The sequence below is a fragment of the Hirundo rustica genome, chromosome 5 (assembly GCF_015227805.2).
Source record: "Hirundo rustica isolate bHirRus1 chromosome 5, bHirRus1.pri.v3, whole genome shotgun sequence".
NCBI classification, from domain to species: Eukaryota; Metazoa; Chordata; class Aves; order Passeriformes; family Hirundinidae; genus Hirundo; species Hirundo rustica.
Genome location: NC_053454.1, coordinates 31,156,953 through 31,229,041, shown reverse-complemented (window position 1 = coordinate 31,229,041; position 72,089 = coordinate 31,156,953). Strand labels below are relative to the sequence as shown.

General features: G+C 37.1%; 1 protein-coding gene across 1 annotated transcript; it reads right to left on the bottom strand.

Moving 5' to 3' along the window:
- Positions 1 to 14,345: 14,345 nt before the first annotated feature.
- On the bottom strand, positions 14,346 to 69,548 carry MTNR1A (melatonin receptor 1A). Its single transcript, XM_040064756.1, has 2 exons — positions 69,129 to 69,548; positions 14,346 to 15,222 (listed from the first exon to the last, which is right to left on the bottom strand). Exons 1-2 carry the CDS (start codon positions 69,319 to 69,321, stop codon positions 14,354 to 14,356), a joined length of 1,062 nt encoding a protein of 353 aa, XP_039920690.1. The 5' UTR covers positions 69,322 to 69,548; the 3' UTR covers positions 14,346 to 14,353.
- Positions 69,549 to 72,089: the final 2,541 nt, after the last annotated feature.

Genomic DNA, 72,089 nt, shown 5'->3' with positions numbered 1-72,089 from the left:
GCATTGCTTTGATATAAAACAAGGGATGTTTAAAGATAAAACAATTGCAGAACATTCCTTCCTATTGTGTTTTATTACAGTGCTTCCTGCAGTTTCTGTGCGTGTTTCACCTTATGACTGAAAGTACAGCTATAAATATGTTTCTGTGAGATCTTATCCAAGTTTAGTTCCTTGAGAGGGGCAAGATCATCAAACCTTGCTATTGTCATAAGTATCTCAAATCTGGAAGCAAGTATATGCAGTTACAGGCAGACTGATGCTGGCAACATTTTCTCTGGCCTCTGAAAAGAGCTCTAGCAATTTAGATAGCTGGGATCTTTCCAGTGCTCTTTTGAAGTTAGCTCCTGGAATTAAAACATATTATACAATATAATTGCTATCCATTAGATAAAAATGCTTTCTGAAATAAAAATCATTCATCCCCATACTGAAACAGAGAGAGTTTTATTATTAATTCTGAGGAACACATTTCATTTTTAAAGTACCTTGTAGAAAATACAAACTGAACTATTTAAACTTTTTAAAGGATTTTATTTTTGTTCAATAAATCTTTAAAAAAAAAAAAGGTAAGAAAGTTATGTGTTTAATATGTCAATTTAGTTCATTTTCTTGGGGAATTTAAGCCAGAAAATTTTGAAATCACAGTGGTATTCCAGTAAGCCAAAACTTTTTCACTACTCAAGCACTTGACAAACCTATACAGCTTTCACATAAACCAACTTAGAGTCCTAAATTGTCGCAGTGTCCTATGTGCGCTGACCAGCGCAGCCGCAGGCTAGCTCAGCGGGTTCCCACTGCGGCAACGTGGAATGGTCGGGGTGGCAGGCTGGGCAAGCCACCTCCTCCCAGTGGGGACTTGGATCCCCCACACCAGCAACAGGCACGATGATGGGAAAGCAACCACGGCAACCGAATAAAAGGCTGACTCCTCTGGACAGGGTACAACTCGGTTTTATGGAGGGGAGAGGGAGCACGGAGCTCAGCACTCTCTGTCCTGCTGCCCAGAAGAGCCCCGAGAGCTGGGGTGCAGCAACCTTTAAGGGGGGGTGGAAACAGGGCTGGCGACAACCGGTCAGCCAATTACAGAACTTGGGGGTGTAACCAGGGGTGTAAACCATAGAACAAGGGACCAACCACAAAACGCTGGGAGGGGATTTCCAGGGCCCCAGCCTATCACTCGACGCCCTCCCTGGAGCTTTCCAGAAGCCAGGGAAGGGTCCTAGAGTGATGGACAGGGCGCCCAAGGGGAGAGAGAGGGGATTGACAACCTGGGTATAGGGGGAAGGGATGATTGACAGAAAACGAACTGGGAGCACTTTGGAGTAAACAAGTCGAAACCATTAACGAAATAGGGGGGTACAAGGAACGAACCATTACATAAAACATGTATAAATCCACATAAAACAAATAAAACAAACTGCGCACCACCACACTAAATATTATTCTAAGGACTCAGAAAATAAATAAAAAATCATAGCTGATCTTGTGACCAAATCATAGCTGATCTTGTGACCCGTTACGGTATGACAGGAAGATAGATGGTTAATTATGTGCAAAATAAGTTTTCAAAAATTACAATTCTAGGCTAATAAATTTAAAGTTTTAATTTTTTGTTTATTTTTTAAAGTTTTGAGAGAATGTTGGATAGCTTATATGACATCTTTTATGACATACAAGCATATTTTGGATACTATCATGGGTTAGTACAGTTTAGTTTTTTAGCTATAGAAGAATGTAGAATAATTCTCCAGGTCAGGACCTGGGAATTGCTTTGGAAGAGACAGGGACCTATCAGAGACTTGGTGGAGAATATGGGCAATTAATAAAACTGCAAGATAAGATTGACTAGGAGAATCTAAAAGCAAAGCAAGTATTAGTTAAGTAGAATTATAGTAAAATGTCTAAGGGTAGAATAGTCTTATTGCTTTAAATAGATAAAGTTGTATATTGTATGTAACCTTAGTAATGGGGTTTATATTCCCAAAGTCAAGGGGTGGATTGTCATGGGTTAATACAGTTAGTGCAGCAAGAGAACTGTTCTAAGTTGTCAGTGGGATCCATGACTCTAAAAGATACTCTTCCCCTAATGAATTGATAAAAGACTATTGTCAGATAGTAAAACTGACTGAAAATTACAAGTTTTGTCCCTTTATGTTGTTTTGTAAGAAAGTGAGCAGTTTGTAAGGGGAGGGAAGAGTGTTTTTGAAGTTTCATTCTGTTTTAGGTTTTTTTTCCAACTTTCTTTTTTTTCTATTCTTTTAGTGTATGTTAATAAAACTATTTGTTAATTTTAAGGTTGAGCCTGCTTTGTTTTTCTCCTAGTCTCTCTCCCACAGAAAGAGTAAGTGCCAAAACCAAAATTTAGTGAACATGAAAACACTACATTAATTAGTGTTTCTGTCCAGTCCAAAATTAAAGCTATAACAGATACCTACAGTTGAATGGATATTTTCAGATTGGTGCTTTAGTTAAAAAAAAGTAGGAGAATGATATGTGCCTTTGTTTAAGTATGCTGCAGAATTCATTGGTATGTTAACAAAAAGAAAACACGAACTAAAAAAAGGTGTTAGTTTAATTCCAATAGGTGTAAGATCCATTATATTTGTGGGGTTGGCTTAGAAAAGTTTAAACTTTGAAATAGACAGCTGATTAGTTATTCCTTGAACCTTGGATGTCTCCAACCTTGATTAAGTTGATTTACAGTGCAAGAATCTGAGTTTAATGCTTACTGCATTATGTGAGTAGATATGCATTTGTCAGGTAAAAGAATGACTGCACATGAGTCACAAAATAACTTCCATACTGGAGAGGCTGCACTTGCAGGCCATATGCCAGACCAACTGACTCAGCACATGGCATACTCCCGTGTTATTTCTGGAAAGGTCCTATGCAAGAGCTGGAGGCTTCTCATCTGCAAGAGGCACAGGACACAATTATCCATGGGAATTTGAGTGGGTAAAAGTAGTGTGGAGTGCTTCCCATAAAGGAAAAAAAAAAGAGGACTAAGAAAGTTACCTGAGAGTTTGCTTAAGGCTAGGAAAAAAATTATGCTGCCTCATGAATACAGGTAGCTGCATCTAAGTTCTCAAGAATTAACCCCAAATTGTATATCTTAAGCAGGTTGCACTGCTCCCATAACAGAATTAAACTTTGTCAAAACCAGACTGAGCAAAATGATAATTTTTTATTCATGAATGCATCCTGACTTTGGTTTATTTTGAATTCTTTCTTCAGTTCCTCTATTTTTAAAGCTATTTCTTTTAAATGTGGGGGTTTAGGATTGGAAAAGTTTAGCCAATGATTTTTATGCATATTTGAAATGACTGTGCATGATTAGGTTAATTTGGTTTTAATTTTTGAAACAATATTTTGGAGACAAAGGCAATCAAAATCCTGAAACTTTTAGAAAGAATTCCTAATCCTGAAACAGTTATGTCAGTAAAGGCAGAATTTGTCAAGAGTTGTATGCTGCTGTAAACCCCTGAATGATGTTATTAAACCAAATCCACAAATTTTGCTTATTCTACTGGCATATACATCTCTGCTGGTTGCCACTAAGGATTCCTGCCCATGTGGAGTCCTGAAGTACCCTCATGCTTCTGCAGTCAGACCTCTGCGTCTGACTTGCAATAAATCCTTCCTAAAAGGGAATTTAGCCAGTTGTCCCTAGCTGCCACTCTACATTTGTACAAAAGGTTGTACAGATACGCACAAAAAGAGTGAATGTATTCATTAGTATTTGCTCAGCCAGATATGCACATATGCTGGAAGTGGTGTATCAATTAGCTGAACCGAAGCCTTTCCTCCAGTTCTTCCAGTAGGCACGCACTCATGACGCCTTGAAAACCTCATAGGATCTATAGGTCCAACGATCAAAATGAGTGAATTTTGTTGAACGACTGTCTTTATTTTAAGCATTAAAAACATTTAATGTGGGAAAAAATAGAATTAGAAAATTATCTAATGGGAAAAAAAGCCTGAATACTTGGAATAATTAGCTTCTGTCTTTATTTTTTATGAAAATATGTTTTTGGAATATGGGTAATGTACCTGATTCTTAGGTCACCATTTCAGTAGTAGTATTAATTTTATTTTTTTAGTGTATTTAAATATACAAATTTTCCTCTGTACTTAATAGCAATAAAAATCTCGTTAAAGATATACATGCAGTTCATTTACTGTGCTTTCTTCACACTACCTGATCCTACCTAGGATTATTTGCAAATAATAGAGGAAAAGACTGACAGAGTGGAGGTGTTAAATAATAATTGGGTGATTTATCCTCCCAATTATTCGCAAGCTATTTTTGCATTCAAGTGATAAAGGAATACCGAAGCTCATTGAAGCTTCTTGTGCTCTTGAGAATGGGAGAAGTACATGGAGACTGCTTTTTCTGTTTTTCAAATATGTATCTTACTATTCACCTTTTAATTTCCTCATGATTATGATATTTGGTGTTTTTCCTTTAGATCTACAGGAGAATATCTCATATGGAAAAGACTGTCTATTGAAGAAGGATCAAAAAATTAATATGGTTGCATTTTTAAGACATGAAAATGGAAGGCAAATTAAAGTACTTTATTATTACTATTATTTGAAATCACATTTTTGTTGAATGTCATTCTCAGGGTTTTGTGTGCTTGATTTATGGCTTCTGAAGGATTAAGACTGGCAATCCGAACTTTCAAAGTGATCCAGGGAAATAACTTCAGTCTATTTCTTTTAATTCTTAGTAAGTGACACTCTTATTCTAGAAAGAAAATCAAATTCATGGTGTGGACTCAAGTGGAGAGAATTTATCCAACATTATTTGCAAGTAAAGCATACATGTGTTTGATGGCTGGTTAAAGGAACGATTTGTGCTGCCTCTGTCATTTACTACAGAAGCATAGCCATGCTGGGAGTATAATTCCTGTTGCCATGGAGTAGCAATGCATATCAATGTTAGACAAATTTTAGGCTACTAAGCGAAAAATATACTGAGCTAGCTCTAGAAGAGAGAAGGGGTATTTAAGCAGAAAGAACATAATAACTCAGTCCTGAATTTGCACAAATCTTACCTTTCTTTCAGAGTGTGTCCTTTAAAAAAAGACAAATAGTGGTGTCTTGATGATACATTTCATCTAAATGAGATCACAGTGTCCTCCAATTTTCCACAATAAAATTGAACTAGTGTTGACTAACACAATTGTATAAAATCCACTGGTAACACTTGAAAAGTTCAGATGTCCTGTTCAAACACCAACTAAATCATGCTGTCTTTACCTGCGAGATACGCTGACATAAATGTGAGAGAAAAAATTTTAACAAAAGAAGTAGTGTTGTTTTAGTATAAACTATTTATATTCTAGTTTGATTTATCACCAGTTAAAATACTTGCTTTTTTAGAAAGAGCAAACTCAAAAAATTCTAGATTTCAATGCCTGAAATCTAAAAAACCCCAAAATTTAAAAAAAAAAAAAACCCAAAAAAAAACCAACTGCCAATTAGATTAACTTTCTGTTGCTGAAAGATTTGAAAATAAGAAAAACCTTCACAGAACCTACCGTCATGACTCAGTTGAAAACCATTAATACCTTGATCCCTGGTATTAGCAATTGTGCTTTCTGTTGCCTAGGGAGAAAAAATTAAGGACTAGTGGGCAGTAAAATGAAGCAGTAATGGCTTTTGCAACTGTGGTCCATGCTCCCCAGAGCTTCATAAACACCAGCAAAACCCTTCAGAGATGTTTCTCTCTTGCAGTACTTGTGTGTGGTGCTGCTGCCAGCACCAAGCCCATCACAGCAAAGCATCACATCGGGAGGTATACCCTGGTGTGGGAAGTTTGCTCTGCCTGCAGAGGAGCCACGGTGGCATCTCGTCTAGAGCTGGCAGAGACAAACATATAGAAAATCAGTCTAAGAGAGAAGGAAGACCCACTGCAGGGTGATTTAGAAGAGAGTAGCCATTCATTCACACAGAGACATGTGTAGAGTGAGCTCCAAAATTTTCTGTTGGCATCTCCGCCACTTAGAAAACACGATGGTTAAATAAAATTAAATGAAAAGCAGGACAACAAGCGAAATGCAAATCCAGTGGTTCAGTATAGCTCAGTTTGTTGACATTTGGTGTTGACAAAACAAATGCAATACATATGATTTTCAAAGGCTTTAGTTATTCCCTATGACTGTTACATTTCTTACTGAATGCAAACTTAATTTTCATAGCTGCCTACAATTATGTATGTGCAGCTGTATCCAAACATATTTTGAATGTATTATAAGGGTTCTACTTGAATGTTTTTATTTTTTCCAAAAAAGAAGGAAGAACTGAAACCAAGAATGTCATAGACAGATGATAAACAGGTTTTCTCAGTGTCATGGAACACTGCCCAAAAGCTGTGGTGCTGAAGAATGAAGCTAAAAAATGAAGTAACTGATGAGGCTGAAACTGAACCCCATTTTGAAGAATGCTTTCATGTGGCTAAAGACACAACTACTAATTTCCTTATTTGTGTATTTTTGTAACAAATGGAATGTTTTTCATTCCAGCTGCCCACACTGGCATCATCCTGCCCTTAATGATGATGAGATCGTGAGCTGGCACTACGTAATATTCATCTTTATATTGCAGTTATTTAGGAAAACATTCAACAGTCTCTTTGTTTGTCTTCCTGGATCGACATACTTATCTATGAAAAACAGTGAGGTTTTTTGTTTGTTTGTTTTTGTTTGTTTGTTTGCTTGTTGTTGGGTTGTTTTGTTTTGTTTGTTTTTATGTGCTTTTTAATGTAGGTTTTAAATATTTATTTATTTATTTATTTATTTATTTATTTATTTATTTATTTATTTTAATTAGGGTATTGTTTTTTACCTGCCAGCAATATCCTAAATAAAAAGAGTATGAAAAAAAATTTTTTGAAAGATACACTGGACATTTGATCATATTTTATTTCAAATTTCAATAGAAATGTTACATAAGATTAATTGTGTCTTTTGATTGCTGCTTTCCTGGACATCAGCATTCTAGGAGTATGTGAATGAAACACAAGTTCTGCCTAGGGGTGAACCAGAAACAATTTAAGAAAGAAGTAGGAGTGTACTGTTCAGGACGAGTCAGACCGCCTGGCCCAGCTAATAGCTGACATCTGTGTAATAGGCCTTTAAGTCTGTTTGGGATGACAAAACACCTATCCTCTGTGTCCATGTTTCATGGATCTTCCATGACAAAAAATAACCCAATGGACATAAGACTTTCCACTACGGGCTGCTGTGTTTCAGATGCTGTTTCCCATAGGATGAGGGAGTGACAGTTCCATTACTCCTGTCAGATATGCTTTTAAGAATGAAAAGAGAAGAATGTTGTAAACAAATTTACATGAACAGAAACATTATCCATGCTGGTTCTTTCCTTCAGGCTGGAGGTTTTGGTGGCTTTATAGCTTTACAGTTTCTTTATGGCTTTGTCATCTCAACAAACAGGAGCACAAGAATAATTCAGAAGTACTGAGAAAGGGGGAGTGTTAAAAGAGGAAGAAGGGCTAGATATTAGATTCTATGTATAAAACTATACTTCACATGTAGTCACATACATGACTTGAATCTTGTAATAAATAAATATTTTCTACAATATTTAAATAGTTTGTACTTCAAATGTTAATTTAATTGTAACTAAACTAGGAATAACCTGCCCTTTTTAAATAGACCAATAAAACTTTAGTTAGACTAGTAGTAAAACCTTGGTTCATTTATAAGGGCTTCCTTTTTCCCCTAACAGTCTTTTGATGGTAACATCAGGAGTAATTTCTTAGTAACTATTCCTCATTGCTGAGCTCCTCTTGAAACAAGGTCCATTTTCTTTCTTTAAAATCTTTGGGAACAGACAGTTATTGTCAAATCCTTCAATACTTAGTGTTGCCTATTCTGAATTTGATTTCCCTTCCTGACTCAGCCCATAGGACACTTCAAGTGCAACACTCATTCTAGCAGCTATTTAATTCCTCCCTCAGCACAGAAGCTGGGTTCTTGACATGTGCAGAAAAAGATAAGGGATAAATGGGATTAATGAGCACTTAAAAGAAAAACAATTACTATAAAGGTTATAAATCAAAGTTTGTATTTAAAGAATAGAACCCCTTGGGGTTATTCATGCTATAAATTTTTGTGCTTGTATTAAATCAAAGATTTTTCAGAGTGACTAGTACTGAAATTATTGTATTTAATTTGTCTGTAAACAGTATTTAATTGATATCAAACTACAGTTAAAAAACACAAGTGGTCATAAGAGATCACAATAGGACAGGACATTTCAGCATCAAGAGCACTATGTCAGATGTTCACTGGTGTGAACATGTGGAAAAAGGACAGCCAAGCTGATAATACAAGGAGCTGAGGAAAATCTGAGGAAGGAAAATCCCATGTTACCTGGGATTGAGATGCGAAGGGATTATTTTTGGAAGGAGATGTATTTCTATCAGCTGCTTTGAAAAAATTACATCAACATCAAAATTGGTTGTCAGACATGACTGGTAAGTACATAAATATTAATGAAACAGTTAACATTTCTGCTTTCAAGCTAGGTGAAGTTTATGGTAAGAGAGATATTGCATGTTAATAAAATATCAGGAAAGACTAGAACAGGGTGAGCAAATTATTGGCATATTAGCTATTCAGCCAGTCTGAAACAGAAGTTTGGGGATCTATAGCTGATTTTATGTTCCCATGGTAGCTGTGCTTCCTTATGCTGGATGTAAACATCTACTTGAATATAATATTTGGGGGACATGTATTTTTACATGACTTGAGGTTTGTAAAGTATGTATATATAGTTCATAGATCTACACAATATTTTTATATAACTTTAAAAACTATCACAAAGGCTTAATGACATTTTTCCATGTTAATTTTTAGCATCAAAAAGTAAAAAGAAAACATGGGAAAAGCTAAAAAGCAAACAGAATTTTCTTTCTGTGAATCAGTGCAATTGTTTCTTTGTACCTGTTTAGGGTTCTCATAGGCAGTGCTTTGTGGCAGAAAAATTCATAGCCTAAAATTGTGGAAAAATACTTTGGTCTGAGACTTACACCTGATAATATCATTGTGTTTCTCTGACTTTTATAAACTAGCTGAATATCTGTACATATTGAAGAAGATCATGTACTTAATTATAGAAACTCTTAGAATATGGAAACAAACATGAAAAGTAAAATTCTTAGTGTGATTAAATCCATGTGCACACTTGCAATATAAGCAGAAAGAATAATGACAAGTAGATTTCCTATCTCTAAATCTCTTAAGTTTGATATAAATGTCTCCTAAATAGGTGCTACTTATACAATTAAGATGGAAGTGACATGAAAGTCTGCTGATTTTTTATATATATTTATAAAAACAACAAATCACAGAAATCACAATCACTAGATGAGGTTAATTTTGCGGATCAATAGCAGCTTCACATTCTCCTATAATCTGACAGTTGGGTACATCTGACATTTGGGGAATTTCATAGAAATAATATATATATTGCTTGTGTAATAGTGTAAAATAGTTAATTTTTAGATTTGTGTACTCTAGGATACCCAAATCCTCAGCTGACATCAATCAGTGAAGCTGTACTATTTCATGTGCAATGAAACCCAGACACTGTGTCTCAAAGGCTATTTGCGTTTAACTTCTAGAATAATCTTTGGGAATAATGTATATACTTTTGTGAATAGCACAGTCCTCAAAATGTGCATGCTTTGGTCAGTGTTTGGTAGCTGAGACAGTTTAATTTGTGAGTATTGCATTCAACTGGGAAAATATTTTCCATGACCACTATTTATATATGTACCTCTTTGCTGGATTTACTTTTGTTTCTACTTAAAATTGTAAAGGTTATTGACGTATACTGTGGGTCTTTTCCACCCTATACACATTGCAATCTCTCAGACACATATTTGAGGTAGGAATGATATTTTTAATAAGTAAATTCATAAAACCACATAATGGAATTCTTATTACAGGCAAAAATTTGAGATAGAGTACATGGGCTATAAGCCAGGCCACTACTTGAATATTTTTTCTGCTAAGAAAGTCAGCTTTAGCATGTGTGATTTCCCAAGTCTCAGTGAAAAAATGACATTTGTAGTTCTTAATTATTCATAAACCACATTAATGATACTTAGAAAGTGCAGTTATTAGAAAATAACTAAGGAATAACAGTCCATCTATATTACTACAGGTTGTGAACAAGTTGTTCAAATAAAAGGAGCTTTTGAAATTGAATGAGCACATATATTTATGTACTTGTGTGTTACATTTTGAGGATCTTTTTTAATGATTTTTTTTTCCGGTGCCATGTAAAGGAAATAGCAGTTCCCTCCAGTACAATTAACCAGATCTAACATGATAACATTTCAAAAGTGGTCAAAAAGAAGAAAAAGATATGACAATTAGAGAAGGATGCACTATACACTGATACAGATTGTTCATGATAGTCTCTTTATTATGGATGATTCATATACCTGCCTTCTAAAACAAATTAGAATAAAAAGAAGTAAAATCATTGCTACATATTATATCTATTGAAATAACATATGCTTGTTTCATATCTATGCACTTGCATTAGCCCAGTGATAGAAGAAAGGTGCAAAGAGAAAATGTGCAAAGCTACTCCAAATGAAATTACATTGTTGCATACAGTTACAGTTTAAATACAATAACTACCCTGTTTGATATTAATAAATTCATTAAGATTCTCTTTGCTGGTTAATATTTAATAACGCCAAGCTTCTTTGTAAACGTGAAGTTTGCAATGTAGATGACCAGCAATAAAACTATCTGTAAGGGTTCAAGGTGTGTTGGTAAGATCATATTCAGATTGTCAACATAATCAAGGTTGTGATACAGGAAAGGATTTCTTGCAGGATAAGGTAGAACTCAAAAAGGCTGTAAGTCTTCAATGGTTTGCATACAGGGAGGGGGACAGGAATGTTTCACTGCTCCTTCACAGAGGTCCTTTGGCTTCACTGGGGCTCAGATCACAAAAGGATAGGAAGTAGGAAAGGGATGGGACTCTGCAGATGCTGCAGACTCCTAAAACTCGCATTTTAGGAATAAATCTATCCAGGACTGATGACTGCTGTAGGACAAGTACGCTAGCTAAACCACCCAGATAGAAAGCTTAATAATGCAGTTGTGCTATGCTAACCTTTCATACAGGGGATATTTTAATGACTTGGAATATAAAAGAGCATACCATGGCTCGTCCGCTTTCACAGGAGCAAGCAATCTGAGATGTTTCAAACTGTATCTCCTTAGAATGGACAGAAATCATTATTATTGTCACTAATTATCTTTGTGTTGACCATAATGAGTCAGATCTCGTGAGGTGCTGATTTACATTGTCACACTTGTCAGTGAGCAGGTGGTAAGTCTGCTGATTGTCTTGCATGAATCACTTTGACTCTTTTGAAGCAACAGATTTGAACTAAAAGTAACCTTTACTGCAGATTTAAGCATCATTCATTATTCTTCTACTTTTGCAATTGGTAGTTTTGCAATCCTTACCTAAAACATACTTCAGAATGGCAGTAAATGCAAAAGTAATCTCAAGAGGGCAGCAGATATTATCCAAAGTTTTCATCCATAGTAATTTAAACAAAATTATCAACTCTCCCACCAAAGAAGAACAAGAGATAAATTTCTTAAAATTATTGCTATATTTAGCAGCTCATAACATCACCAACATGCACATTTCTGCGATTTAGATTTAATACAAATATTTCAAAAGACAGATCTGAAAAAAATGCTCTCAATTTTTATTACAGGCCTATTCAATAAAATATATACCTTTGGTATAATATATTCTGTTGTATATAGCAAACCATTTTCATTGTCATCAAAAATATACTTTAGCGCTTGCGAATTACAGGGGACTTAATTCCTCAGATAACCCACATATTGGATACAGTATCTTGGACCAGCTCATAAATATGTAGACATGATACAGATGTATATTTTCTGTAGGAAATGGAAAGTGAAAGGTCTTTGAGAATTATAAACTTACTAATTATTAAGCTACTTTAACTGTCTTTATGCTACTTTCATAGATATATAATAAGACATTATTTTCATTGAAAATATGTTTTAAATAAGGCAATTTTTGTAGGAATTTAAATAGTATTTTTTCTTGCATGAAAAACTCATTTACTTGTAAGGTGGTCATGCCCCCCTTGGTATCTTAAAATCACTACACACAAAGCAATAAAATTACAGCGCTAAGCATCCTCCAAGGATGAAATCACAGTGAAGAAAGCTGTGATATACTTTATGCTGTAAATCATATTGTATCATATCATATGATGATACCACAATAAGAAGAGAGCTGGTTATTTACACAGTGGTTCTGACTGGAAAATGTAAACAAAGATGAGTCAAGCACCTCAGCAATGCATTGACTTGCTAGTTCATATCCAAGATTTTACATTGTTGTTAATTTAGTTCCGTGGATAACTTGACATGAGGCACCTGTTTTTAAGGTAAGAAACTGGTCAGATAATGAAATGTCAGTGGGGCTTTCAAGTAAATATGAATCCATTCCCATTGGTTCATTAGTAAACCAAGGATATACTAATCTATGATCCAATAAAGATGGAATTAGGTTTATATGCAGTTTAAGGAGTTCTGTGACAAAATGATTGTTGTTTTCCAAGACATATGAGCTCAAGGAAAAATCCAGTACAGTAAATAATTTTTTAAAATAACTGTTTAAGCAAAATTCACATTTTAACATAGATTAAAAAAATTCTGATGGCTATTCAGACGCTCTTAGTCCCACTGACATTGTTGGAATTAGCTTGGAAAAGCTCAAGTGTACTTGAACATCACAGTAGGTATAAACAATTGAGCATTAAAAGGTAGGGCAGTCGGAGCTTCTTTCCAGAACTAAAATGCTCTTTCTTTTCAACGTCAATCCGAAGGTGAATCCTATTGTGAATTACTTTTCTTTGCCAGAGGACTTCATTATAAAGAGAGATTCATTGTTGCAGGAGACAGCCTGTCTTGCTATTCTTCCTCACTTCTCACTGTACTTCTCCTTACTGAAGACGTCCCTGTTGTCTGCGGAAGGTCCTGAGAATCACATGCTCCTCTTTGTGCCATTGTTATAAGTAGTATCTTCTCTTTTCTGTTATTTCAAGGTGTCTAATTACTCCTAGGTTATTACACTATGTTCATAATTTTGGTAGACACCTAATTATTAATTTGAAAATTTTATCTGTGGCAGATTAAAATATAGCTGCTAGCCTCAAGGTATTCTCAGGAGATCAGTTTCAGAAAGATGTTAAATACTCATCCTGTATACATGTCTCCTTTCTCAGTGTTTCATGGGCTTAAGATTCCACTTACCAGACAAAACTGTCATACCCAACTATCACTCCTATTAAATTGACCTTCTCACAGAGATTAGAACTTCTGTCTTGTACACAAGTGAGATATAACAGTTCTCCCTCACTTATGTTTCTAGAAGGTGTTTCCCCAGAAACTCCTCTGGGGTACTTCCTGATTTCAGGAAAAAATAGTCATTTAAATTTCAGAACAACCCTCAGAAGAAATGGTCATTTAAATTTCTCTTCCCAACCCTCCTACACCTCTTTTTCATGCTGAAACAGCTTGGGCTGATGAATCATGGCTCTTTTCCTTCCTTGCTGTTTATCCTCCTGCCCTTGGAGTTTTGAAGATAATCATTCAGGCATGTTTCTCCTCCTAAAAGCTATTTTAAAATTGAGAAGTCAATTGAGAATGTCATTCCTAGGACGGCTAATGAGGTTTAATATCCAAAAAAATTATATTCGTGTCCATGTTAGTAGCAAAGAAATATAGATAGAGGTACTTATGAAAAATCCTAATGAAATTTCAATTACCTTGATTTTTCACTTCACATCTTGTAATATATTACATAAAGACTGAAATTCATTTTTTGAAAGACGTTTTCAGAGATTTTAGAATCAGGACCATAACAAATACAAAAAGGATGTGGAAAGTGGCAGAAATGTTTTTAGGATTTGTTTTACTGAACCAGGCAATATGAATACTTCTGATTCTATCTCTTTCTAGGTGTTTATCTCCATCTAAGAAAAAAAAAAAAAAAAAGTAGCCATTCATAACTTTTTATTCCCTCAAGGATATCATTATGGGGTTATACAAGGGATATACCGTTGTATAATAGAATCTTTATGTTAAGGCTCTGCAACAAGCTTCCAAACACCATGCAAGGAATTTGATCAAAGTGCTTTCAGTGTAGAAGATATATTTCACTATAATATTTAACAGGAGGTCTAATAAAATGGACACTTTTTGGATGCTGTTGAGTGATAATAGTAAGATTCCCATTTTCAGACAGAGTCCACCTTCACTTGATTGTTGTTTGTAATCAGTGGAGAAGGTTTGCTTCTCATTCTGTCTCCTGCATCATTAGAACTATCCTGGAAAAAAACTTTTGCTGTACAAAAAGTGACAATAATTCTCTTGTATTCTCTTCTGAAGTTCTGGTTCAGTAGTCCATATACTATAGCATTAAGGCAGCTGTTGAAATATGCCATGTAATAACTAGACACAAACAACCACTCTGGAATCCTAGGGATTACAGTTTTGGGGTTGACAGCAACTGCAAGGCCTATGAAGTTCAAAGGAGCCCAGCAGACTGCAAACAGTACAAATACCACAAACATGGTTACAAAGTTTCTGAAGTCATGTGGTTTCAGCCTAGGGTTGTTATCTGGTTTAACCCTTCGCCTTACCTGAATAACGAGGATCCATATTCTCAAGTAACAGAAAGTAACTATGGCTATGGGAAGCAGGAAGTGGAAAAACACAACTGCTATAGTATATGCTGAGCTCACAGACTGTGCAAATGTACATGAGTAAATCCTGGGGTCATACTGTAGCGATCCCACAAACAGGTTGGGCACGATAGCAACAAATGTTAGGACCCATATAAGAACAATATAGCACAATGAATTCTTGTCGCTGTACAGCTTGTCATATTTGAGACTGTGGCAGATATAGCAGTACCGATTGATCGCGATGCCTGTAATATTGAAGATTGATCCAATGACACTTAGGCCCATCAAGAAGCCACTAATCTGGCAGTGTAGGTATCCCAGTTTCCATCCGTTGTGAAACACAGATGTGAGGACCAGTGGATAAGGGTAGATAGCTACTATCAAGTCTGCAACTGCCAGGCTTACAACAAACACATTTCCTGTAAAATAAATATAAAAAGGCAAATATTAGTTTTTCTTTTGCTCTTTTCTGTCATTTCTGCTCCCATTATACTAATGAGCAGCCTCAGTGGAACACTTTAAATGTAATTATGTTCTACTTTCTAGCTGAAAATTCATTGTCATGTATCAGAAATAAGACACTGATTTTTTAGTTTAAAAGGGTAGCTTAACTTGAAGATGCACCTTTTGAAAGAAAACTGTCTTTAAGCTTATCTACCATGACCTACCATTTTTCTCATGCCATTTATTTGGATTCTTTCAATCACACAGACTAAGAATTCATATCTAATCAAAATATTCCTAACTTTAAAGCTTGCTTTGGTTTTAATTAATCTCTCTTGAAAAATCAGCAAAAATAATATTACTAAAAATTTCCAAACTCACATCTACTTTCTTTATTTAACTTCTTTTTATTACATGAACTAGCCCTTAACTTTTCCAATCCTGAAATTAAAATCTCTTTTCTCCCATTTATATTTCAAGCTTCCATGACTTTAGTATGACTTTTACATTATTCTCTTTGAATATGCTGGCAAGTACATAAATACATAAGAGTCTGGTTGAACACAGTTGTCTTTCCTAAAGACATGCTCTTCAGTAAAAAAAGAGATGCTGGGCAGTAGCCTAGACAGTTCCCAGACAATACTGATGCCCCATTTTTCTCTGCCTCCAAACTGGAAAATTAAGCAAAGAAACATTCTGCTGATTCATTTTTAAACAAAGGGAGATGATATTCTCCAAGACAATTTAATCCATCATGTTTTAAATTCATTTTTTGAGAATAGGTTATATTTTCTTTTTTTAGTTGCTTAAACGATAACCCAAATGAACCCCTCCCAACCATTCTAGTTTCTAAGAAGCTCACAAGAAACACTGTCACTTTTATTCACTTCTTTAAAATAACTATTACATGTAAAGCTCTAGTTATTCATGGCCATAAGTACAGAAGACTATCAATGTTACCTATACATGCATGTTTGTATGTATATAAATGCATATATATATAGGCATTTGATATTCTATTTTGCAGTTCTGAGATTATTCATGGAAGGCCAAATACAAGCTTCCATTGCAACCTGTAATAAAATATATTATTAGTTTTAGATGATGTACAATTTCAGTGATAATCAAAGATGGGCTTGGTAAATTGTTCTATGCATCTATTTGAGCATACAAAATATAAACAGATAATAGCAGATTAGTATGAAAGGCAATGCCCAATAGGACATTTTAGCTGCTAAAATACTCAGAACTAATTTTTGAATATATTATTTCAAATATCTTCAAATACATAGTCTCTTACCAATCTCAGGCTTTGAAAGTCCAGTTAGAAATGTTTAATCTGCAAATACTGTCAGAGAAAAACATAAAAATTATCTTTCTCTGGATGCTACCTACACTGTTGTGTTTAAATTTTGATATATGCACAAAATACCACATTTGATACCTATCCTAATGGCACCTGGAACAAATGACCTCAATTAAAAGACTGTTACACTAGTTTTTCCTTGATTTAGTATCTGGATTTATAAATAACTTTCTTGTGATAGTGTCTGTAGCTGTTTCATCTTTGACTGGGGATTCACTGCCAGACTGAAATATGCTTATCCTGAAGCCTCTGGCAGAATTCCAGATCATTTCAGCAAAAACATGAGAGATTTTTAGGCAGAAGATGACACAGGAAAAAAGCACTGCTTTCAGAATTCATCCTTGATGCAGTGGCAACTGATATAAGAACAAGAGACTGTATGGAACTTATAGCTGTTTGTTTAACTGATGAATCAAGAAGTGGAAAGTAAATGAAAAGGCGCTGTTGGCAGGGTTTTTTTCCCCTGTCCAGAATATTGCAGGTTTGATGAAATCGTAGCATATAAATTCCAGACATTTAATAAAGTGTAATACTTGAAAGAATTCTGTTTATATTTGTTTATTAACTTTCTGCTTATCTCGAGACTGCCCATCCTAAACTTATTTTTCTGCCATCCACTAAATCTTCTGCTGTTGCTCACCATTATTATTGCTAATATTGTTATTATTTACCCACTTTAACAAAATGATAAGGACAAAGTTAAAAGGGTTTTTTCCCTTTAAAAGGTGCTGTATTGAAAGGTGACAGATGGTATACAATTCTCTGAATATCTTTAGCTTTGGAAACAAATGAGCCTAGCAAGAGCAGGCACTCTGTCTCTGAATCAACCAAATTTCAGGCTTCCATAAACCCATGCACAATGGTTGGTCTAGATTTTTTCAACTAACTGCTGTAGAATGGCAAACCAAAAATCTTGGAAACACAAGCTATTTCATGTGAAAATTGTAAGCTAGCAGGAGGCTAGCAGGATATCCTAATAGCCTTTCTTAAAAAAAAAAAAAAAAAAAAAAAAAAAAAGAGTTTGGAGATCAAGTGATCAAGTCTCAAGCTGCCAGCTCATGTAGGCTGAATAAATGAAGTGCAGGGGTGAAAACTGCTTGGAAACCAGATACCTGTTTGCAGACAAGTCTTTTAATTTGCCTTTCAGGAAGGGTTATTTTAAAACTTGAGTTCAGACAAATTGCCCTTATGAGCACAGAAATTTCAGCTAAAACTTAAAATTCAAGTAAAAAAAACCCCTTGGGATTAGTATGATTGTTGTATATTTTGAGGTTTGTAGTTTCAGACCCTGAAGTTGGAGCTGAAATGAAGTTGAGCTTTCATAAGTTATATAATATACAACTTGAAAACATGATCCAAGCTTTAGCTACCACAATCACTGAAAAATATTTCTAATTTATGAAATTTCCATATTATAATGGCATATTCTGAAATGAAATACATTCATAGAGTACTTGGTATTTTCAAAGTGAGTATCACAAAAATGTATATATCTTATATGTATCTATTTCTCTTCAGATTTAAGTTTGAACAGAATGCTATAAATGAAGTCTGAAGTTATATATTGAATGCTTCAAAAAGGCCACAAAATCACAATCTTGAATAACTCTTCCTTGAAGTAAAAATATTCATTCTCTTTAGAGAGTAAGATTACGTTACTGTGAAAAAATGTGATTTATGTATCAAAAGAATATATTATTATGCATTAACACCAGTTGGTTGAACTGAGAAGGCAGAAGTTGAATTTCTTGACTTTGACATAAGGCAATTAAGCTTTAATAAATTTAAGCAAATGTTGTGCAGTGGAAGCATGTGGAAAGAAAGATAATCTATTGGTAACCAGCTTGAGAAGGTTATGTTTTTAGATGCTGTCTAAAGCAATGTTCCATTAAATATTTTCACCACCCTTACTGAAAAAGAAGCCTTTCTGCTCAGCAAACACATAGCAACATCAGACCTATCTGCTGAATATAAAGCTGTATTAACACTACAGAAAACAAACAAGTGTTTTCCTAGAAAATTTGACTTCCAAGACCACAATACAACATTAAATGCATGTAAAAATTGTGTTTTGGGTTTGCCAAGATGTCAAAATGAATATAAGAGCCTCAGTAAGAAATACTTGATGTAGCTGTATCAGTAGCAACTTGTATTTGCAGAACATATACAAATTACTGTGTGGGTTGTTATTCCCTATATTTAGTACTAAGTGTGTCCTGAATGATAATTATAAAGTTTCCAGAAATTTCTAGCAACTTAAATATGTGCACAATATTAATGGAAAAATATTAAAATTACATAGACTAGGTGGTGCTGAATGCCTGCCATAGAGTTAGAATGGAGGGCTGAATACAGTAGGTCAAAAATGACTAATTCTTCTGGCAATTTTAGGACAACTGAGGGTGATGTGGTGTACAGAGCTCTTTCCTCAAGTGCTAGGACTGTGAAGTATTTTTACTCTTCAAAAATATTTTGTCTGGGGAAAATAACCTACTGTAAAAAAGGGAAACAGCTTATGTATAACAAAAAAACCCAACATTGTTTTAAAGCATTAGGGGGAATCCAGCTAGGATATTTGGTACTCAGAAAATAAATGAATTTTAGAAAAGATCTCATACTGCTGGCAACATCAGTAAGGCTACTTTTTCTACTTTTTTTACAAGTTATTTCTATACCTTTTAATATTGGTTGCCAAATCACTATGCTATTCACCGTTTTCAAAGTTTTTCCTGGATAAGTAATGTTTTGGCTGCTCACAGCAAATGCTTTCCACAAGCCATCATGTTTTCATCATGTAGTTGCATTTTGAAACACATACTGTCATGTTTCCATTAGTGCTTCAGGCTGGACCAATTTTAGGTGAGGATTTAATCTTTATACCAACTGGGAAATCACATACAAGGATTTTGTTTCAGTGGCCATTGTCTCAGACTTCTAATGTTTACTTGATAAGTACTTCTTTAAGGAAAGAGGATAGTGTAATTGGTCCAACACTGCTAATTTTTAGATCAAATTTAGTTTCTAATGATCAGATTCATGTCATTCTTATCTACTGTCTTTTCACCACTTGTAAGATATTGCCAGATATGTTAAGTAATTTACAATTGTTTCATAATTAGCCTTAAGTAACAGGATGCTTTCCTTTAAATTTTGATCATGTTTTGTAGACATTAAACTATATTTAAATATCATACTTCCAAGTTTGTTATTTACACAGTTTATACACATCTAATGGCACAAAAAAATATTTATATTTTTAAGCACTGGTTTCTGATCATTCTAATACTTCTACCAATTTCCCTCAAGGATAGCTTACAGAATTGTTTGACATTATGAAATCTTTCTGATTAATCTAGCCCTTGTTAAGGATGTTAATTTGAAAGTTTATGCTCCAAGCTGACAACAAAACTATGATAGGTGCTCACCAGGGGATGCCTGCAGCATCAGAAACTTTAAATGTGATACCTCATAACTAGGTACAGCATCTGAGGGATGAACTTCTTCCTTAGAGAGGCATTTGGTCAGGCCTCTGCTTATTTAATGATGTTTCCATGCACAAATTGGTATACCAATGACAAATATTAAAGCTAAATTTGTTCCATATTCCACAAACATTTTCACCCTGAATGTTGCTCCAGTAGCACCAATATTTCACTGGTAAAACATCATAAACAACTACAAAATCAAGGAGTGAAAGCTATTTTTGTGAGTACCTAATGCAAATTTAATAAAATTTTCTTGTGCATGTATCCAGAAACAGATCTTAGCTCTACTCAGTGTTTCTTCTACCTGGGAGATCAATCAGTCAGAACGTTTCAAGGAAAAGATCAGTTCATAATTTTTCTAGCATTAAATTAATATTGGAAAGTTGTTGTATGTGGCAGCACAGTTTGGGCTTCCACAGAGATCATGCACAACGAAAATTGCTAAATTAAAATACTTCTAAGTGGGACAATGACCATGGTTTCTTAGAAAAAATCCCAAAGTCAAGTAAGGTTACCTAGACAAGAAAGTGTGGAGTCCCAGCTTCACTGAAGAAAGATTTGAAATGTCTAAGAAACTTAACAGTCCTTGCAGTTCAGCAGCAAAATGGCACAAAAACAGCTAAGCAAAAATGTAGAAATAAATATTACATAAACTCTAGTTACTCCTGGGAGCTTCATTCACTTTACAGATCATAGTATCAACTCGCCTAGAACTGAAAAACCTATTTTTAAACTAAAGGCACTATTTATAAACCTGTCCTGAATCAAGAAGTCCACGTGCACATTAAATTTGAATAGCATGATGGGCCTATGGGTTTTTCTTCTCATTAGCAAGTTAACCCTGATGCTACAGGTGGTAATGCAGGGAAATGTGGAAGATATAAAGCCCATAGTCAACCTTACAGCATTAAGCATATGTAAGAAAACCACTCTCTTTCCTTTTAAGCCGAGAAAACACCTTGTATTACTTTGCTATTTTCATAAAGCCTCATTCAAATGTACACTTCTGTCAGGTCACAGTCAGACCTTCTATCATCTAGTAGGGATGCTAATGAAACCAATAGGGCAATTAAAGACATTAACACTGCTTACCAGAAATAATTATGATAGGCAGGTAACTTGTTAGCACTGAGGAGAGTATTAAATATTTGAGATTTAAACTCATTTACTATATTACTAAAGTAGAAATACTTAGTGTCAGGTAAGTTCAGATACTGAAATCACCTAAGTAACCTCAACATTTAACTCCAGTTAATAGAAATTCAGGGTCCTGAGCCTTACAGCTGGAGTACAACATAATAGTATATTAGAGAGATACTGAAGAATAGATTTGTTAAAGAGCTATCAGAATAATCCATATTGCAATGCTTTGTTTCATTGTGCTGTAAGTTGAAGAAAAATTTATGTCATCAGCACAGCATAAATGAAAGATTACTGATACATTCAGAAAAGAAAATGCTATACTGTATTTAGATTAATTATCACACAGAATCTTCCAGCAAAGCTGCAGCAACAATTAAATTTGAAATGCCTGTGCCATCTTCTGGCCAAGAAAATCAGATGCGTGAAGGAGTAATTGGCAGAAAATGGCAGTGACAAATTATGTAGTATTCAGACCAAAGGAATGGTTGTATATCAGGTCCAAGTTGACTGTAGCCAGAGCATGCAGATGAGATTAAGTGGCTTTACAGACATGCCAAACAACATACCATTTTCTGTGGTTTTATCACCTACCATATTTTTCTGCAGTACCATGGTAAACATGTGAGTAAGAAAGCTCTTGCTCTCCTTCTCACAGTCTAAAAATATTTGTTGCTGCTATTTTTGGTGGTTCAGTCATGAGAGGAAAGTGATGTGAGTTTACTGTCAGGCACAGAAGGGAATTGAATGCATATGCTGGATGAGTGCCACAGACTTGGGGATGTTCCTTGCCTCTGGAAGTTTTGTATGACGTGCCAGGGCTGCTTTGAAAATATCTCTTATATTGGACCTCTAACATGAGAGGTATACATAGTACACTATGTGGCAGATTTAGGAGGTGCATGGGATATTGAATGCCTCAGTACTGATAAGACAGGTATTTATGGGAGTGCCAAGAAGGGCAGCACTATCTACTGGATGAATTTACCTGACGTGAAATATAAAACACCTGAGGAAAGCAGCACTAAAGAAAAGGCCTAGACAAGCATCGCCCATTTAGACACCTAACATAGGAATAAACAGGACCTGACATTAACTGAAGATCTTATGTGAAACTGGACTTAAAAAAATCTAAAAGTGGTCAGGGTCTGGGTCTTTTTAAACAATTTTTAAGAAATGCTATTTTCAGATGCACTTTAAATACCTCTCAGAGCAACAGTGCACCTCAGGATACACTCATCTTTCTGTTACACTATGCAGTGGCACGAAATATTTTGCTTTGAGATTCTACATAGTGGGTTCATGTCCAAGATATTTTGCTTTAGAAGCAGCAGCAAATTGAACAAGGCTTCTGCTCTCTTACAGAGAGAGATGTCTAAAATTTTATCACAGCTAATACCTATTTATCTTGGTAACAATATTGTATTAAACTGGCACTGTCGTAGGGTTTTATAGTTTTAAAACATAGAAATAAAATATAAAAGTGACTCTTGTCACCCAGTCAAGAGTGAATTAAGACATAACATAAAATATCAAGAAGGCTTGAAGTCTTGTACTGACACTGACGTGAATCAACAGGTCCTGCTGTCTTAGAGGTGAAAGTTAGAAACCAGGGCAGGCAAACATACTGGTGAATGTCTCAAGTTCTGTGGCCCTGGTTTTGGCTCTGGTATCTGCCTGGCCTGTTCTTTGTACAGTTCACTGTGTGGGTGTGTTTTCAAGGTCAGAACATCTGTCCCCTTTGAACATCAGTTTCTTCTATCATGATGGCAATATTTCAGAGATCAAATAGATTTGCCTGAATAACTTATCCAGTTTTACAGAAGGGAATTATATTACCAATTCTGACTTGATCTTTTCTATCTCTAATTTCTATGATCCATTTGGGAGGAAAAAAATCCTGTGGACATTCTGTTCTCCAACAAGGCACTGCCTAGATGTTACAGAACACTGAGGTTCAGCAAGCTGTATGAAACCGATTAGAACAACAATATTCTGATGTCAGAGGATCATGCTACTGAACTGCATCACTGTAGGATCAATGTGAGAGTGCTTTTCTCCCCTTCAACTGTATTTGCACTAGAGACTAGAAATATATGCAAAGACAAAAATTATACTGTTCACAGTAATATCAGAGCTCAGATAAATAAAACTAATAATACATTTCAACTGTAGAAACAGGCAGAGATGGATGCTTATGAAATATAATTACATTTTGTGCCTGTACAAAATCACAGATCTGTCGGGACTGATGCTAGATAATGTGAAGATGCAGTCTATTCCCTTCCAAATTCTAATATGTATTTTGAGAAAACAAGTAGGAAAAAACAAGAGAGTTGCAACCACATAACTGACAGGAGAGCCTGACAGGAAAGACTTCTATACTATATAAAACATCACAAACACAAAATCACTTTCCTGAATCTTTGAAAGTCACGCTTTTATGTAAGAGGATTTTGTGGCTGAATTTGTCCAGAATTATTCATGCTATGAAAAAGAAGTTTAAAAATTCTCCAGAGGACAAAATAACCCATTTTCTTTCTGTTATGACAGACTATAGCTGGTCATTCAGCCAATGTAGACAGTAGACAACACAGCTAGTAAAACAAATTCATAAAATAGTCTTCCCAGTTCTTTCTCTTAAAATTAGCAGTGGTAAAACACCTGCCAAGAAAGTGGAAAATAACATCACAGAAAAAAAATCTGTAAGTGTGTTTACTGTCCTTTCTTCCATCCATTCTCTATTTATCTATTCTTCCTTTTCCTCCTTTCCATATTTATTCCATCACTGTGTTTTTTCTCTCCTCACTGACTTAAGATCCAAAATCTTTTGTTTCTGACAGAAGCCTTTTTCCTCCATCTTTTCCTCCCTTCTTTTTTGCCCCAAGTTTCTTAGAAAAGGAGGTGTCATGGTTTAGTACAGTTTAGTTTTTTAGTTATAAAAGAATGTAAAATAATTCTCCAGGTCAGGACCTGGGAATTGCTTTGGAAGAGACAGAGACCTATCAGAGAGTTAGTTAGAATATTGACATCTATTCTGACCACTGAAATTGTTGGCTGCGACTTTGGGAAGTACAATATAAAACCCCTTGATTTCCTGTAGATGGGTCCTTTTTTCTTGTTCCTTTGGCCAGAGAGAGACAGATAACATCGAGCTGGGCCTGCTGCTCCCCCCTTTTGGAGGGGAGCTGGCCTGAGGCCTGGCCGGATTCCATCGGCTCCCGGGTGAAGGGGGATGGGAAGGAGAAGTTGCTAGTTGCTAGTTTTTAACAGCTACTTCAGACTACTTTAGAACAAGGAGAGATCTCTGCTGGGCCTTGATAAGAGCTATGGGCACCATTCAGGCCAAAGCCACCCCAATTTACACTGAGGGGGTTGCTGAGAAGGCATTTATGATCCTGCCTAGTTTTTTTGTGATTCCGGACTGCCTCAGTGCTCTGATCTCTGATGTTTCTGTGAGTTCTTCCTCCCTCACCAGCACGGCCTTGAACATCTAACACCATGAGCTACAGAGGGAGAGACAAAGACTCCGAGCAGATTTAACTCTTTCTTAGCAACATGAAGCTTCCAGAGCTCAGCCCTTCTCTGAGAGAGTAAGAAAGTACAGAGTGAACATAAAGAACAGCAGGATGAAGTAAAGCAAGAGTGAAAAGACTGTTGAGACAGAGGGTTGAAGAGTTGGTTGTTCTATTCTTACTTGAGCCATAGAAATGAACTCTATAGTTAAGTCATTCCTTTAAATCATGGGGAAGATATGCATTTGGAGAGATGATTGTTTAAGTTTGTGTGTAGATTTAAGCAAAGGTGTTTGTGATGAACTAAGTAATATCCTATAAGATGCTTGAACAGAGCTAAAGATCAGAAGCCCTCAGCGCTAGTGAAGAAGTGAGAAGATATCTCTGTACCTTGAGGTGAAGAATCCTTTGCTTTGGAGTTATTCATCTTTAAAAAGTGACACCCCAGTATGCAAAAGTCTAAGACCCATGACCCATATGCAGCTTGGGAAACTGCTCCTGGAAGGGTCACAAAAGCAGGTTTTCTCCAGGCGGTTGTTTTTGTGACAGTTCAAAACCCACAAGAGAACTGTTCTAAGTTGTCAGTGGGATCCATGACTCTAAGAGACTCTTCCCCTAATGAACTGATGAAAGACTATTATCAGATAGTGAAACTGACTGAAAATTACAAGTTTTGTCTCTTTATGTTGTTTTGTAAGAAAGTGAACAGTTTGTAAGGGGAGGGAAAAGTGTTTTTGAAGTTTCATTCCATTTTAGGTTTTTTCCAACTTTCTGTTTTTCTATTCTTTTAGTGTATGTTAATAAACATTTTGTTTATTAAATTTGTTAATTTACTAAATTTGTTAATTTTAAGGTTGAGCCTGCTTTGTTTTTCTCCTAGTCTCTCTCTCACAAAAAAAGTAAGTACCAAGACCAAAATTTAGTGAACGTGAAACCACGACATTAATTGGTGTTTCTGCCCGGTTTGAAATTAAAACTATGACAGGAGGGAAGACACAGATGATTATCATACTCATTTCCACCTTATCAGTTTGATGATTTTTAGAGTGTATTCCACTGTGTCACTATCACAGACCCAGGTGACTTCATTTCTTCCTCACTTCCTTTCAGTCCTTCATTTGCTCTATTGTTCTACAGCAAAAGTCAAGTTGAATGGTTCCACGCCAGAATGGAGCAAGTGAAACAGTAACAAGTATCATGGGGAATTCACCCAAATAATGCTGTTTTAATTGTGATATTAGTGGGGTTTATTTATAAAAGTAACTGACAGTATCAAGAATTCTTGCTATTCTATACCATCAGAAATTCATTACCACTGGAAATTGAAAGATGGGCAAATAAGTGGAACTGCCATATGCATGGCAGCAAGGTGAAGAATCTTAATATCCATCTTCTCTATTGTCTTTTCCTCTTTATTATGGACAGTCAAATCAAGGAAACAGGATATGGGGAAAAAAACTGCATTAAAAGAGAGTGAAGACCCTAAGATGTGTAGTTCTTTTCTTCTGTAAAAAGATTTTAAAACCTTGTGAAATTTGCTCCAGCTATTGAACCAAAATACACTCTTCCAGCCCAACACTAGACACCTATATACACTCCTTTTCCTGTTGTTTGTATACGTCCATAGACAGCCAGGAGAAACCTTTACTGAACACATTCTTCTGTCATTTGATGGGAACCCACACCAACTGCAGGGTTCTTACCATATTTTTACCCCATCCACAATGGGGCAAAAATGTGGTAAGAAATAACAAATTAGTAAACTGGTTACACTTAGTGTCATGCAAATTCAAAATATGACAAAACAAGAAAGCAGACAACTTTCTTAGAGCAAATATTCTGGATTGTTGCAGCAAGCAATTAAAACAATACCCCTGGAAATTTAACTGTCAAAAGCTTAGAGGCAAATATTTTTGCCCCTTGTGTTATTCAAATAAATGGATTTAGATATAGGATAGATTTATAAGAAATTAGGGAATAAGAAATTAAGGAATAAGAAATTAAGGAATAAGAAATATTAAAAATAATATAAGATATATATAAGAAATTAAGGAAGAAGGTAGTTTATTCATTATTTCCCTGATTCATTAATCAAATTTTTAGCTTCTGCACAACATCATTAATTCAGAAACAAAGTTTGTTTGCTTATATTAGTTGTGTAGTTTAAAATATGTTGCTGATTAAACCTATAGTTGAAATTTTGTATTAGAGGAGAAAGAATCAGGATGCTGTACTACCTTAAGTAAAATCTGTATTTTAATTTGTATCAAAGAAGTTGCAGGAAAAATACACTTCATCTGCACCTAAACCGCCTTCTTTCTTTTTTGTTGTTGCTATTGTTTGTTTTTTTTTACCTCAAGATCAAGCTCCTTGTCCTCTCATAATACTAAAACAGATGTGAAAGAAAAAATTTCTTAGTTTTCTAATGTTGTCTTCATTGCTAGTAGCAGCAATCTATAAAGAATTTAAGATAAAGTTTAACACTTGTGTCATTTGAACAACCATAAATTATTTTCATTTATTCTAAGGCTCTCCAGGATTCTTATCTTTGTACAATTTAGTTTCTTCATTACAGTGCAGCTATCAGAATAGACAAAACAACAGGAACAAGCTGACTATAGACTTTACAGAACATTAAAAAATAGTCTTAAATCATTTTTCCTGTAATTCTTCAGACAAATAAAGATATGATTTTTTTTTCAGTATTTCTTCTAGACAGCCTAAATTAGATACTGTGACTTCACTGCAGGCAAAAAACCTAAGATATCCTTAATTCATGGCCATTACCTTTACAGTATACAATGATATGGGAAGTACACTGATGCTCACGTACATCACCTAGTTATTCTGCAACTGGATGGACTATTATACTTGTAGGTAATGAGCATATCTCCACTTAATTTTTAACTGAATGATCTATATTTTGCTATCAGTCTGAATGATGAAGCTTTCACAGGAGTTGGCTCTGGGTTGACCAGATCTCTGGAAGTCTTAATAAGGAGACCTCATTTATTGCTTGTTTCTTTGCTTTGATTTATTTTTTCTTTTTTTACCTGCATGATGGGATTTTTCATACAGAACAGAATAAAGTTTTCAAGCAGTAATCATTTTAGAGAAAACTAGTTAGACAAATAGTGAGGTATGATTATCCTTTGACATCATGGGAGATTTCAGGTATTTCCACACTGGGCCTTACATAAGTGAGGTCAGCTTGAAGGATTTTTCTTCTCTTTAGCAACTACTGATATAGAAGTCCAAAATTTTTCAATATCCTCTTGATTATTTAATTAGAAAATACATTACTTTTACATTTAATGCTTGTTAGAAATAAAATGGGTTTTGGATTTGTGTCTTTTATCTTAGCAGTATTAAATGAAGTTCTTTATTGAGAGCTCCCTTACATGGAGACATATAATTCAGCATACAGATGAATTTGCCAAACCATTGAATCCTTAGAAGTAGGCTTTTGAAAAGAAAAAAAAAAGAAAAAAAAAAAAAAAAAGAAAAAGAAAAAAAAAAAGGCTAAAATAATAATTCAGATGACTCCACTGACAAGTTGAAGTAGTGTAAGTGAACAAATAAGTGGGTCATTGCATTATTGAATTGTTATTCTTCTCCGTCTTGCTTTAGTCATTTGCCTTTTCTCTCGGTTTTACTTTCATGAAGAATGGTGTAGAATTTCTCAGAAAGCATTTATTTTTTTTTATTGCCTAAGACTAAACTGCTTGTTTATCAGTGAATGTAGTAAAAAAAGCTATGAGTCTATGGCACTAGATAATATGAAAGAAATATATAAATGGTGTTGACTTTCAGTACCTACATATGTCTTCAGAACTTATCACACAGTGTTCTTACTTAACATGCTGCACAAGACTGTCCAGCAAAAAAATGCAAAACTGCTGAAACCTACACTTGTTGTCAAAAGTATTGGATTTTGTATTATAGTAATTTCAGTGTGGGTGCATTTATAAGTTGTGTTATGATGTCTCATTTGAATTATTTGTACCCATTGATTTTTGTTATGACTCAGAAATACCCTAACTGAGCACTCTGAGAAACCAAACAAAATTTGTAAAATTAAGTTCAATACCTTCAATGTAAAAATGTGAACCTTTCACTGTGTGAAAATAAAACAAATCTAGAAAATGATACCACCATTATTACCTTAATCTCATAATGTTATGCATATTGTATCTAAGCTGTGGAGTTCCTTTCCTTTTTTAGTGCCTGTTTTTTTTTTCTTTTTATATTCCTTTTTATCTTTGTTTAAATGTTAGCAAAAATCTTACCGAAAAAAAAAGCTTTTAAGCAAGATGAAAAGGTATATATAGACAGCTAAAGATAGTATCCTTTTAAATATTCAGTAAAAACATTTCCAGTTCTCCCTCTGAACCTTACTGCTCAGTTCTTAATCTTTTTTTAGGCACAAGCTTTCTGTGTGCCAACATACTTCATTATTTAACAAAATTTAGCAAACCAGAAGTCAACACTACTACTTATGAAACTAAAAATAGGATACCCAAAGAAATGTGAGATAACTATCTCAATGAATATTAATAAAAAGTATTTCTATGTTGAAAGGATGCCAAAAAGTAGAAGTTCTGTGCAACTGGTGTATGCCAAAGATGCCATGTACGTATATTGTGCTACAAAACCTGACTCGAAGTTTATTGTGAAGAAGAATGAGTGGTAAGGAAGCCTTAGCTTCAAACAGCACAGAACAGTAGCTTCACATTTCTTTACTTTGTTCTATTAGGGAATAATGATCTCATTTTTAAAATAATATCTTTGCAAAATGTTCTACAGATGACTTAATGCTAAAAAAATGGTGGTGGGGGGAAGCATCTTTCACACCTCATATAAAACTGTCTAGATTTTCTTACTTTAGTTTAAGAAAGATTGGTATTCAGCTTTGTAGGTGAAAAAATTTCTTTAAAAATTTTAAAAGACAGCTTGAGCTCCTCAGAGAACTACTTTAGTTGTTTCCATGCATAAGCGCAAAAATGTCTGCTTTGGCACATTAATGTTCTTATCAAATCAATAGCAGAAGGGCTTCCCCTAAAGATCTGACTAAGAGCTTTCATTTGTGTTGTGTAAAAGTGGTCAGTTCATTAATCAGAAGTTAATTATTTTGGTAACAGGTAAAAAAATCTCCTTCTAAAATCTTTTATTGAAGTTGTATGTGTCAGTCAGTTGAAACCATTGATGGGCAATAGCAGAATTTATTAGCATTACAGTCACCTCCTGGTAGATCTGAAGTCTTATTATAGTAAAGTACAAGTGGATTTTTTGTTTATAAATTCCAGTATCTGGAATTGGTCTGTGTCAGCTCTTTGCAGTATTTTTAGGTATATTTTATTAACAACTTGTTTGGTGTGGAAGGATGTTGATCTGGTCAGAGCTTTAAAACAGATCAATCAACCTTCTTACAGTGAGCTCAGAGAAGAAAACCATGTAAGAGAGAACAGTAAAACCAATCCAGTTTCTCCCTGCATTTTTGTGTTTCTAAGGCACCTCCTTTCTTCCAGAATTGATTTCTGTCAGTTCCATACTTTGATGGTCTCCTTTGGTCATCTTCTCATTCTTAGGCCAGATGTGTTTTCTGTTCTTCTCAGCCATACCACTTCCTGCTGTAGCTGCAAGCTGTCTTCTTGATGCCCTCTCATGACTGATCTTCCTGTTGGCTGGGGCTTGCTGTTATTGACCCTGCTCAGCTGCTTCTGAGGGAGAGTAATTTCCCCTTTCTTCTAGGAGATAAACCTCACCCATGTATGCCTTTGTTAACAGTATGTGGCAAGCAGAGTGAGAAAAAAGGTAACAAATATCCTTATTCAGACTTAAGGGGAGAAGAACAGCAGTTAAACTTGTCATTCTAAAGACAGTCCCTGAAAATGTCTCTTGCTAGTCTGCAAAGAATTAAAAATCTGTGTCAAATCACTAAGTCAAACAAATGAACAAACACATCCAACCTTATTCTTCCAGCATAAGAAAGTACTTAGTTACATGAGATTTTATGCAGAGGTACAAAAGTGAGAAATGTAAAAAGCAGGACCAGTATCAAAGGAACAAACCAAGCATTGTTTAGCTTATCCATCAATGATTTGGCTGAAGGGGCAGATGCCTCCTTAGCAAGCTCAGTGAACACAAACTGGGAGCACTCTGATAACCCAGAGTGCTGTGCAGCCCTCCAGAGGGACCTTGACAGCTTTGAGAGATGGGCAGAGAAATGGATGTCCTTTTAAAAGGATGTCCTTTTTCCTTCTGCATCTGGGTACTGCATTTTGGAAAGTCTCTCCACAGGTGAAGCATGACAGCAGCCAGGTTCACTGTGAAGTGCAGCCTCTCATGCTTGGATTCTACCATATGTCAGCAGTAAAACATTTGTTGAACAAATATTCAGGCAATTAGTTAATATTGCAATTGTGATTTTTAATATAAACTGCAGATGTATAAATTCTATGTCCTTTAATAATAGCAAAAAAAGAAAATATTTTTGGTAATTAATATCCTATGCCTTTCAGCCTATTTTTGCTCACCCAGATCACAGAATCACGGAATCATCAAGACTGGAAGAGACCTTCAAATTTAACTAATCATCAACTCAGCACCACCATAATAACCTCTAAACTGTATCCCTTTCAGAGTCCAGGGCATTCCTTTGGTTGCCCTGGAAGGTCAGAGACCTGGGCAGAGGGGTCTGGGACCTGGACAGGGGGGTCTGGGACCCTGGCACAGAGCCCAGAAGAACACTGACTTTCATCCTGGTCCATGGGAAAGGCTTCCGGCATTGCAAGGTGAGTTACAGGCCACGAGAGTATGAAAGATAGTAGTTTAGCTTATTACAGGGTGAAAAACAGTAGGTTTGGGTTTTTAGTATGGAAGTGGATGGGAGCAAGATGGAGGATTTGGGGCGTTGTCTCCTGCTTCTTCTTTCTTCTTCATTCACTCCATTTTCTGTGGCGACAGTGGCACAAAAAAGTTTAAGGAGATTGGGTCAAAGTAGGGATGACCTGTTTAGTATAGATAGTAGGTATTGGCAAGTAACTATAAATAAAGAATATGTAACAATTAGTATAAGAGGCAGTGACCTCCCAGGGCGGGGGGAGTCATCAGATGCCTGAGCAGCTGCACAGATCTTAGCTGGGCACAGAAAGAATTGTAAGATAAGAAATAATAAATAAAGTATGCAACCTCGAAAATCAGAACCTGAAGACTGTCTCTTTCTTGTGTCTGGCTCAGGGCTTTTCAGAAGGCAAAGGACTCTAAAACCACCTGAATCTTGGGACAAAACCTGAGAGATCCCCAAGTGCCACATTCAGATATCTCTTGAATATTTCCAGAGATGGTAAACTCAATACCTCCCTGGGCAACTTATTCCAATGCCCAACCTCTCTATCAGTGGTTTGGTTAGTTTGGTTTGGTGGTTTTGGGTTTTTTCCCCCCTAATATATAATATGAACCTCCCCTGCACAGCTTAAGGCCAGTTGCTCTCATCCTTTCCCTTGAGACATGGCAGAAGAAATCAACCCCCATTCCTTTTGTGTGGCTGAAGAGAGGAGTGACGCTGTCCCTGAGCCTCCTTTTCTCCAGACTAAACAAACCCAGTTCCTTCAGCCTCTCCTGTTAAGACTTGTACCTCAGCTCTTCTCCAGCCCTGTTGCCCTTCTCTGGACTGGCTCCAGCACCTCCACGTGTTTCTTTCATTGTGTGGCCCAAAACTAAACACGGTGCAGCCTCGCCAGTGCTGAATGCAGAGGGACAATCCTTTCCTAGTCCTGCTGGCCACACTGTTGCTGATACAGGCCAGGACACCACTGCCCATGGCTACCTGGACACACGGCTGGCTCCTGTTCAGCTGGCTCATATCCAGCACCCACTCGTGGGGCACCTCCATTGGTTGGGTCACTTACCAGCTGTGTCAGGAACTTCTGTACTCTCCAGGAACCTTCTAGACTGCCTCTTCTCTGCTGTGCTGCATTTCCAGCAGACATCTAGCAAGTTGAAGTTCCCCAAAAACTATAGGTAGAACAAATATAGGTTGTACAAGGCTATACAGTGGGGAAAAAAAAAAAAAAAAAAAAAAAAATAGGGACTGCCATGGATTTGTGTCTTTATAAATAGGGAAGATTATTTGAAATCACTTTTGCCCCTAGTTCACAATAAAAATTTAGATGTTGATGTAAATTTGATTACAATCTGTTCAAGATTTAAGGGTTAAAAATCTTGCTATAGATGGCTTCAAATTACAAATTAACCTCACGTCTATTTCATTTAATTGCAGTAATATAGAGTATTGGGACTTGGGTTTATAGTATAAAATGATTGCGTTAGCATTTTATAATTTATGAGCACGTTGTTCATACATAAAATGATTCACTGAGAAGACATTATTATATAGTAACCTTTTATTGCTCCCTACAGAAACTTGCCCACTGAGATTATTGAACTTCACAGAAATTAGAAGAAATCCAAATGATGGAAATCTAGCAGAATTATCAAACCACCATGAATATACCTTGTATTGTAATTAGTCACACTTATTATTATTCCACATAATCAAACCCTTGAAGGAACACACATGGAAATTTCCAGAAGCAGCTATTACTGCACTTTTTATTATTTTAGTAATTTCATTACCTCCCCCCCCCAAAAAAAAGCCAAAAAACCCTTGAGTGTAGTGATATCAAAACAATGCTTTTCTTCTAGAAAATTCCAAGAAGCAATAAAAATATTTTTTAAAAAAATCAAATCCAGAAAAAAGTACCATCAGTATAAAAAATTATAATGGGGGCTGAGTAGATGAGGTTTTTATTTTAACATAGTATCTTTTTGTATTTCTATTTATTAATTCATTATTATTCAATTTCCAAAATTAAAAAATCAGGCATAACTTATTTCCTTGTAGAGTTAACTGTTCTGAAGACTGAATTCATTTCTTTGCACTCAAGTGCGTTTAAGAATGAATAAAAATACCCCAATAAATTCATTCATAGAAGGTTCTGAATAATCCTTTGAAGTAAATTGAAGGGTAAAAAATCAGCTATCTCAGTGTTTTGTTTTCATGATAAATATTAAAAAAAATAATTTTTTTACAGAAAACAGAAATATTTCACTTTTTCAGAGAAAAAAATGTTAATTAAGATCTTATTTTAAGTGTCTTTTAGGCTGATGGGTGATGCTTTGCCTTGCTATACTATAGGATCAGTATTTGCTGTAGAGCCTTACCTTCATTTTCTGACCAAATTGATTACTTTTTAAAAGTCTCATGGTTATGAGGCTGGATCAAAAGTTTAATTAAAAAACCCTAGCACCTAGTACAGACAACTTTGTGTGTTATAGATTTTTGCTAAAAGGTCAGAAAAGCAAAATTTCTATTTTCAAAAGAATGGCTGCATTCATTAGGATAGGGCTGTTACTAAATCTGGGTTTCCAGTAATCTTAAGAAAGCTGCAGTGTGGTCATGTCCAGCCTGACCCGAGCCATCAGAGGATATTGAAGATATGTCACTTCTCTAAACAGTAAATTGATGGATCACCTCCAAAATTATGCTGGTTATTATTATTATTATTATTATGCTTCCTTCTCTGTTCTTTGATTTTTTTTTTTTTCCTCCCCTTCTTCTACCTGTAGTTTGAGGCACAAACAGTGGAGGACATACTACCTCTAAATGACAAGCTCTGCTTTCAGCACATGGATGCTCCAAAATCAAAAAGAATGAGGCATTTGAAGGTAATTTAATCACATTAGGACCAATAATTTTACTTTTTTTTCCTCTCATAAGGATATATTGATGTTGGATGACATATGGAGAAAGACAGCCTCTGCAGAAAAATGTTTCATACTCCTTAGTCTAGTAGATACAGGAAAGGATATCATAATGTCCATCACTAAGTGATGGACAGCTTTTTGTCCTGAAGTTTTTATGCCATGAAGTTAATAAAAAATTGGTGCCTTTGCCAGTGACAAGTATAAACTAAAGTGAATTTGAAAGTTTTTTATCTAGCTGCTGGAAATCTTAAGAAACTATAATATAAATACTCTATCCTAGTGAACTTGACATTATAAACTCATGGCAATGTCTCATGGAGGTTGTACTAGAATTTCTGTAAAATAAGAATAAAAAAAAAAGGTTATGTCCTTTATCAAAACTTTACCATTAAACCTACTTTCAATCTTTCAGGCAATTTTTTATTCTAACTGGTGAATACTTTTTGTGTCATTAAATGTTGGTGCAGTCACTTGAGTTAACAAATCCATCAAGCCTGACATTTTCTCCTGCTAAGTTAACTGTTCTGGGAATAGAATTATATTATTTGCTCTCCGTTGTGTTGTGTTTAAGAATGAATGCAAGTTACACATTAGATTTAGTAGCCTGAATTAATCTTCCAGTTATAGCCCTGTATTCCTTTGGCAAAGGCCAGATATAAAAAACATAAAAAGTGAAAGCGCCAGTGTTTGTGCTAATATGCGCTCATCTTACCATCTCTCAAAAGGGTTCCGTGTTTGAGAAAAATTGGAAATGCTATGATCATTGTAGGAAAAGTACTGCTATTGGATATGTGTTCACCTTCTGGTAAATGGAAGACAAAGTGTAATGACTGTTATGTGCCATTTCCCTGTATTTTCTTGTGATTGTATTGGAGGAAAACTTTCAGGCCCAGTATGTTTGCTTAAGTCAATCAACGATCACAGCAACTTTGAGGAAACCATACACAGTTGCAGGCACTGAGAATAAATCCATGTAGTGGTTTCTCAAATTTAAAGTCATATACATTTGAAAATGTTTCTTTATCAAAGACTAAAATCAATCATTATTATTCTATAGGATTTCAAATAACCCCAATTTTATTGTATTGTATTGAAATCTATCCAATAATTTCAGCATAATGCCATGATAAAAAGAAACTCTTACTAAAAATAAGTAACATATCCTTAACATATCCTTTAGTTTTTAACTTTTAATTTAACCTTTAACTTTAACTTTCATTTAATAAAAAAGGAAATCAGTTTTAACATCAAATAGCAGGAGCATTTTAAGATGCCTGTTGCATTTTCAGAAAGCTGACAGAATATGAACAATCCACTGGTTCTGGGCTGTTTCTCATCTGTACTGCTGTATGTGAAGACTGGGTGAGAATGTTCTTTAAATAATCTCATCCATCATGATGCAAGATACCCACATTTCTGGCTTTTAGATCATTTGGGAACAATATGCACAAACAAAAAAAGGACTAAAAGATGAAGCATGTGTAATTCTCAATTCATAATGACATATGCTACCTACTGTAATAACTTCAAAAGTTACAGTGTTTACCACAGGAAAAAATTTCTGTTCTATAACCTGAACAGATATAGCTTTTATGAGACATTGAGTTTTTAGAGGTCTATTTATTTTTCATGTCCACAAATCCCATGCTATTGGGAAACATAGCAGTTCATCATGTATGAAATTTTTGGCCAGTTGCTTGACCTACAGGCCTATGAAATTATAATTTTAGTTATTTCCCATACATATAAAAATACTACAGTATTTCAGGGGATATTTTAGTTGTCACCAGTGGGAATACTCTTTGTTAGCAACATTTTATTTTGGTTCAGATCTTACTCTGTACATTTGAATTAAAATAATTATAATTTAGGAAATATCTTTATTTTCTAAGCTATTATTGCTAGTCAATATTTTCCTTGGTAGATGACTGTGAACTTGAACAGAGTCAAACACTGAAAATAACAGACAGGTCTTGTAGTCAACTTACTCAGCATCACTGAGGGTAAGAAGATCTGCATAGAAGGAAAAGGTAAGTTCTTCAGAGTCCTGAAAGCATGTCTATGAGCCAATAAGCCCAAATATTTGATATAGACAGGGATCAGACTTGGAGGAAATTTACTTAAGCTTCTAAACACTTTGCTTCTCCATTAAGCTAGAAAGTATACAGATAAAAGCTTTGGCTCAGGTCCAGATAATTATCTGTAAGCAAAAGATGGCTCTGGACTCAGTCACATTTAAAGAGAGTAACTTCTCAAGATCCTCAGTTACTTCTAAGTTTTTCTGAGACAAAATTGTCAAATCAATCTGAATTGGACATCATAATTCTGCCCACTGACTTTTCGAGAGACCTACTCTCGATCATACTACTTTGTGAAAAACTCTGCAGAGAGCCAGCCAAAGCCATCACTAGGAACATGCTTGTTTAATTAAAGGACGCCATTAATCCAGTGAATAATTTTGCCATAGAGAAGATTTCTGCTTCTTCACAAAATTTATATTTACACTGAAATATTTTTTAAAAATATTTTAGATAGCTTTCAAATGTGAGTTAAAATATAATGAGAGACCCACATCCTAGGTAATTTCTTCATGCAATAAACTACACATAGTATTTACAAACCTGTCAAGCTCCACTCATTTAAAACGATATTAAAAACCAGTCTGCTCTCAAAATTCAATACTCAAAGAAAAGTCAAGTATAAAGTTGCAATGACATCTTTAAAAATTTATTTTTGGAAAAACAGATGGGTGTCCAAGTTGAAGTCAAGAATCTTTTCTGAGCCAATAATCTGTAAATTTAGCATTTCATATGTGCATCCATGAATTAGCCCACAGAAAATATTTTAGTAAAGTAGAAAGTTAATGACTTGAACACAGTGCAGCTCTGTCATAATGCTTGCATCTGTAGTCTAAATGCAATCCGTCTTCAAAAGTTAATCAGCATTGGATTGATGATTACAATGGTTGCTTCACTTTTGTTGATTTAAAGTCTGGTGTTGTTGTTGTGCATTATTTGGGTTTATATTGTATTTCATTTTTATACTGGGTTTTGTAATGGTTTCTTCTGTATCCCGGTTCCCATGGAAAATGTATCACGTGGTTTTTCCCTGCTCCTTTTCCCCGCCCATCCTCCCACACTGGAATATAATCCAACTCTGTTCCACTCCCAGTCCCTGATTGGGTAGTGGCTCATCCCTGCCTCTAGCCCCTACCCCCTGGATAAAAGCCAGGAAAGCACGTGGATCTCTCTTGGCTCTTGTGACGGGGACTGGATTGAGCTCCTGACCCTGCGGGGTCAGGACTACAGGCTGAATAAAGCCGTGATTCCCCCCGGACCAAGTGCAGACTCTTTCCTTTTGCCATCAACAGGGGCCTGCTCTCTCTAAAGGAAAAGGTTTGCAGCCTCTGGGATCTTTAAGGCCCTGAGGAAAAATCCTTCCAGCTGTGGTTTCTCTCTCTAGCTAGCCGAGGCAAAAACGGAGCTGGGGCTCCAAGAGAGAGAGAGAGATACGCCATGGTGTCAAGTTCAACATGAGTGAACAGATTGCTGCTTCAGCAGAGGAGGGATGCTGGGTAGCACCAATGAAGGCATCACCAGCAAGGAGAGATTAATCATTGTGCCACTCTGCTCAGTGCTTGTCAGGCCACACCTGGAATACTCTGTTCAGTTTCGGTTCCCACTATACGAAAGAGAAGCATATGGGCTGGAGAGAATCCACAGAAGGGCCACAAAGATGACCAAACAGCTGGAAGGCTGTGAGGAAAGGTTTTCTCAGCTTCAGAGAAGGCTTGGGAAGACCTTAACACCATTTTCCTGTATTTAAAGGCTAAGATAACTCCCTTTTTACAAGGAGTCACATGGAAAATATGAGGGGTGATGGGTACAAGTTACTCCTGGGAAGATTCCAATTGGACACACGAATTTTCACAATGAGAACAATCTGGCCCAGAATAATCTCACCAGGTAAGCGAGGGATTCCCCAGTGTTTGACATTTTTAAGATTCAGCTGCACATGGTGCTGAGACATCTTGCCTAGACTGTGGTTTTTCTATGCTCTTGCCAATAAAGATTAATCCCCCTTGAGGTCCCTTTCAACCTAGTGTCCTATGATTCAATGAAAATATCTTATTTAGGAGAGGTGACTTGCAGAAGTAAGTAAATGGACATTTTTTATTTTTTTAAAAGAGAAATGATTACTGGATAAGATCAAGTAGTTACCAGTCTCCCCTTTGAAAAGCAAAATTTAACTTATGTACAAAGTGCTTTAAAAAAAAAAAAAAAAAAAAAAAAAAAAAAGTACTAAAGAGAACTCTTCAGTAAAATTCCAAAACTGAGCAAATAAATGCACAAGCTAGTGCACGGCAGTACTGAATCTTTATCATAATTTTTTAAACTAGGATATTAAGAAAGTTGTCTGTACTGTGGTCTATTCTAAGGAGTAAGCAAACATGTTTCCTGCGCTGAGTTGCAGTGGAAAGATGGCTGAACATATAAAAAAGAAGTACTTTCCAATATACTTGCTAGTCAAGACACAGAGATGACTGATTGTTACCACTCTGTGGGGAACTGGCCAGGAGAGAGTCTGCAGTCAATTTAGCTGCATCTGAAATAGTCCTAACGTACAACACAGACCTCATAAAGGACCACCCAGCTGTGCCAGGAATATGCATAATGTAGACTTTAATTTTGTTCATACAGAACTGGTGGTGTAGGCTGGGTACACAGCCAACATATACCATTTGAAGAATGGGGTTAGTAATGATTTGACAGTAGAGACAACAGGGATAAGAAGCTGCAGCAAATTCAATCATAGCCTTTAAAAATAACTTTAGTTGAGGTTTTCAAAGATGCATTTACTGTTTAGACTCACATTTTGTACCAATTTTAACTGGAACTGGTCATCTAGCTACTTGAGGTAGCTCTATAAATATCACCCACTAATTACTATTTTACTCTAACAGCAGCTGGTGCTAAAAGGTCCCTGTCATTGTACTAGATTGTACTAGGCACTACCCTGGGGTTGTTGGGTTAGAACTAAAATGACAGTACAAGAGAGAATAGAGGAAAAAATACTTTTCCATCTACATGAAGAAAGCAAAACTGAACACTTCTAGATTTTTTTTTCATATTTTATAGCTATTGGTAATCTTTTGCTCAACATACTATGATGAAAAACCAGGATGAGGTAAAATTCATTGACAAATAAATATCCTAGTAGAAGGATCAATCTTGGATTATAAATATTAAGAAATCCCTTTTTAGGTAAAATCTTTAAATATTATAAAAACTTTAAAAAAAAAAAAAAAAAAAAAAGTCAATCCCATCTGGATGTTCCTTTTTCTCATGTTTCAAAGTTTTCAAACAAGTTTGAAAGAGGGTCTCTAAGACACTGATGCAAAGTTTCTATAACGCCCTAGTTATCAAGGAAGTCTTCAGCCACCCTGATAACTGCCAGAAAGATAACACAGAAGGGCTCAAGCAACCTAGATTTATGGAGAGACAACTTGCTGACACGGGCAATTAAGGAGCCAAAAGTTAAGTTGCTATGCTGGACCTGGTACTTATGAACGATGAATAGCTTATGAGGAATGTCAGAGGCAACCTTGGCAGCAGTGAACATAAAACGGTGGAGTTCAGAATCCTAAGAGAAGTCAGGCACAAAAGCAGGATCATAACCCTACATTTCAACCTTTTCAGAGGATATGGCCCTGGACAGCAGAATGGTCCAGGAGAGCTGGCTGATATTAGAGGACCATGTATATATGCCACATTGCTGCAACAGGAAAGGAAAGATCACTGTAGAGGAAACATGAAGAAACTAAGACTATGCCAGATTTTTCATTTTGGCTTTTTGTACTAGTTCTTAGCTACTGTATTACTAATTGTCTCCATAACATTTTGTGCCATCAAGGATTATCTCTAGTACTATGAAACAGGACTAACACTAAGTAGAGCAGGTTAATCCAGTTTGAATAATCTTTGTTAATGGATTAACAAAATATATTTTCCTATTTCTTCTAGATTACATATAAATGTTTCTAGGGATTAAGAAGTGGCATGGTTTACAATCCAATACCAAAAGTTTTATGGGTTATGATTTCAGTACTGGAAAAACACTGCATTTACAATCGACGGAATCTCTATGAAATAGGTGGAGACAAAAAATTAGAAATCACAGAACAAAATGAAGACTTTTCTGAATATATATAATCTCTTTCATAAGGACGTCTCCAAATTCCCTTATAGGATAATGATTTAAAAGCTTCTATGTATAGTTATGCAACTATAGGAGAAAAATCTTGTCTTTAAATATATACAAAAAATAATGTTTATATACACATATTTTTTATACAGGTACACGATGTCAAATTGTCTCTGGTATAAATATAGAACAAGAAATAAAATGGAGGTAGTTGTGATAAAGGCCTCTAGGAGTATCAGAGAAGTTTAAGTTTCTGTCAAGTAAGTTTATGGCAGAAGTCTAATTCTGTCACAGCTGATTTTTTAAGGTGCATTTTCTTGATAACTCATAATATAGAGAAAGATGTTGACTAATAATGTTAGAAAGCAATGTGAGAGAATGGTAGAAAATTAAACTTTAACATAATCAGAAATCTCAGTGACAACTCATTCATTAGGGATATATTTTCCACTTGTTGAACATACATCAGCCTCATTGATATTAGTGGGAGTGATTTAAGCTTCTTTAAAACTGAAGATGACATTTACTAACTGCATCAGCAATGGATTTGTGTTCAGATAATCCAACTACTCATATTTGGAAATCATTGTTTGGAAATTGTTTCCGGCTTGGTAAGTAGTCATATTTGCTATACATTGTGAATGAAGCTGTCCAAAACCTATGAAGTGATCCCTTTTATATATCATTCCATTATAGATGTATTAATTTTATGTATGTGTTGCTTTGGTTTATCTAATTAATTGCATATTTTGATTTTTTTGAATTTTGAAGAATTTCTAAGAGAATTTTCAGAAAAATTGTATTCATTTACATTTGTAGAAGAATAAATAAAAGTATTAAATCTTTCCAATTATTCAATTTAGCTGTATGGAATCCTGTCTATACTCTGTATTTGGCTCTCTCTATAAAATTATTTACTTCCAGATGACTAAACCAGCAAATGTGATTTTAGAGCCATTCTTCCTTCGTGTTCAGATACACTTTAGAAAATAATCTCATCAAAAATTTGGGGACTCCTGATAAACAACAAACCAATCAAATAATTTTGGAGAAAGGTGCCAGCCTTTTGCTTGTTGCGATCACCTTTTTCTACCTTCATGGCCTCCAAGTGTACTTGCAGCCTTGTCTTCTCACCTACCAAATGAGTATCAAATAGAAGTTCATATTATTCTTTACTTGTCAATTCATCTTTCATCACCTAGTAGAACTAGCACAGCATCCTTTCTCACTGTACTGTAGCACTCAGACAAGGGGTAACCAATTATATTGAGTAATTCTCATGGCTGACACTTCTATTTATCTTTCCTCCCTTTTACTCTTTCTTGCATCTATCAATATGAAAACAGAACACACATCTCTGCCCTACATGGAGTATTCCTACACCTTCTGCCGAATCTAACCTGTTGAGAGTCAGCAAAGGAAGTAAGGTAGGAGATGTCTTCACAAGATAACCTGGTCTGAGCTTCCAAAATGGAGCTCATGGACTTGGATGCCCAGACCTCAGGTTCAGGGGCAAGCAGAAATCTAGTTTCTTTGGACTTTTGAGAATCTCAGTCACATCTGCCAGCAGTACAAACAGCAGGTTGTATTAAAGAGAGAGAAAGAAAGCACGCAACTGGAACCCACTGGTTCTAATACTGTCCTATAATGTTATATGCCCTATAGTACTAAAGATACTCCAACACTGGGTTAGAATGTTTTTTGGCTTAGTTTGTGGAGCACACTTGCACACATCTGTTCTTCTCCCTGTTACCCATCACTGTTCAACCTTTCTGCTTTCTGTGCCTGTCTGGGAGAAAACTGAATTTTCTTAAATCTGATTATTTCTGGTACAATGTATCGTGACATATATTTGGATATGAATTTCAATGTATTTGGACTTTGGAAAGCCCCAAGTTGTGTTGTGGTTTTGGTGGGGTTTTTTTGGTTTTTTTTTTTTTTTTGCTGTTGTTGTTTTTTGGTTTTGTTTTTTGTTTTTTTTTTTTTTGGCAAAGCAAGACCCAGAGAGAGTGGAGTTCAAGGGAAAAAAAAACAGACTTGTTTTAAGGAAGACAATTACAAACACAGAAGGATTCTTTGTGCTCATGAAAATACTTCATACAAGAAAAAAATGCAGTTTCTGTGAATGAACATGTTCATAAGAACTTATCCGTATACAGAAATTGAACCAGCTACCATAACCTGGACAAAGTTGTTACATTCTAATTAAAATACATTGTTTTTTAATGGATTTTCATGCTCTGTAAGGATCAAATAATCAGACTGTATCACATCTTGATGCCAGCTGACTTGTAATGAATACTGTTATGAACCCCATGTCTGAGTGCTAATTCAGTGAATCAATAACAATATGAATACAGTATAATTAATCATTTCCTGCTACAACTAGAAAATCTATAATAAATGTATTATACTCTGCATTCTTATTCTGAGAAGTGATGCATAAAATGGAATACATTACAACTTAGTTTGCATCTTAATGGTCTAAAAATATGGAACATTTTTCCCCTCTAGTGTCTGGTAGTGAAAATGACAACGAGTTGTATGTATTTTTTTTTATTTAAAGAATTATATTTTTTAAGCTATAATTTTTTTTTTTTTAAATAAGAACATGTTAAAGTCTAACATGTTCATATTAAAAATAATGCATTATTTTAAAATTTTCTAATGAAGAATTCATATGACCCAACTCATACTGAAGTTTTTACCAAAGTTTTATTGTTGATGTCAATGGGCTTTTAATACCTTTTTAAAATAAGAAAGTGAAGAAAAGATGTATCTTCAGAAATTTCAGTTTAGTTAAATTCACATCAGAGTATAAAAGCAATTACAGCAGATATAGATTGGAACTTGTATTGATAATGTAGATCTTTAATTTTTGGAAAAGCTCTAAAACTTCAGATGTATCAATATAATTTCCACTACAAAGTAATATTTTCTGGCAATAGCCAGCAGCTGTTAACTTGCAGTCAGAGCCTGATCTGCCCCATCCAAGCTTGCCTCTAAGCTTTATATATTTAATACAGTGAAGCCATAAATTGATCCTGGCACTTTTAGAGTGGCCACATTCAAGAGATGGAGAAGAGCAATTCAAGGTGACTGCTACCTCGACCCATCACAGGAGAGTCCTACAGAGTCAACAGAGAAAAGCAGGCACATGATCTAGGGACTGAGAGAAGATGTCTTGCATGTGGCCAGATGTCTTTTTATGTGTGGGGTGGGTGCTTTGGGGAACAGGCAGAACCATTACTCGCTGCTTCCATTGTCACTACAGTGACCAGATTTTCTCACAGGCCTGAGAGTCCATTCTCTGAATGCACCCAGCAAGTGGTAAATATTAAATCAGACTAAACAATGGAATGCTTCTGATTTTCTGCACTGAATGTATGTTCTCAAAGAGTCTACAATCTATTGTACAATTATACTAAAATAAAAGCCTTTGTGTGTACATGGGAGTTATCTGGATTTCACAGAATCACAGAATGTCTAGGCTGGAAGAGACCTTCAAGATCATTGAGTCCAACCCATGCCCTAACATCTCAACTAGGTGCCATATCCAGTCATTTTTTAAACGTGTCCAGGGATGGTGATTCCACCACTCCCCGGGCAGACTATTCCAATACCTTATCACTCTTGCCATGCAAAACTTTTTCCTAATATCCTATATATATTTTTCTATCTTTCCTCAGCTCTCATTAGAGGAGTCTACATTTGGAAGTCTGTCTGTTTTCTCCAGGCATTATTTTACTGAAAGTTATCCCTTTGGCCAAAATTTAACTCAGATAACTAAATTTCTGTAACTTTTCCAAATTGGTTAGAAATGGCAGATTGTGAACATTGTTTCCCTTGGAGTTTGGGTTTTTGGAGTTGGGTTTGGGGATTTTTTGTTCCTTTGTTTATTTGTGTGTTGATTTATTATTTTTTTTCCTAAAGATTTGCTAAGAGAAAGAGAGTAAGCTAACTCCTGCACACCCAGATTCCAGAGGAAAAAATTAAGAATGACAGCTTCAATTATTCTATTTTCTAGTCAAGTTAAAAAAAAAAAAAAAAAAAAAAAAAAAAAAAAGAAAGAAAAAAAAAAAAAAAAGAAGAGTGAAGCAAGAAGTGGTGTCTTTCTTTTCTTAGTCCCTCTGTACCTCTGTTACAACTTGCATAGGCATACATTCACTTTTTTGGCTTATAGTGTCTTCATAATGATGTTCCATACTGCTGTGTATTTATTGAGAAAAAAAGAAACTCCATACCTTTCAATGAAACCTCTCACGTTGTTCCTTCTCTGTTATAATTAATAGACCTCTCTCTTCCTCCCAGTGATTCAGATACACTGTATGTTTTTAAGAATGAGTAGTTATCCCAGTAACCAAACTGAAACCCAGAAATAGTTACTAGGGGAAGGGAGCGAACAGCAACCAGATGTTTGATTAATGAGAAAATGACGGCTCTCAGAAAATTCATAATAATGCTCATTATTATCAGCCTTCTGTATGGCACTCTTGAGTCTTTGAGAAAAAAATTGATGGGGAATTCTGTCTCAGCTGACCAGCCTTCTTGAGGCATTTCCACTGATTTTATAGATGCCCCTAAAACTGTACTCCTAATTGAGGTACTTTAACTGCTACTTTACAGCAAATTTGGTTGGTACTTTAATCTGTAGACATTTTGGTGTCTAGTTCTTTGACAGAACCTCCTGTTCAGGAAATTGCCTAGGCATTTTCGGCCTATAAAATATACATGGAGGAGAAAGGAATCCTGCATATGACAGTTTTATTTTGACACTCCTACAAAGACAAAAAGAAAAGATGAAAAGATGAAAAAATTTATAGGAATTTTATTTAGAAACTTAAATACTGAAGTCCATTATTGTTTGAAGTATTTGGCACTCCAATATAAGAATGAAATTGAGTAACTCATTTCAGTTAAAGATGATACTGGTCATCCTCATGGAAACATTCTTACAAAAGTATGTCAGGCTTAACAGAAATGAATAAACTGCACTCCAAAAGAAAACAGTTTCAATGCCCTGTAGCAATCTCAGAAAGATATGCTTTAGGTACATCAAACAATGTCTCTTATGGAACTTCCAAATTGAAAGACACTGTAACTTATTATTTTTAGTGTATTTAATTGAAGATAAATTCCCTACAGGGAAAAAAAAAAGAGTTCTAAACAGCTTGATGCAATAATATTTCATGACTTTTTATTGTAGCATCTACACACTGCCAGAATGATTGCTGAAAAAAGTACTCTACTTTCAAAATCTAAAGAAGAAACAAATCTTACCAAGTGTGGGTGAGCTGTAAAAATCTGACATTTGTTGAACCTTCGGCTAAATAATGCCAAAGGAAATATAAGTCAAATATTTTGCCTAAAATGGCTCTTTAACAAAATTCCTTAGAGTTTGCTGTAGATGAATTAACAAATAGTTGGTTGCAGAGGGAGTTCTCTGTAGATGGCGTGCTAATGAATTCTGACAGGCTGAATGGTGCAAAGATAATGGGCTGAGCTGTCCACTGACTGTAAAGCAGAAAATGATTAAGGTTAAGACTTAAGGAAAATACCCACCCACCCCCCCCCCCGAAATGAATCAAAAGAAACACTTTGACTTAGGGTTTGAAAGGTAGGGGTCCAGTTTCTCTACAATCTACACCTAGACATCAATGATTGATGTGTTAATCAAATTCAAGCATCTGAATTTTTACACTGGTATCATGACTTGCTGCATAATTCATGATTGTTTTAGAACAAACTGTCATTCACTGCTCTTTTCCAAATATGAAGGGTCAACCAACATTTACTTCATCATCGTAATACTGCCTTTGAAATAAATTCAGATTCAATTAAACATAGAGAGTTATTATTTCATAATTTGATGGAAAACTTTTTCAAAGAGAATACCCAAAATTAGATTTCAGAAGAGGAAAAAAGATTAAATAATATTAGAAATATCTACAGAGGAATTGTTATACAGTTTTTCTTCCACAAGAATTATCATTAAAATCATGGCTAATAAAATGAGGACTTTATGTAAGAAAGGTGGCAAGACGTGAAAAGGTTGAAAGACTTTTTTCAAGCCTGTAATCAGTAAAAAAAATATGTAGTACTTGTTAGGTAGAAAAGAAAGCTTTGCTCTTAGAGATATTGTTTACCTTATGCATGAAACAGATTAAATCTCTCAGAAATCACGACAGAAGAAACAGCATTTACCCTTTCTATCCTCAGCAGAATGAAAACCAATCAAAAATATATTTCTTTCACCATTTTTATGCAATTTTTTTAGATGTTGCCTGCAAAAGCACACTGAACTGTTCTAGACAGTGACTTGTATATTATCCAAGGTTGGGTCCTCTTATCATTACTCAAATATCAACAGACCAAGATTCTTTTCTTGGACATGTTTACAAAGAATAAATAAATTCTACAAGACCAAACCAGGAAAAGGAAACAGAATCTGAAAGTGAATTTGGCAACATATCAAATTTACCAAGCTTTCATAATTAGGCTCTGAGAATTCTGAAAGAGTAATGGAACATTAATATCAGTTGGGTGCTAGAAGCAACTTTCAGGGGAAAAAAAAAAAGACAAACTAAACTTTAGCAAGATAAAGATTGTTTTCAACACACAAGTATGGAAACTTAATTGTTAAACTATACCTTGCTGCTTTCAAGCTACAGAAAAAAAAAAACAACAACCCTTCTCTTTTTTTTTTTTTTTTTTTTTTTTTTTTTTTTTATATATATATATATAAAAAGGTGGGGGTTGTTTTGGTTTTTTGTTTGTTTGGTTTTTGTTTGTTTGGTGGGGGGGTTGTTTTGTTTTTTGTTTGTCCCCCCCCGCCCCCCCCAAAATTATAATCTATCTGGAAGCAAAAAGCCACCCGAGTATAATTTAAAATTAAAGACTTTGCCTTCAAAAACTTTAAACATTTCAAGATATGCAGACATTTTTTCCCACCAACCTCAATAAGATTCACAGGACCCAAAGTAGATTTCTAACTATTTTCAAATATTTCAAAATATTTTTAGAATTTTCTTCATGAAGTCTTGGGTGAAGGATAAAGGTCAAAGGAATGTTTCTCATATTATGTTATCGGAAAAAAATGATTACATATTTTTAGCCTTTGTATGCATCACAGACACGTGACAAAGGCTCCTCACAAATTGATGGTGATACTTTTGAGTTCTCTTCATCAATTTCATGTTATTAGAAGGAGGAAGAGAAACAACTCTCAAGAAAATGAGAAAGTAGTTACTGTATGCATAGACGTAAACGCAGTTTTTACTCCATAACCTTATACAGCACAGAATTAAGCAGGAAGAATCTGAAATTCAGTAATGAATTGACTGAGGAGATCCTTTTTCAGGGTCATGTTAGTAGGGCTGATCCTGTGTGAGGCAGCATAAGATGCAGATTGCCTCCTTGACATTTTTACAGCAGCTGTTTTCTCTCAGCCCTATAGAATTTGACATATCCAGTATTTTGAGAGCTATTAATGCTGCTTTCTAAACTCCCCAAAGACTAAACAGTTGAGGAGACGCAGAGTGGAACAAATCAAAATTTCCAGCTACAAACAAAAGCGTAAATATATATATTGCAAGTACCCAAACAAATTTTCTTTTTAAGGTAATGTTTATACATTGAATTCAGTATTTAAAAGCCATTGTAATGCCATAGATGACTTTTCAGCCACTGCTATCTGCCGGGCAGAAATCAGACAGCAATCACTTTGGCTATATAATTTCTTTCTAAACTGTTGAAAATACTGCTGTGAGACATTTTTATGTTCTGGATAACTACAATGCAGATGGAGTCTAAAGAGACTTTCTGCTTCATGCAGTTGTTAATAATATTATTCACAAAGCATATACATCAAGCAGATTTGGCTTGACAGTCCATGAGGTAGCAACCTCATCTCGTTTCTAAAGAAAAATGATGTTCCCTTATGACAGTCACTCTCTTCAAAATTTTGGGAGAAAAAAAAAAAGTACAAAAAGGGCCATTTAGCTTAAGAGAGGTGAGTCGGGTAAGGAATCACTGACACAAACCAGTCACCTTATTTTCTTGCTGGAAATGGTCAAATTTGTCATTTTGAAACCATCCATTTGCCTTCGAAAATCAGAAAAAAACCCCTGGCTTCTTCATAACATTCGTAAGAGCTTTCATATGAAAAATATTGAAAGATGGAGTAAAAATGTGGAACCACCAGAGAATTGATTTGAAAACCACAAAAACATACACACTGCAGAAAATTTAGCTGAAATTTCTGTCTGAACTTTGGACTGCGATTGATGTGCACAGCTTTGGCCTGTCAGTACTCAAAAAACAGCATCACAAAATTTATTTTGATGAAAAGCAGCTGCCTTTATTAATATGACTTTTGTGACAACTCAAGCAGCTAAGGATAAGCCAAAGGGGAATGCAGTGTGGTGGAATAAATTTTTATTTTAGATATATCCATGTATTTGAGTGACTGGAGCATGGGCAAAGGAGGCACGTAGATGCAATGACATAAGAAATCTTTCAGTTACTGTTGCAAGAAAACGTGGCCTAGGAACTTCATTTTGAATACTTTGTTTCCCAGAAGAGAGTAATATGAGCGGAAAACGCCTAGAGAATCTGGATAGAAAACAAAATAATTTTGTCTCTTCTTCTCAAGTATAACTGGCACTGAAGTTATTTTTCTCCCTAGATGTTTAATACATCAATCATGATCTGCTTTTGTGGAGGTGTTGCAATTCGATGAAGACAGAACTATCTGAAGTAACTGAAGTATTCCTGAGACTTGTTGCAAATTTAGTGTCAGCACACTGTTTCTTTACATTTTAATCCTAAATTCAGTTTAGACAAGAAAGAAGAAAAACAAAAAATATCTTTATAATAGCTCTCAGTTCCAGACACTTCAGTAGTGACATGCATAGTTAAGCATTGCAAAAGCATTTCAACATGTGTTAGCTTCAGGGATAAGCATTGTTTGACTGGGCCATTCAATATCCTTAAGATGTTTATGTGTTTAAATGGAACTGCCCTGGAAAAGAATGCTGTCTGAAAAAGAGCCAAACCACAGCAACCCATCAGTGACCACCTTCTGTCCTCTTCACTTGTACAAAAACCGCCATGTGAAAATAAAAGAAACTTCATGTGAGTTCTTTGTGAGGCGATTATATTTGAAAGACAGCAGGAATTGAATTTCTAAAAACGTCCTTAGAGCAAACTGTAAAGCCTTCCCTTCCTATCCAGGTTTTTCTGAAGAGGACAGAATGAACTATTTCCCAGTCAGATGCTCCCAAAACACAAAAAATCTTTTACCTCAAGGAGAGAAAATCACTAATACTTACAGATCTTCACAACTCAATGCTTGCCCATAACAGTACAGGAGGGAAATAAAACTTTACAGCTGAAGTGTACAGTGTATCTCAAGAATGCTCCTGTGAGTCCAGCTTTCCTGCTGTTTTCTCTACACCAAAGTTGAGGTAGAGAAGCTGGTGCCTGCTTTCCACCTCTGTGTTTTTCTGAACTGCAGTCTTGGTGCGTCGATACCTTTGACTCGGGAAGAATTATTTGGGGGTGTTGGTTGACACAAAGCTCAACATGACCCAGCAACAAGCACTTGTAGCCCGAAAAGCCAGTCATGTCTTGGGCTTGTGTATCCAAAGCAGCAACAGGGATGGGGAGGAGATTCTGTTCCTCTGCTCTGGTGAGACCCCACCCAGAACACTGCATCCAGCTCTGGGGTCCCCAGCACAAGAACAATGGGGACCTGTTGGAGCAGGTCTAAAAGAGGGCCACAAAGCCGATCAGAAGACTGGAGCACCTCTCCTAGGCAGTCAGTCTGAAAGAGCTGGAGCTGTTCAGCCTGGAGAATTGAAGGGTCTGATGAGACCTTAGAGCAGCCCGCCAGTACCTAAAGCTGAGGAAACTAACAGGAGTTAAGGATGTGGGGTTTTTTTGATTTAAAGCAGATTAAGGAGAAAACTACTAAACTCTGTAGTGGCACAGACACCCTTCTTTCACACGAGAAAATGTGGGCAATACCACAGCTATTAAAATTCACTATGAGATTCTCAGTTCAAGGTAAAAAGTCCACACAGCTGAATTCAAGGGAGCAGATGGCTCTGTACTTTCATACAATAGATGAAATATGGCACTAAATTGAAAAAAAAAACCCCACAGTTTGAGATACTCAGTCCATCTGAAATCAGGTTTGAAGATAAATATATCAGTAGGTATATTCTCACATCCAGAGAGGGCAGAAAACATGCAGCCAAAGCTCTGTAGATGTAAATTAGAAATGAAATTATTATTGTAAGGGGTGCTGCTCTGAGCAACACAAAAGGTATTATATAAAAGGGATAAATATCCCTTAGTATATGATACACACAGTACATAAACAGTCTTTTAGTCTGCCATGTCTTGCCCAACTGTAATACAAGTTATTGCTCTGACACCCAACTGGAATGTATGATTAGCAGAGAATTCTGGAATACTGCTTTGATCAGTATAGATAAAAGCATGAAATTGGTAATATTATTCCTATTGCTATGTAATTTAATTTCTGTTGCCATAAATGTAAGTCACTTTCCTTTTTTTCCTCTGGTTTAAAAAATACTTTTTCAAATTGGTAGATAATGCTTGTGGAAGTGAAAAAAAAGACTCTTTCCATATTTGTGCTTTCCCCTCAAACTGGCCATGAGAGTTTCAATTTTTAATCACTGCACTATAAACAGAGGGACCACTGCAATGCTTTTTAGAAAATTTGTTTACAGTTTACAGTGGTGCTAACAAATCTTTGAACCATGCTAGTGGCTTGACTTGTGGTTTACTCTGTGACTTCAGCTCTGCTACTTATTTTCTTCAGGGACAAGATTTTTCAGGAATCTTCTCTGATTAGCTTAGCTTTTATGAGAGAGAACACTTGGCTGCTAGTGCTAGACTAATGCTTTAATCTAAAACGCTTGTTAATATGTTATATAATAATAATATATTTATAATATATTAATAATATAATTATAATACTAAGTCAAAGTCACTCATTAGCCCTTAAAATTAATATCAATGTATAAACATCAGTGTCAGCAGAACAGAAACTTTCTAGAAAGTTCTGAAGTCTACAATTTAAGTGGCAAAGACCATAGCTCTTGTAGCAAACGGTATTAGCTTTTCTTGTACTGATTTTAAAGTTATACCAAGCTTATATTTCATGACTACTTTATGGCTGTCAGTAGAATTTTCACACATGCATAGTCACCATTGACTGATATTTCACCTTGTTTACAAGGACATAAACAATTTTATTAGAAGTTTAAAAATTCACAAGCTAAAGGAGACCTGTAAAGTTTACTGTAAATCTATTCACAGATATCCTGCAGTCTTCTGAATGTGCCATAAGAAATGCTGGTCTTAAGAGAAAACAGAAGTGCCTGTAAATGAGCAGCACTGTAGGTTTCCCAGCAAGTACAGAAGAGTGTGGGGGTTTTGGTGTTTTTTTTTGTTTTGTTTTTTTGGGGTTTTTTTTGGGTGGGGGGGTGGAGGGAGGTTTGATAAACACTTAAAAACAACAGCAACTTCTTTGATAGGAGCAATCTAGCAAGGAGATATGCAACTCAAGACCATCTACTGCTTATGGCAGAGTACAGTATCTTCTGTGAAGTTTCTGATATCAACAGTATGGAAAGCTATGGAAGTGTGATGGAAGAGATGACACTCCATCTGGGAAAATGAAGATTTTGGGGCCAGCTCTGTGAAGAATACCGCAAGCTTTAGGTACTGATGCAAATAGTGACAGAAAATATACTCGGGGACATACTAGACATTATTTGAATTGTCATTTGAGTGAAAATGTCTAAATGCCCTATTTTTATTGAAGATAGGCAGAGTATGAGGCAGAAGAGTCAATTAAAAAGCATGGCTAAAAGGGCTGACATAAAGCTAAAATAATTAGCATGACCTATGGAACTTGCATCACTAGTGAATGATCCTTGTGACGTACCTAGACCAAAGAGACAAATGGCCACAGAAGTTTCAAACGGTATTATATGAAAGTGGTGGAAATTAAGATGTTTTAAAGGGAGGTCACAGTATCTAATACCTGTAATCCAGTAACAAGTGTTTAGTTACAGCTTTACCGAAGTACTGTACTATGCTACAATTGAACCAAGGATCAGCTGAATCAGAGCCTCATGAAATCCCCCAGCTCTGTCAGCTAATACCTCTCAAAATTATACATTTTGGAGTCATCAAAGAAAAAAAAAAAAAAAAAAAAAAAAAAAAAAAAAACCACACACAAACCACACACCAAAACAAACCAAACAAACCAAAAACCAAAAACAAAACAAACCAAAAAAACCACCAAAAAAACCCCAAAAACACAACAACAAAACAAACAAACAAACAAACCACAACAACCCGCAATCATTCCCTAATGTTTATCTTCATTCTAACTCTTCACCCAGAAACACCTGGGTAACTTAAATAAGAAGTCATGTCAGTACATGATCATGAAAAAAAAATCTAATTACATAGGTAATTTCATTTTTGAAGGTGTATTGGACATATTCATCACAATTTGCCATATTCAGGACAGGTGACCTACCCCAAACACAAATTCACAATTCTCTGCGTCATCTCTAAAGTACCACAGAATAAATAGCATTTAAATCTTGAGATTCAGAGAAACTTAGTATCCTTCACAGTATTTTAAAGTTACTGAAGTCATCATACAGCATTATTATGGCTATGCACTTAACAGAGATAATAGGTCTCACTCAGGTAAGACAGTCTGACACTATGCTTTAAGATGTGAAAGGATCCAAAAAGCCCAAGGTGAGATGAGCTTAGTGGAATCAAAAGTCCAGAATAAGGACACTTCTTAATACTTTCTCTCAAGAAGTTTTACATCACCATTGAAGTTGAAAATCTTCCTTTTTGTAATATCTAAATAAGCTAAACTAGACCTGGTTAGAACATGCATGCATCACTCAAATAAATCTCATTATGCAGCACCTGAAATTCTTTGAGAGGGTGTGGACATTCCTGAGTATTGTATATTTATTATGATTCATATGCTCCTTTAATATATATATATAAGTTTTAGGAAAATTGACTTTGGCCAATAGATTCACAAATACACCTAGAAATGGAAGATCCATATAATGTGTGAATTTGTCATGAAAAAGGCACTGCCCTAAGGCACCCTCTCAACTACAATTTGTATTGATCTTGAAGATCCTAACACAGCTATTAAGAAATAAGAAGAGTCTATACACATAACTTAATCAGTATTTAAGATCAGATGATCAAATAGGTGATATAAGCAAATTAAGTGTTCTGAAAAAAGAAAATGGATATTTACCAAAAAAAAATATACTCAGCTAAACAGTGCATGCTAGACACAGTATAAATTTTTTTTAATTCTTTTTGGGGATAAAATTAACAGTGGATTAGTGCAACATTGACAAAAGAATCAAGAGACTAACTCAGGGACACAACAGGCATCCATACAATAGCTAAAGACAGGATACAAATTCGTAGAGACTATGATGAAATGCTGAAGAAAGCATGTGACAGAAAGCAGAAAGATGGACCAGATAAAATTGGGGATGTAGTAAAAGAAATTAAATGCATTAACAATATGTTTGTTGTGTGAAAAACCAAGTTGGAAGAAAAGCTAAAATTATAGTCTGGAACAAGGGTTCTTATGGCACAGAGGTGCTGTGGAAGACGATACTTTCTACAGTTATTTAGGATAAAGAAACTTTGGCTGTCATACTGGGACAAAAGACTGTTCCAGAGTGAAGCTGAGAAATGTTAATGAGAACATAAAGTATAAGGACAAGTAGATTCAGTAGCTGAACTATAAAGCTACATACATACATACCAAACAGTGAAGACCAAAAATGGCTTAGAAACTGTGCTTTGACAATATTACAACAGTAGATGTAACAGGAGACAGACAACTGTAAAATAAGAAGGAAATTCATTCTCAGCTGATAAGAAATTACTTGGCATTGCACATGCTTCAAAAAAAGTCAACAAACATATAAACAGTATGGGTCGAAATAAAACAGACTAGTATCAATTCCAGATAGTAATTAATTTTCCTGGAAAATGCTTCCCAAGCTATGCTGAACATTACTTCAGTTGGAAAAAAAAGTTATCATAAAGTCATACTCCTATTTCAGTTTGTATAGAAAGGAATTAGGAGATCATCCTAGTCCTTTTTCTTCTTCAAATACATCACTAACTCTGTCTATGACTTTCCTGTACATAACTGTCTATTTATCTGAAGTCAGCATGTGATCAAATATCTTTCGTGTTGTGGACTAAGTTTTTAGTGTTCAAGTCTAATAGAAAAAGTGTACCAGACTTTGACAGAACTTTAGATGCTCTGGAAACCAAGGATCTGTAAGAATCCTTGGCATTGATGGCATCTTCAGTTCCAGAGCCAAAAGCATAAAGTCCAGTTAGCCTTGGATAGAGTAGACTCCAAGGAATACACAAGACCTTAAATGAGAGTCGCTACTTTTAACTATTGCTGAGTCCAGATTTCCTAATACTAGAATTCTGAAAAAAATCATGTGGTTGGAGTATTTTGTTCCACACTTAGAAAGGCCTTACTCTTATTATTTCATTACATACTTCTGTCACCTTATATTGGTGTCAATGTTTTGCACAATGCATACATACACTATTACTGCTTGCAGGGCTTCATAATGTATCAGGGAAATCAGTTTAGACCCAAGCAGTAGTTAACTGTATCAGTGAAAGTCACTAGTGACATAAAAATCATGCAGTGATTTTTTTTTTTCTCTGGACTCCCAAACTAGAAAATGAGAATTTTGGGTTCAAAATTATTCTACCATTTGCTTCACTTCACTGAGAATAATTTCAAAACTCCTATTAATTTCTTTCTCCATAGCCCCTCCTCTCTGAACAATGCCAGTACACCACAAAGTTTTGAAGGCAATACTGATTCACTAAAATAAGCCATCTGTCTGGACAATTAACAAAACATTAGGCACTGGTTTAAACAACTTGAAGCAGCCTGAGTTGTCCAGCGGCCATAATCCAAACAAAAAGTTGAACAAGAGCATGAATCAACAAACACTTGTCAGTAAATCCTAAACGCTATATTTCAGATTTTTCAACTCTTTCCCCCCAACTTGCTAAAGAATATTTCTGTATTTTGAAATTGTTTTGGCTGAAGTTGCACTGTTGCTGTACTTCCTTCCAGACACTACTAATAGTAGTCATTAACTGGAATGCTATCAAGCTTATCTGTACATGTAGAGAAGACTTAACAGCTGAACATTTCCAGTGTTTCACAATGATTTGTAAACTGAAGACATTTGATGTTGATGCAGAACATATGATGTGATTAAGTATATTTTTTTAAGTCTGTTTCCTAAACATAGGCACAGTTTAAAATGAAACAGGGTTTGATCTAGAAAAGATTGTCTAGGGACTACAAAAGCAATAAATAGAAACCAATAGATTCATATTTTCTACACTGATAGTCCAAAAATCATGCCATAAAGCAAGATCTATGAGAGGATCAAATGAAACATAATGAATTATAACCTTTGGCTGGGAACAAATATGGAAAAACATTCATGACAGAAGGACAAAAAGGACAGTCCTAAAAGCAAAAGTCTCAGGGAGAACAAGACAGAGGTCACACATATGCAAGTGCTCAGAAATTTAGTATTCAACATATGGAGAGAGATTGAAAGATAAAGGGCACATCTGAACTTTGATTATGGAGATGGAGTCAATGAAGTCTACAGAGGGCTGGGAAGAGAGTCCTGGAAGACAATAAGGAAAGGGCAACTGATGCCCTTTCATGAGGTCTTCAATAGAAGATTTTTATAGTATGCTCCTCCAAAGGAGCAAAAATAACAGCACTGGAAAGACTGCCACCATTCATTGTTGAAAGCTTGAAAACAACCTAAAGCTGCCTAACACTTCAGAGGAAAGAGCAAGAAAAAAGGACAAATTTAACTATGCCTAATTGTATGTATTATATAGACCTATATAGACCTTTAGGGCATGCTGGATAACATGCTGCTTATGTTACTTATGAGCAACAAAATGTTTCATTATCCCTGTCAGATAATGACCAGGTACAAGAACTGAACCAAATGCATTCCCTTAACAGTGCAATCTAAGATGATCAGAAACCTGGTGGAAGCAAGATGTCGTGAACAAATGAAAAGACCCTCCTGGAAAGCCTCTTTGTAACAAGGTTTATGATGGCGTCTAGTTCCATGCACATCCATGTCACAGATGGTGCAGAGGTATCCTTGAGCACATGTACTGTTTGCATGGGGGCCAAGAAGAATTCCAAGCTGGAGTTAAAAACTAAGTTGAATAATTAAGTTCAGGGTAAATAAGTTAAGGTGTAATTATCAGCTCTATCAATATTTATCAACTACATACATCTCAAATGACACTAACAGGAAAAAACTTGTGCTGAAATATTCCAGACTCTGAAGGGTCCAATTTCTTTTCCAGAAGCAAGAGAAACTAAAGAAAGCAAGAAAGAGCAGCACCATTTTAAGGCTGCTAGCTGAATGACACCCTATGGGGACAGAAATCACCTCAAATGAATCAAAGCATGCAGTGAGGCCCTTTCTGCTCAAGAGCACTGTAATTCCTGCAGCTGTAATCATGGGATGTGGGGTGAGCCTTTTAATCCTGAGAGCAATCTCTATTAAGACAGAGACTCCAGCCCCAAGCAGTCATATAGGTACACATGCAGAGAGTAGTACCTTACTTCTAATACCCAACTCAATAATTACACCAGCAAGAGGAAGGTTGGGTTTAGGATTACAGACTAATGAGTGCCCTACTATAGCTGACACAGTAATCTAATTTTTCCAGTTACACTGCATTCCTAATTTGTCAGCTCATATGACATTTTTCTTACCTCAGTATAGGCTCAGAGATTCTGAACATAGAAGACACAAAACAATTTTACTTTACAGATGATTAGACACTTATTTCCAGTGTACAAAAAAGTCACCATTTTGTATTTCTATAAAAAAGTATTTGATCGCATACTGCATTTGCACTTATAAAGTGAGTATGTAGAGATGTTCTAACAAAATAGATCCTTAAAGTAATGCTGGTAAATATGTCTTCAGAATAGGTATTAGCTAAAATGAAACATACTGGAACTGCCTCATAATGTTATTACTGAAGATTTCATTTACTTCATTGGAATACCTGTATAAGAGAGTATACAAAAAAAACCACAAACCCACAACAAACACCCATTAAAAAAAAAAAAGGCAAAAAACCCAACCAAACAAAAAAACCCACCCCAAAAAAACCCAAACAAACAAACAAACCCCCACAACTCCCCACAAGCAAATTCATTATTTGGAGATTTATTTCCAAGACAAGCAAGTTTCTTGTTTTTGAGTAAAGTAAGCAAACATTCTGTCCAGTCATCACTATAAATGATCAGCATTTCAAAAGTAAGAAACAGGAAGCATTCTGGCAGCAAAGTCCTGCCACTGCAATAGCTTGAGAAAAGGAAAACAAAAACACCCACCACCAGCAACGAAAAAAGCCTGCAATGAAAAGATGGCATCACTCTTGTGACAGATGGGATATCCCAGTAAAAAACAAACACCAGTAACAAGCAGATTGCAAATTCTACACCCACTAGGTTACTTAAACTTATCTTGTACACCTAATTTTTTTTTTTCATTCATACTTCTGCATGTCCTTGTTTGTAAGATTCAGCCACATCTTTAGGTCACGTTGCAGATAACAAGAGCTGCAAGTGGTATTAACAAGGTACAAGTGCAAGCTTTGCACAACTGTATGATCTCCCCCAGATTGTCACAAATTATGCACTAGAAATTCTTACTAGGAATAATTTTAAAAAAGCACTTCTTTTAAAATGATAATATTCCTAATGCCCGTAAAAATAGTGCATCTCAAAATTCTGTTTTTACAGAGTGTATACCAGTTTTGACAGATCGTGTAAAGGAGACCACGAGGGAGAGACCCGAGTCAATAACAACTCTAAAATAAGAGCCTTTCGGGAAAAAAACCTGACATCTACACTCAGTGGAAAAATGTAGGAGAAACAAAAACAACAGAAAGCAAACAAAAAAATTCAGCAGCAAACAATTTAACAAGACTAGTGCAAAGTTGTTCTTCAACACAGGAGTGGTCATCTCCACGCCATCCTCAGCATAATACCCAATGGGTATGGATCAACCAAAGAAAAAGTGCAAACATATGATGTGCAGAAGCACAACCAATTCATAGGAACATGCAGAAGTAATTGAACAAAAGTGGGTATGTTAGGTAAATACAAAATATTTTTGATTGCCTACAAAGGAGACAAGTGTTATGCCACAAAAATTAAGAAAATCAAGGCAGTTTTCCACCAACCAAGAAAATGTTCATAGTTGACAATATTATCAGGAACTGCAGTAGTGGAATGCACCAGATGGGCAAGAGAAAAAAGGAATCAGAAGAGCTGCAAAAACAATAGTATATATATGAATCTATAAGTGAAAACACAAAATGACCATTTTTTCCCAAAAAATTGTTCAATAACTTTTGCTTCAAGAGCAAGAAAATCCGACTGCATTTTGAGCTTTACATTAGATATTTAATATATGCTAAGACACAAACGACACAAACAGCTGTCTTCTCCATACTTACCAGTATACAGAGGAGATGAAAATCTCTTTTACTGAGCTTTATGAGGATTACTTTGTTAACTCTGTAGTCTTGAAAGTCTGCATCCAGACCAGTTAGAATAAGCTTGGCCAATGAAGATTATGTGTACATGACACTCCCCAATACAAAAATTCCCATGGAAGCTGCATCAAGAACCATGAATTACAAAACCACCAAAATTCTTCCAATTTATTCTAAGAACTAAAGCCAGCACCTGTGTCTAGCTGAAAGAAAGGTAAAGATTACTGTCCTCCCTCCCCTCAGGAATGCTTAATATTTTTCTCCTGCATATGAGAGATTGTAATTTCTGGAGTGTGTATATCCACAAGCAATGCACAAAAGTATGAGTTACAATGTGCCAGCAGATGTTGCAGTAGGAAAAAAAAAAGGTTAAATTAAAAGGTTCTTTCTGCAAAAAACACCAAATAATATGAAATGTTTCCGGATGTATTTATATCTGTAAATTTATGAACCCAAACTACCGAAAATTAAGCAACCTTTGGTTTGATTAACTTCTGCAAGATGATAAAAAACAGCAGGATTTGCATATGCTTTAATATAAATGTGGTTCTGTACATACCCAAGACAAGACAGCCAATGAAAATCCTTAGCGACAGGATTATCTCATCAGGAATGGAGAATAAGATGGGTTTATAAGCACTGCAGAGATTCTCAACAGTACAGTTCTTTAGACAAGGTGAAAAAAAAAAAAAAAAAAATGACAGAACTAAAAAAAATCAGTGGTCACAGACAGCCAGATTGAGAAATTTCCAAAGGAATATCACACATATAAATGGTGATGTAAGTTACAACAGAACCACCCATCTGTACAGTGAGGCTACAGCAGCAAAACCCTAATTTACTCTGATTGATGAACATAATAAAGAATAAGGGGTTCCTAGAAAGTTAGAAGAGGACAAATATATCAAGAATATACTTGTGTGATCTGACCAGACAACCCTAGTACAAGTACAACTGGTCCTTGATCCAAGTAACAATTCTCATCTGTAACCCTACAAAGGACACCAATGCAGTAGTAATCATTGATGGTCTCTTGTATTTTCTTTATTCCCAAGTGCACTCTTGAAGCATCAATTTTCAGACTTAATAGCTTGCATATCTGCTATGCATGAAATTGTAAGTGGCTTCCTACAATGCACCCACCTCAGGACATATAGGTCAGGCACTTATGACCCTTACCTGTATTCAACTTTATTACAATGTGATCAGTGACCCAACAAAAATCCTATTCCTACTCCAGAGTTATGGGAGATTTCTCTGCTTACGACATTTTGGGTTTAAGGCTAGGAGCAGTGTAGCAGCCTTCTTACTTACTGGCAAGTATACTGCAGACATAAAGAGTGAAGCAAGACAGGCACTGACCTTGGTAAGAGATTTGCTATTGATTTCAGTAAAACCAGGATTTCACTTTTAGGGAAGTTATTTCCAGAGATCAAGCAGACTCCTGGAGGTGGAGTTCTCTTGCAGAGGGGAAGGGTTATTTCGCAGAAAGATGAAGAGAACTTGATATCAACCTTTCTTTGACTAGCAAAGCAACAGCCAAGAAGAGATACTTTTATTCTCATTACAGGAATAGCAATGCTATGTAATATTGGTACAGCAGCAAAAGCATATAAACTGACAGAAAATACCTTTAGGCAATGAGAATCATAGAGTGGGTTGTGTTGGAAGGGACCTTAAAGATCATCTAGTTCCAACCCCCTGCTATGGACCGGGACGCTTTCCTTTACACCAGGTTGCTCAAAGTATCATCCAACCTGGCCTTGAACACTTCAAGGAATGCAGCATCCAAAACCTCACTGAGCCACCTTCCAATGTATCAACACCCTTCAGGTTAGAGCAAGGTAATTCCAAAAGGATTTCTGTGAACACCTACAGCAAAAGCTTTATTTGATGATTGAAAAGGTCCCATTGAATCCTGCGTTCTAAGTGAGAGCTAATTCTGTGACAGAGATTCAGGGAAGGTTCAGAGATGTAATATGGAATAATGGGAATGTGGGGAAGAACCTAGGTTTCAAAAAGTAGGTTAAAATTATGTGAACCTGCATGTTAGTTGCAGCACATTACAATACTCAGATTACGGAAGGCAGACCTCAGCATTACTGTGTCAGATACAATCTGGAGACATCTTTAACGTAAATAATTACTGTAATAAGACAGGACATATTAATGTAAAATACACAAACATTAAAGACCATTAATTCTTCATCCAAAATGAAGCAAAAATGCAACCGAAATAAATTATTAAATTGCATTTATGCAAATTTTGATTCTTCATAATACACAACCCCCATATTTTCAAAGTATTCCAAACAAAAATGCCACACCCTAGCTGCACTGGACTCTTTCACCTGTGAAAATGGAAATACAGACTTGTCTCCCAAATACAGACAGGGAGATAAATGGGTCTTTAAAAAAATCAAGTTAGACTACAGAGTAGAAAACTGTTCATCAGTCATTCTGGAAAATAGAAACATAAAATGCAACCCATAGTCACTACTGGGGAAAAAGAATATTCATCATTTTTTCCCAGAATGCAAAGATCTGGTGGAACTTCTGGATGGTATGACTGGATATCAATTTTCAAAGCTGATCCCTGTACTCATGCCCATTCACCACTTTGGTTCATTTCCACAGAGTTGGCCACTTTGGCTAAGTGACAAAGTCCTGGCAGCTGCACCATAAACTCAATAGGCTAATAGATGGTGCAGCTAAAAGAGCTGATTAAAAAACAAGTCACATTGACCTCAAAACCAAGCATGGAGCTGGCCTCTGTCAGCACAGGGACAAACCACGTCTGCTTGGTAACCTCTCCTTGAAGGCAAATCAGTTTTGCTAACCTTGCATCTGCAGTCAAAAACAAAACCCAAACAAACAACCCCATGGTGCTATGATATAAATAGACCTTGTATTTCAGCACCACATGTAGAATATCATGTGCACATCATGCTGAATGGGGTTTCTGTAAGCCTAAATGAAAAAGCTACATGTCCAGTGCAGCTTATACAACAAAGGTAGCAGTTTAAAGGCGTTAACTGAAAAACATAATTAATCTGAAACCCTTCCAGCTGCTTAGTCTGTGTTTGACTAAAGAAATTCAGTGCTTGGTCACACATATAAGTGTTTAAGATCAGCTGCTTCTATTTTCTCTCATTTTAGAGAACACGGTTTCTTAGGATAGGGTGGAGAGTCCAAATGAAGCATTGAAGGACTTTTTTGGAATTCTAGCAATGGAAAAGATAAGTCCTTCACCATCAAGACAACCCAACCTACCACCCTGCCAAAACTCCACAAACAACCCAATTTAAGCCCCCAACTCAAGCATAGGATTCCCTGATATAACCAAGACTTGAATTTTTATGAAGACCAGTAGTCTAATACCTATTCTTCAAAAAGCATATCCTACTATATAACCTGGTATAATATTATGAAATGTATAAAATGAAAAGAACAAGTTGAAAATTTTTGCTTCTGATGTTGTTTCTCCAAGGAAGGGAAGAAGCTTGCCTTCTCGTTAAAAAAAAGTATAGAGCATGAAACATTTTACTGGTCAGTTATTAGCACAAAGCTACTTAAAAGCTATAGAAGTCATTATCTAAATGCTGTAAATACCTTTGCTGATTACTTTCACTTGCTGGTCTACTTAAAAAAAATATTAAGAAGCTTGCAGCATGCTTGTCATCTGAATTTAAGGGCACTGGTGAAGTTCATGTGCATATTTATCCATTCTTAAAAAGTAAGTAAGAAGTTAATCAGACCTTTTTTTTCTGTCATTTAAGGCAGAAACCTTGATTATCTCACCTGTCCACCTGTGACTTCAGGAGGGCTAGATTAGGAAAGAACTTGGGATTAGTTTAGGAGCAACGTTTGTATTATAGTCTCAAGCATTACTTAACTATGCATATTAAATACATGTTTATTTGTTCTTTCAATAAGCAAACATTGCTTGCTTTGTTAACAGTTTGTGTTCTGTTTTCCAGAGGAATTCTTAGTAACACCTGTCCTCCTGAAATGGAGGTTTGTAATTGTTCCTCAGGAGCAGAAACACTGTATTTAAGGCAGCTCAGAGACCGCAAGAAAAACTGCCAACAGCAAGGGGGACAAGTTCTTATTGACATTGCAAAACTAAACTGTGATGCACAGCATTGAATTGACACTGCAAAGTTTTTACTGCCCTAGGAAAGCAAGCCTCACTAGACAAACAGAATGGACATTGCCACACTGGCACTGGATACCTACTCTTGGTAGCATTTTCTGTCACTAACCTAGACTTGCTGCTGATGCCTGACAGATGGAAAGACATGAAGTGTCTATGTTATGAAAGAAAAGTGGCTAGCATGAAAAGAAATAGGAAAGAGACTAAGAGCAGAAGCAGATCAGATATTGCTAATGAAAAAAACTAAAGATAAAAAAATTATGAGAAAATGGAAAACTCCTCAAAAAATAACCTGAAAGAGACAGCTAATAGTAGAGTATGTATCACTGTCCATTGGTAGCAGCTAATTAGAAAAGCAATGTCTCTAAAAACTTCAAAACGCAGAATCTTGCGAAAGGAATAAACAGCTGAGCTTGACAGACACATTAGTATGAATAAATTATTAATTATTTGAAATACTCACCTCTACCTTTGGGTCACTAACAGCACAGCACCATTTAAACAAGTCTTTGAAGCAAACCTTTGTTTCAGTAAATTATTCAATCAAAAACAGTCTGAGGAACAACTTTATTGAAACTGTATTTTTATGCTCAGTTCTATTCAACAATTGGCAGCATTCAGCATCTCCTCTAGACATTTTCCCTTGTCCCAAACAGCTTACCATTTTTAATACTGGAAGTTATTAATTTCTGAAATAATGTTCATTGCCATCAACATCTCAGTTTTTATCAGAACCCTGAATTTGTGCTATAACTTGATCTTCTAAGTTTTCTTCTTTGAGTCAAGTATTTGTCGGGCTACCCATAGTCTCTCAGGGCACAAAATGAAGTCCAAGGTTCACCTGTGATAAAAAGAATGATTTCATTAGTCTCAATTCACAACAGGAGTTTCAAATATTAGATAAAATCTTTACTAGTGCATTTAACATTATAATTTTAAAACTAAAACCAAAACATCATCAAGAACAGTCTTTTACTGAAAAGGCTGATGATATCTCCAATCTGGTTATCAAAAGATAGCTCCATCCTTATTTTAAAAAAATTTATTCTAGAAAATGCATTAAGAGAGGAGGACTCTTCAACTAGATTCTTACACTGCTTAAATCAACACCCAGGGCCAGTTTCAAAAGCCTCCAAGATGAAATTCTTACTGACAGATTCCCAACCCTAATTCTGCAATGGCCGTACTATTCAGCAAAGAACGGAAAAAAAAAAAAAACAAATAAAATACCCCATAAGTTGCTGTGTTACTTTGTTCCTTCAAGAATGACTTCACTGATCTTAAGATAGATTACCCTTACTCAAGATTACCCTTGAGTTCACTGTACTCTTTTGACCACTCACAGAGCTGTCTTCACAGAACTCTTGAGATCTAAAGCAGGTGAGGCAGATCGAGCATACAAACATTGGGGGTTTTTTCTCTGTCATTGCCTCCTCATTCAGAAGTTACCACACATAGGTAAGTTTAAGCATGTGTGCAGTCCTAGCAAAATTAACTATCTTGTTGCCCTGGGGCCTCAGCAATGTCAAACTCCCTCTATGCCTTCTTTACTAGTAACAAAATTTTAGCAACAAAACATTTGGGCCAAGGACTTGGAAAACTAGTCAAAAGGACAAAACCCCAAATACACCTAGCACAGAGCAGAGATCAGTGAGAAGCGGGTGAATGCAGCTTTCTGCCCTGCTTTGGTAGGTGCTAGTTACCATCTTGGCACCAGTCCCTGGATTATCCTAACCCATGCCAAGTGCTAGCAGAGAGGACAGGCACACAGGAGTGAGGGTGAGACTGCTGGGCCTCCCTTCTTGCCTCCTGGAGGCTCCCTTCCCACAGTGGATTCAGTTGGAGAGGATAGTCAGGGAACTCCTGGACCCCAGCACACAAAGCACCCAGAAAAAAAAAGCAGCCCACCCAGCCAAGAGAACAGTTTCAAAAGGAAGAGAAAGAAGAGCAAGAGGTGTAATACCACTCAAGAAAACTTTCTTCATTGACCTTAAGAATGGTCCAGTCCTACAATGAGTACCCAAATCCACCTGTCATCAAAAAACCAGGCGTGTGTTGACATTTTAACGTCACTACCAGAAAACTAATTTCCATAGTCAAAGACTTAGAACTACTGCTCCCTCACCTTGTTCTTGATGCATTTTTTTTTTCTTGGTGTGGGTAACAACAAAGGCATAAGGATACCAGCAATCAACAAATTTGTGTCTAGTATTACATAAATCACTTAAATGATGTCCTTGGTTTTCCTCTGATTCGATGTTGACACTTTTAAGTAAAAATCCCATTTGTTAAAAGTACCAACAGTTTTTTTAATACACCTTCCCTAAGGCTAGTTACTGCATCTACCCAGGGTGGATCTGTTGAATGATCTTATTTCTGATCTATGAATATTTATAATGGTAAATGAGACAAGGATTTACACAGAACTTCTTTTTAAAGTGATCTAGTCTCATTCTTTTTAAAAATTAGTTATTAAAGAAGGCATATCAGTTTAAAGCTGCATGAATATGCTACCAAGATATGGTCATTGAAATCCTTATGCCTTGAATGTTTCCCTTGAACTTTGTTTCAAAGTTGAAAGATTACAGATATCATAAACCAAATTCAGTCTTTGTGCAGGTCAGCTTTAAATTGCAGCTGTTCCCATCAGGACTGAATTGGTGTCAGGCACCTCTTGGAGTACAAGCCACCATAAAAGAAACAACAGACCAGAACTATGAAACTTATTACAAGTCAAGTACATTAAATAAAAGAGGATCCTACCAGTTGCATCATCAGCTTCTGTGTCTAGAAGAGCATCTATTGAAGTCATGCTTGTGCCTATGAAGGAGTCTGTAGTATCAGACACTCCTCGCTTGCTCGGACAAACTTCTTTGAGTTACTGACTTCTCTGCTTTGATCAGTGTCTTTTACTAACCTTCTGACTGTCAGGAAGGTTACACCATTTGTTGAGAAGGTTTTTCTAGGCCTTCCTACTATTCCCCAAAGCACTTTTTAAATTGTAAGTCCACAGGTTCAATTTGTAGTATCTTCCAATAGATATGTACATAATAGAGAGTAGGACAGAGATGCAAGATGTTTTCCCCCACAAAATCCACCTTTTTGTGAAAGGGTTAAATACTCCTTATTTCTGTTAGTCCTCTCTTGCAAAGAGGGAAGAAAATCTTCAGTGAGATACATTTTCTTCAGGAGGCATCTTCTGTTCCTCCCTGACCTTTTTCCAGTGGAATTTTCATCCTGTGTCCTTTTTCCTCAATAAATGGGCCAGCAAGACTTAATATAAGTTGTTGCAAAAGTAGTTTTTTTCTTATTACATTTCTGTAAAAAGTCATAACTGCCTTTGGCATTACCAAGTTACAAAAGAGTTGTATGTATAAAAAAGATTTTTTTCAATGTAATCTCTCTCTGAATAATCTGAATTAGGATAAACAAGACCTGGGGAGACTTTAGTCTTCAAATATTAGGCCAGAGTCTTCTAAATACTTATTCCCTGTTACAAATTAACTTGCCTGATTAACTCCTTCCTAATCGAAGGCCCAATTTAAAAGTGCTGCTCACATAAATAAAGTTATGCCCAGGCACAGGTTTTTGCAGGAGTAGTCAAGAACACTTGGAACACCGTATTATTTCCAAAGATTCCTTTAATCCATTTATCAGACCCCACCCAATATTTTAAAGAAAAAAACCCCAAACTTGAGAACTTTAAAAGCTTGATCCTATTTTTCTCCCAAATCAAGACTATAAACTAATTACCACATTGTACCAATTATCTACTTGTTTTAATTAATCCTTAATTTCAGAGGGTCAAGCAGTATCTAGTTCACGTTCCAGTATCAAAAAAATTTATGTTCAGAAGAATGCTCTATTCTCCTAGCTGTTGCCAGATTATTGCAGCTCTTAACAGACACTATGACAGAAAAGGCAAGAACAAGAAATGCAGTAAGAATGAGCAAGTGAGCACGTGTTGAGATTCAGGAGGGATTACACGACATCTACAGCAGAGAGTATGCACACACGTAGAGCCCAAGGATTCAGTTATGTCTCCAGAACACAGACACCATGTTTATTTCAGACTTCACCAGACTTGTCCATATCGCAAACTACCCACAGAATTGCTAAAGCATAGATTCATTAATTAAGGAAGAGGAGAATATCACCCATTCCCCTAGAGTAACATGCCTGTCTCAACCCTTTCTCCATCTAAAAATCTTCCAGGGAACAAGCGTAGTCAAGTGCTCACTTGGCCCTCTGGAGTTGAAATCTCCTCTCAATTGCATGCTGTTGCACGTGTTACCCTGCCAGCTCCAGTGAATGAAATTTCTGCCAGTGAAAGCAGAAAGATAATATAGCTTTCAGAATTTACATCAGTGGCAGTTGTAGGGAGGAAAAAATTACAATCTCTTACTCTTCATTTTGATCTTGTGTGTGGCCTTCCACTATGGCTGGATGAAACTGAAGCAGACAATCCACTTGAATTACCTGACTTAACCTTAGAAAGATAAGCATGCCACGGTTTGCCAGAGCCCAATACTAGATGCCATTCTTAGGCTAGCTCAGAGCAAAGCCAGGCTCAAGTTCCCCCTCAAAGGAATTTTAAACCACTGATTAATGAACTTAGTACAGTAGTAATGAAGACCCTGACAGCCCAGGTATGAAAAAAATAAAAGCAGCCTCTCAGTTGTCATGGAGCGAAATTCTGCTTTTGCTACCAGTACAGCTCTCTTCCCATGCTCCTGTGGTTTTTTTCAATGAAAGATGCATAGGGTTTGGAGTGCACAGATTTGGAACACGTGCACAGCAGCTGGTCTGACATGATAAAGCAGAATGAATCTGAAGAAGTTCCTGCCTGTCTGACCAATAATCCATGAACTAAGAGGGATTTACTCAATAGACCAGCACAGATTCTATCCTGTCAAAATTAGAGAGTTTTTTTTAAGTGCCTAAAGCTGTGTTCTGTTGAATGTTTTCCATTCCCCAAAGACCTAGACAGCAAGTAGGAGGAGAACAAAGGTGGGGGGAGGGAATTGTCTGACTCCTGCAATGCTTATAACTTCGTATTTGCTTGATTTGAAGCTCCAACCATAGAATATGTTACTGGAGACATTTCTGTAACTCAAAGAAAATCGATCAGAAGAATAGCATCCAGCATGCACAGGCACACACTGTATGCCAAGGCAGCATCCCCAGTACCGTGTCTAAATTTCATTCTTAAATACGACTTGTCATTCTCTTTTGCTAGGTGGGAAACGCCGAGAGCTAAAAATAACACCAGGATTCAGTGGCGGGTGCTAAAAATACCCTTTCCCGCTCGATTACCGACTCGGCAGGAAAGACGGAGCTCTCGGCATCTGTCACAGCCTATAACCGCCAGCTGGGGACGGAGGCAAAGAGCCCAGCCCCGGAGTTACGCGCTCGGGGAAAAGTTTCACCGGCAGACGAAGAGGCCACAGCGCTGCATCCCGGGGCCGCGGGACCCCCACCCACCCCAGCCCGGGCGGCGCCCCCGGGCTTCCCCGCCGCCCCTTACCCGCGTTTCGCAGCTTCTTGTTGCGGTACACGGAGAGGATGACCAAGAGGTTGCCCAGCAGGTCCACCGCGATGGTGAAGATGAGGATGGCGGCCAAAGCGGAGGTCACCCAGGGCTGGCGGCGCGGGGCGCCCTCGGTCGGCGGGTCCCGCGGGAGGACGGAGCTGTTCAGCTCGCTCTCGTTGACTCTCATCGTGCCGCCGCCGCAGCCTCCCAGGGCACAACCGGGTACCGGCGGAGGGGGCGCGCTCGCCAGCGCCGTCCCCGCCGGGGGCAGGTCGGGTCGGGTCGGGTCGGGCCGGGTCAGGTAGGTGCGGGAGCGGCGGCCGCCCTGCGCCGGGGGGCTGCCCGCCCTAGGGCGGAGCGGGGCTGGCGGGAGCGGGCGCGCCTCCCATGGCGGCCGGCGCCGCCGCTCCAGGCGGGAAGTTTCCCCGAAGTGTGCATGTGCCGCGGCGGGACACTTTTATAGCCCGCCCGCGCCGCCGCCCCGCCCGCCGCCACCGCTGCCGCCAGGTGACACCGAGCCGCCCCCGCGCCGGCACGTGCGCGGCCCGGGCCACAGCGGCTGCCGCGCGGCGCCACAGCGCCCCCCCGCGGCGCCCGCGCCGCCCCGTTCGCGCCGCGCTCCGCTTCCCCATTCATGCTCCCGGCCGCTCCATTCAGCCCGGCCGCTCCATTCACCGGCGGAGGCGCGGCAGGGATCGACGGGGGTTGCTGTCTGCGGTTGGGCGGTTTGCGGCGCTCGGCGCTATTTTTAGCCCTCCTGGTTAACGCCGGCTCTTAATTAGGCGCCCGCCGAACTCCCTTCCCCTCCTCCCCCTCCTTTATTTAACATCGCACCCGCACGGTAACGTGAGCGCGGCGAGAAACCTCCCATCGGGGAGCGGGTCGGGGCTGCTATAAAAAGCTCCTCGCGAAGGAGGCTGGCTGGCTGGGCGAGGGGGGCCGTCTGAGGACCCGCGTCCCGGGAGCACCACGTGCCGCCGCGGCGAGGGGGCGGCGGGGGGGACGCGCACCGCCTCGGCAGCCCCTCCTTCCTCCCCTGCAGCCCTTCTTCCTCCCCCGCACCCTGGGCAGCGGGGGCGATCCGCACGGGGAAGACGGAGGGAAAGGTAGCGGGGATGCCCTATTCCACCCCTACGAGCCCGATGAGGTCTGGCTCCCCTGTTCCCCAAAAGCAGCGTTTGCTTCAAAGAAAGGAGGGAACGGGGAGCCATTGCCCAGCCGTGAGGAGAACCCGGTTGACTGAATAGGGTATCCCTTCACCGTCTCGTGCGGTGGGCGCTCTGGTAAATTAATAAATGAATAAATAAAAGGCACTTTCTTCTGACCGAATCTTCTCGCTTGCGCGGTACAGAGCTGTTGGAAATCTCTGAGCAAACCGGGCGTTCAGGATATCCATTCAGGATAACGGGCTGCGGGTGCGGATGGCAGTGCGCGCTGTTCTCCGCCGAGCGCAGGGCTGGGCGCGGCGCTGGCGGCCAGGGACGGCACCCACCCAGCCTCCGCCGGGCGCTGCGGAGCCCAGCCCGTGTCTTGCGCGGCTCTGCGCGGGGCGGGAGGGGCTCATGCGGCGCAGCCTGCGCCCAGCCAGGGTTACGGTGCTGGGTCCGGCGGCAGCCCGAGGTGAGGGATAACCAAAGGCACCGTCGTGACCAGCGGTTACGTAACGCCGCGGCTGTGACAGAACACCGCGGGAGCGGCCGGCCCGCGGCCGCGGAGGGGCGCGGACAGGCGGGCGGCGGCGGCTGCGGCACCCCCGCCCTGGCAGGCGCCGCAGTCCCAGCCTGCACGGCTGAGTGCCAGGGAAACCCCGAGCTTCCCATTCACCCACGGTTTTCTTACACCACCGCGGGCAGCGGAGCGGGGAGCACCGCCGCTCAGCCTCCGGCTGGTGAATGAGACCGCTGTGTTTTGTGGGGGAAGTGCTGATTTATTTGATCACTTACTGACTTATTAAACGCTCAGTATTCCGGCAGCGTGTTCTCCCGCCGCCCCTATAAACGGCAAACCCGGGGATATGCGTTGGCCCTACAGAGCGTTCCTTCCAACTGCTTCCCGAGGAGAGCGAAGCCCGTCCGTCACTGGAGATGGAGTGCAGCCGCCCGCACTACGAGAGGAGGTTGCAGGAGGAACCCCTCAGCGCGGCGCCGCAGCTCCTGGGCAGAGGGTGGTGGTGAGCACGTCCCCACATCCACCTCCACATCCACCCACCACCAGCCCCCGCCCCCCATCCCCCCCGGCAGGTTAGTGCGTGTGTCCGTGTAGGTGCATAACAAATAGGTTTTCAAGCTGTGGGAGAAGATTAAAAATAGGAGGAGTCAGTATCAGGGGATATCAGATCAAGGGCAGCCACACGTGGAGACAGGCAGAACTACCTGGTCCTCAGTAGATCTCCACGGGTGTTTCACTGGAGAGGGAGGGGCTGGCTGCCCAGAGAGAGCTGTGAAGTTTCACAAGGTCAGGTATTTTTAACCGGAAGGTAGATCAATGATGAGGATCAGCCCAGAATTTTGCCTCAAAGAAAGGGAATCTGGTCCATGCAGGAACTGCTATTTGTCTCATTTCTGGGATGTTCAGTGACATATTTGCAATTTAGACCCACAGGGGAATGGAGTTATCACTCCATCCATCCCAGTTTAGTCTTATGACAAGAGCATTCTCTGGACCAAGGCTGCATGTGTGGCGAGAGCAATGTTTAGGGAAGGGAACGCCTCTTGAGAAGGACATTGAAGAAACCCTATATGAGAGCTAAGGGTGACCCAAGCACCAGCAAGGGCCATGATACACTGAGAAGCTTTGTTCTACTGCTCTGCGAGTTGGATTTCTTTCCTGCAGAGTGGGAGATGGGCATCAGGAAGTGGGTCAGTCTCCAGCAAGGATCATCTTCCCATTCCCCACGAGGGAGTGGGACAAGCTTCTCTTTCCTCCCTCTCACCTTGACAAGAGATGTCTCATACT

Excerpts from the sequence above, each read along its gene's own strand:
- MTNR1A (XM_040064756.1), bottom strand. The coding sequence starts at position 69,321 with ATGAGAGTCAACGAGAGCGAGCTGAACAGCTCCGTCCTCCCGCGGGAC. Across the intron at positions 15,223-69,128 it reads CAAGAAGCTGCGAAACGCGG|GAAATGTGTTTGTTGTAAGC; the intron begins GTAAGGGGCGGC and ends TTTATTTTACAG.